Source organism: Apium graveolens, chromosome 6, assembly GCF_009905375.1.
Source record: "Apium graveolens cultivar Ventura chromosome 6, ASM990537v1, whole genome shotgun sequence".
Classification (NCBI taxonomy): Eukaryota; Viridiplantae; Streptophyta; class Magnoliopsida; order Apiales; family Apiaceae; genus Apium; species Apium graveolens.
Genome location: NC_133652.1, coordinates 225,881,040 through 225,953,128, shown reverse-complemented (window position 1 = coordinate 225,953,128; position 72,089 = coordinate 225,881,040). Strand labels below are relative to the sequence as shown.

General features: G+C 35.1%; 2 protein-coding genes and 1 non-coding gene across 6 annotated transcripts; 1 reads left to right on the top strand and 2 right to left on the bottom strand.

The window, feature by feature from the left end:
* Window positions 1-20,634: 20,634 nt before the first annotated feature.
* LOC141667498 (ras-related protein RABD2a-like) lies at window positions 20,635-33,667 on the top strand. Of its 2 annotated transcripts, XM_074474019.1 has the most exons (9): window positions 20,635-20,739; window positions 21,939-22,011; window positions 30,461-30,508; window positions 30,586-30,633; window positions 30,737-30,808; window positions 30,915-31,070; window positions 31,221-31,324; window positions 32,375-32,494; window positions 33,465-33,667. In XM_074474019.1, exons 1-8 carry the CDS (start codon window positions 20,726-20,728, stop codon window positions 32,469-32,471), a joined length of 612 nt encoding a protein of 203 aa, XP_074330120.1. In that variant the 5' UTR covers window positions 20,635-20,725; the 3' UTR covers window positions 32,472-32,494; window positions 33,465-33,667. The 2 variants fall into 2 exon arrangements, with proteins under 2 accessions (XP_074330120.1, XP_074330119.1); XM_074474018.1 differs by lacking the exon at window positions 33,465-33,667 and having other exon boundaries at window positions 32,375-32,664.
* A 3,919-nt stretch (window positions 33,668-37,586) lies between these two features.
* LOC141667436 (vacuolar protein sorting-associated protein 36) lies at window positions 37,587-42,886 on the bottom strand. Of its 3 annotated transcripts, none has more exons than XM_074473933.1 (10): window positions 42,730-42,886; window positions 41,866-42,522; window positions 41,225-41,431; window positions 40,565-40,658; window positions 40,375-40,432; window positions 40,104-40,173; window positions 39,769-39,904; window positions 39,590-39,674; window positions 38,165-38,221; window positions 37,587-37,998 (listed from the first exon to the last, which is right to left on the bottom strand). In XM_074473933.1, exons 2-10 carry the CDS (start codon window positions 42,478-42,480, stop codon window positions 37,995-37,997), a joined length of 1,326 nt encoding a protein of 441 aa, XP_074330034.1. In that variant the 5' UTR covers window positions 42,481-42,522; window positions 42,730-42,886; the 3' UTR covers window positions 37,587-37,994. The 3 variants fall into 3 exon arrangements, with proteins under 3 accessions (XP_074330034.1, XP_074330035.1, XP_074330036.1); XM_074473934.1 differs by having other exon boundaries at window positions 41,866-42,483; XM_074473935.1 differs by lacking the exon at window positions 38,165-38,221.
* A 24,925-nt stretch (window positions 42,887-67,811) lies between these two features.
* Window positions 67,812-67,918, bottom strand: LOC141670173 (small nucleolar RNA R71). The gene has a single exon (XR_012554416.1). It is a non-coding gene; the product is annotated as a small nucleolar RNA R71 (small nucleolar RNA).
* Window positions 67,919-72,089: the final 4,171 nt, after the last annotated feature.

Sequence of the window (72,089 nt, the reverse complement as noted above, 5' to 3'; positions counted from 1 at the left end):
TTCTTAGGTGCACCCCCTGACAAGGGGTTGGGATATATCTTTGATGATGTAGAGGGTAGCCGAACGGATCCTCCAGTGCCTATAGAGGGTTCTTCTCATGTGCAGCAGGTAGTTGATAGGACTGGTGTTGGTGATGAGCAGTACAGGCGATTAACTAGGCGTATGGAGGCCATGCACGACATTCACCGTCATTTTGCTGCAGATTTGACACATGCTTTTAGTACTGTTGTTCGAGACACTGGTGGCGAGGTTGATTGGCCACCTGATCCTCCACCCGAAGAGGGTGATCTTTCTGACGACTAGGTATGCCTGAAATTCTTATTATTACCTTCAATAAGGACATTGAAAATTTTAAGTTTGGGGGTGATAATGTAAGGATTAGTAGTGTGTGTCCATATAGATTCATATAGATTTATGCTGCATGTTTAGTTGTAGTTCATTCATATTTTTGTATGATTGTTCATTTAGGACATATTTGTTTGTTTTTATGTAATTTCATATAGTTGCATTTGCATGCATATTTAGCATGATCCCTTAAGATGAATTATGATATTTGATAAGTTGATGTTGATTTCAGTGTGGTGAAGACGAATAGAGGGATGTTTAAGTCCTAATGAATTGATTTGCATGCCAGAAACCAATATTTTCACAAAGTCTTATAGGGTTGCTTTTGATCTAGATCATGATCATACTTGTTTGTTGTTGAGATTTAATCACTTGGTTATATTTAAAATTTGTGATATTCTCGTAGTGACGTAAAAACACTGATTCTTTTTATCTGAAGAAAAACTTGGATTTCATTGCTAGTTGTTGTAAGGCTAGGTGTCAAATGGCTAGTAGCCGGCTCATATTTTTATGAGTAGTCTAGGGTTGAATGAGATGGAGCGAAACACACTCATTCAGAAATTGTTAAAAAAAAGAAAAAAGAAAAAAAAAAGAAAGAAAAAGAAAGAAAAAAGTATGTGTTTATGCATAATTGATCAAGAGTGAGCTCTTTAATACTCGAGTTATTACGTTTTAGGGGACTTTGTGCCTAGTGACCTAAGGCTTTTATAGTCTGGGATCCACTACCCTAACGCTCGCTACATGGAAATTATTGTATAAGTCTTTTGGGACCTCATTCATTGCACGATCAAATAAGCATCTTTGCTATGTGTTCAATAATAGTGTGAATCCTTGTATAACTCTAGTAGAAAGGAGATGTTGTGAGTCATAATGCGTTTATTGTCTATTCTGTTTATAAACTTTTGATTGTTTCGATGATAGATAAGTTATGGTTATTGATCTAGTATCGAGAGTATATCTGTTAAGCATCCACACACGCACATTTCTGGTTTGTAAGTTGGTTTGTGGGATTTATTCGAACTCTGTTTCAAGTTATTGCATTCTTAGAGGCATTGGTTTATTCATTTGGTTATGGTTATTCTGAGGGGATCGATTGCATTATCATTTAGTTGTATTCACATAGTTGCATTCATGCATTAGGTTTGTTTTGTAGTTTTGAGTCTGTTTATGCTTGAGGACAAGCATCGATTCAAGTTTGGGGGTGTGATAAGTGGATTTTATATCCACTTGGAATGTTTTATTACAAGCTTAAATTGGTGTTTTGGACTCAAGTTGTTGGTATTTTGATGTGTTTTTGTGTTATTGCATTTTAGGTATCAGTTAAATAAAGATAAGAGCTTTTAAAGGAAATATGATGAAAATTGATCAGAATTGGAAGCCAAGGCCATTGTCAAGTTGTAGAGAATATCAATAGCTTCGTGTGGGCAGTTGAATCGCCTAATTCTGACGAGTAGAACTCAAGTTATGTTCAAAACAAGATTCATCAGAATATTTTTTCCAGTCAGTAGCTGAGCGCCCGCTCAGCAGAGCTGAGCGCCCGCTCAGAGAGCTGAGCGCCCGCTCAGGAGAGCTGAGCGGCCGCTCAGGAGAGCTGAGCGGCCGCTCAGGGCGCGGCTGGTCGCTGATTTCGCTGAAAAAGCCTTTTTTGAGTGGAATTTGACGATTTTAAGGGTCCAGGTCCACTAGGGGCGTATATGTACTTAAAAAAAGGGTTTTCATCATCCGGGAAGATTGGGATACTAAGGAGAAGACCTAGAAACACAGAACAACTCCGAAAAAGAAGATCTTGTTTTCAACTTGTGATTCTTTGAATTAGTTGTAACTTTGGATGCTCATTTTCGTTCTTGTTGAACCTAGATCTCGTTTATTCGTACTTTAATTATTATTCATTTTATTAAGACCTTGTTTATACCATGCTTTCATTGGAACCCATGGTGACGATGAGTTCGATTATGGGCTAATCATTGTCATGGGGTTCTAGCGGATTTACTTATGAATTTCAATAGTTAATTTGTTTCGATATCTTGGTGTGTGGTGATTGATTGATATCCTAGTATTGGTTGTGCTTATTCGTCTTATGTGCGTAGCTAACATATAAGATAGCGTGTTAATCTCTATTGAAGCGACAGTGAATATAGAGGTTTAGAACTTGCCATGCTAGCATAGGTTCTTGTATATGTATACATGATTCGTAGGTAACTCTAACCGTTTTACTTGCCCTATGTAATCAAGATAGATAACTTGTGCTTAAACCGTTATGTTGTCAAATTCTATAGACATATAGGGTCTCAATATAATTGGTGCCTATTCAGCTTCTATCTCTTTTGTGGATGTCTGGTAGAATGGTACTCGTGCAATGAAAGTTGGTGTTTATCAGTTTCGTGTTATCTGATTAGTGTCATCACCATCACATGCTAAGGTTAAGAACAATAAGGCTATTAAATGAAGTATTTAATGAAGTTAGGATCCCATGTTTGTCATATATAGTAATTCAACTTCAATTCTCTTAGTTAATGTTATTTAGTATAATCTCTTAGTTTAATAAAAACCCAATTTGTTATTTGTCTTAGCATTGAGAGATAACCATATATTGTTGCATAGGTGCATAAATTGAACTTAACCTAAACCAGTCTCTGTGGGAACGAATCTGATTTATATCTTATACTACTTGCGAACGCGTATACTTGCGTGAATATTAGCGCGTGTTTTCGCCCTAACAATTGCTGAAGATAGAGAGAAGGAAGATGAATCCCCTAAGACTCCTAAGGTTCCAGCTAGTAAAGCTAAATCCATAGCTGAGCCAGTAATAAGGTGGATAGTAAGGAACCTGACACACCTAAGAAACCAGACCCCATTGTTAACTCTAAGACTGGTGAGGGTGCTAAGGTTAAGACAAAGAAGAATATAAATGGCAAGGTATGTGTAAATAAGAAATCTGACTTTGCATCTTCCTCATCTGCATCTAGGAAGTTATGTAATAATTATAATTCTGTTGCACACCTTACACATGTATGCACTAAAGCTAAAGTAGAATCTGTTGCATCTTCCAATATGCCTGCCATGCCTAACATGCCTAGCTTTCATGAGCCCTGTGGTGTAGTTGGATGTATGCCATGTGCATTTATTACCATGTCTGAATATTTTAAATCTTTTCATGCAACTGCTAGCACTTGCACTGACATTAAGACAAGCATGGGTAATGAGCACACACATGCTAAGACTGTAGTACCTCATGTCTCTAAGTCTAACATCTCTGATAAGACTAGCACTGAGAAGGAGTCAGTCAAAGTGAAAGCTAAGCCTGTCAAGGTTTCATTTGTTGATACTGTTTCTACCCCTAAACCTTCAGGACCCAGGAAATCTTGGGTACCAAAGTCTTCTTAATCAATCTGTGTTTGTAGGGTAAGGTAAGAAAGGAAAAGATCATGTGGATTCTGGATATTGGGTGTTCTAGACACATGACAGGAGAAAAGTCCCTGCTCACAGGAGTGGTTGAGAAAGTTGGCCCTATAGTTACCTTTGGAGATGACAGCAAAGGATTTACTAAGGGATATGGCAATTTGGAAATCGGCAATGCTATCATTGAAAACATCTCTCTTGTGGAAGGATTGAAGCACAATCTTCTGATCATAAGTCCATTTTGTGACAAAGGATACAATGTTGATTTCAGATCAGAAAGATGTTTGATCTCTCACAGAAAAGATGAGAAGCTTATTTTACAGGGAGTAAGGAAAGGTTATCTGTACATAGCTGACTTGAAGTCTACCTCTGATGGAGTAATCAGATGTTTCTACAACAAAGATTCATCAGAACAAAGTTGGTTATGGCACAAGAAGCTCTCACACTTGAACTTCAAGACAATGAACTCTGGGGTCAAGAGAGAATTAGTGAGAGGACTACCACAAATGGAATTCTGTCAAGAAGGACTCTGTGAAGCATGTGAAAAAGGGAAATCAAAGAAAGCATCACATAGAAGCAAGGAAATGACATGCATAATTGAACCTCTTCAGTTGATTCACATGGATTTATTTGGTCCAGTGAATGTGTTGTCACTATCAAGGAAAAGATATGCTTTAGTGATGGTCAATGATTTCTCTAAGTACACATGGGTGTTATTCTTACAATCCAAGGATGAAGCACCTTGGCTGATAGTGGATCATATAAAGAAAATTGAGATGGAAGAGAAATTACCTGTCAGGAAGATCAGATCAGATAATGGGACATAATTTAAGAATGTATTTATAAATGAATTCTGTACAGAGAAAGGTATTTCGAGGCAGTATTCATCTCCAAGAACTCCACAACAAAACGGGGTAGTAGAAAGGAAGAATCGTACCTTGGTTGAAGCAGCAAGGACTATGCTAAGTGAATCAAGACTTCCTACTTACTTCTAAGCTGAAACCATCAACACAGCGTGTTACACTCAAAATCGTACCCTGATTAATAAAGATCATGATAAGACTCCTTATGAGATAATGGCTGACAAGAAACCAACACTGAAATACTTTCATGTGTTTGGTTCTAAATTCTTTGTGCTGAAGGAAGGAAATGAACATCTAGGAAAGTTTGATGCTAAGGCAGAAGAAGGCATATTTCTTGGCTATTCTCTGGAATCTAAAGCTTACAGGGTTTATATGATTACTGATCAGAATGTTATTGAAAGCCTTAATGTAATATTCGACGACACCAAGTTGGCAAGCCTGCAAAGAGAAAAGGATTCTGAATCTCTGAAATTTAAAAATCTATCAGATGATCCTTTGGAGATAATAGAACCTGAGATTGTTAGAACTTCATCTACAGTACATGGCAATGCTGATTTAGGATCAAGTGGTGGTAATGGTGAAAACAATGGTTATGATAATCATATAGGAACACCTTCAATAACCACTACACCAAGATCAGAATCATCCAGTCATGATGACAACAACTCAGGGGGAGCAGGCAAAGGATCTACAGTTCACACTCAACATCAGACTGAACAAGGGGAAACATCAAGATCATATATGCCTCGTCAAAGAGTTTGGAACAGAGACCATCCCTTTGAGTTGATCATTGGTGATCCTGACACAGGAGTAAGAACCAGACATGCCACTCAGATTGAATGTCACTTTTTAGGGTTTCTTTCAGAAATGGAACCTAAGAAAGTGGATGAGGCCCTGGAAGATCGAGATTGGGTTATTTCTATGCAAGAAGAACTCAATTAGTTTGAGAGGCAGAAGGTATGGAAGCTGGTACCCCGACCAAAGGACAAGTTAGTGATATGCACTAAATGGGTATTCAGGAACAAGCTAGATGAGGATGGCATTGTAATGAGAAACAAAGCCAGACTGGTAGCTAAAGGTTACTCTCAAGAAGAGGGTATAGATTATGATAAAACCTATGCACCAATGGCTAGACTTGAGGCAATCAGGATATTTCTGGCATTCGCAGCACATTCAGAATTCAAAGTTTATCAAATGGACATAAAGAGTGCATTCCTGAATGGGGAGCTAGAAGAAGAAGTGTATGTGGAACAACCTCCAGGTTTTGAAGATTCAAATCTGGATGATTTTGTGTACTTTCTATTCAAAGCTCTCTATGGTCTTAAACAAGCTCCAAGGACATAGTATGACACTTTCTCTGAGTTTTTACTTGAAAATGGTTTTACTAGAGGTGTCATAGATAAAACTCTATTTCATAAATTGCATAAATCTGATATGATATTAGTTCAAGTATATGCTGACGATATTATATTTGGTTTTACTAATGATGATCTTTGCAGGAGATTCTCTAAGCTAATGCAGAGTTAGTATGAGATGAGCGTGATGGGAGAGTTGAACTACTTTCTTGGATTACAAGCGAGTCAAAGGAAAGATGGTATATTCATTTGTCAATCCAAGTATATCAGAGAACTTCTCAAGAAGTATAATCTGGAAGATTCAACTCCAACAAAGACTCTCAGGCCAACAGCCTCCAAGCTTGATCAGGACAAAACTGGTAAGAAAGTTGATTTCACAAGCTACAGAGGTATGATAGGCTCATTACTTTATCTCACAGCAAGTAGACCAGATATTATATTTGCAACTTGCGTATGTACTAGATTTCAAGCTGAACCAAAAGAGTCTCATCTTATAGCTGTTAAAAGAATATTTAGGTACCTTAAGGGAACTCTAAATCTTGGAATTTGGTACCCTAAAGGTACAGGTTTTGTCCTAGTTGGCTATACATATTCAGATTTTGCAGGTTGTAAGATTGACCGGAAAAGTACATCATAAAGCTGTCGGCTTCTTGGGAGAAGATTGGTATCCTGGCATAGCAAGAAGCAGCACTCAGTATCCACATCAACTGCTGAAGCTGAATATATAGCTGCTGGAAGCTGTTGTGCTCAAATCTTGTGGATGAGGAGCCAACTCCGGGATTATGGTCTGTTGATATCAAAGATCCCAATATTCTGTGACAATACAAGTGCAATAGCAATCTCAAACAACTGAGTTCAGCACTCAAAAATAAAGCACATTGATATCAGGTATCACCTTATCAGAGAGCATGTCACAAATGGCACTGTGGAGTTACACTTTGTGCCCACAGAGGATCAAATTGCAGACATTTTCACAAAACCACTTGATGAAAACACTTTCTCTAAGTTGGTTATTGAGCTTGGGATGTTAAATCTTTCTAATTAATTTTAGAAGTCAGAAACTGCAATTTATCTTGGTTAAATTCACTTGTTATTTAATTTCAATATTTTAGGGACATCTGAATTTACATGCCATTAATTATGTCTCGTAATTCAATCATTTATGTGCTTGCATATAATATATATATATATATATATATATATGTTTTAGCACATTCATATTGATAAAGCTATTTAATTTAATTTCAGTGAACTTTAAATAATTAATATTTAAAGGGGTTCATTGAAATTAATATTAAAAGGTTGCAACATAATCATTTTTCACAAAAATATAGTGTTATCAATGTAATGATAATATTTGTAGAAGTAGTGAAAAATAATTGTGATTTATTATTTTTAACATTCTTTTTAATAAACAAATATTTAAAAGATGTTTAAAATAAATTACAGCAGCACAAAGGGTGTCAGTCGCCACACAGAGGTTCTAGACTTAGAAAAACTCTAAGTGACTCTATTGTGGTCGCCACAGAGAATGGACTTAAAAAAATTCTGAGTCACTCTACTGTGGTCGCCACAGAGAGTATGGACTAAGAAAATTTCTAAGTACATCTCATGTGGTCGCCACAGAGAGTCACAGGGTACTCTAAGTCCCTCATGTGGTCGCCACAGAGAGCATACTCTGCTCCATGGTCGCCACAGGAGCCCCTAGTCGCCACACAACACTTGCACTGTGTATTTTTATGTTGCAACTATATATACATACAACCGATTGATTTCAGTTATATACACACAACTCAAATCGCAGGAGAGGAAGAAAATTTCTTTTTGATCAAAATACTAACAAAACTCTGCCAAATTTTACAATTTCTGAATTTTTTGAAAGCCCAGATCACAAGGATTCGATTGATACCAAAATCAACAACTTTAACCAAGTATTTGTAGAGATCGAATTACTTAGTGGTTGCTTGTTTAAGGCTTTGTTAGGAAAATTTATTAATTGGTTTAATCTTAATTTAATTTTTTAGGCCTCGTTTGGTTAATACTTCTATAACAAGTGTGTTTAAATATTTTGGTCAATTTAATTTATATTATAATTCGAAGGGCACAAATTTATTTATTTTAAATCCAAATTTTATCCTCATTTTTAATTAAGTGGAAAATAATATTCAGATTCCTAAAATAAATTTTGTTTCCATTATTGAACGTGATCCAGTTAAAATGGTACATTTTGAGACATGGATCTGTTTTCTTAATGAACACTCCATTGTGCGCTTCGCGTTATCTACTAACGTGAAATTGAATGTTGAGCTTCTCAGGCATGTGCATAGAACAGCTACAAACTCTTCTGATGATGAACAACTGGCTTTTTCCTTTGTTATTGGTGATGATACCATCAGAATCACAGAAGACGATTTAAATGAACATCTTCAGCTACCTCGTGATAATTTTGATGACATTCCAGAAGACTGGGAATTACTCAGCTTTTTCAAAGCAATAAGAAACACATTGATAGGGAATGACGATTTTCCTAAGCACTTCAACAAAAGTCATCTTCCAAAGGAATGGAATCTGTTTTTTAACATATTATCTCACTGCTTGGCTCCCAAGACTGGTGGATTCCATGGACTGACTAATTTTAATCAAATTGTTGGGGTTGCTGTCGCAAATAATCTTCGCATCAACTTTAGGCGTTTATTCATGAAGCACATTTTGGAGAACCAATCTCAGCATCAAAACTTTATCTTATACGCAATGTTTCTTCAGATTGTGCTCAATGGAAAAATGTCAGAAGCACAAAAGGCATCAACTCACAGTGACATCTTGGAAGATCCTCACATCTTGTCCCCGTTGATAGTGACTAAATTACACAAGAAAGGAAACTATTAAAATGCAAACGCTGCTTTCCTAACAGACCACATGATAGATGTCTTTGCTACTATCAATGCTCAATATGAAGATGAAGACGATGAAGGTGAACCTCAAGATGAAAATGCACCACAGAAAGATATTGATCATGCACCTGAAGAGAATGTGGAAGAAGAAGCAGATCAACCTGAGCCTGAACATGGTGATCAAGCAGAGGATGAGGTTGAACCACAACAAGAAGCTGAACCTGATAATTCTCCACAACCTCAACCTGAAGCTGCTAGACAACCTCCTCAAGATGCTGAATCTACTCACTCTAATACATCTATCTACAAATCATCTTTCTCAGGTATGGGTACATCTGCTATGAGTAATATATATGAAGCATGCTATGATTTCATTAGTATAGGTCAATTACATCTTGACCCACATCATATATAGCTACTTATTGAATAAGTAGATAGGAGAGGGAGTGAATTTGGCATATCACAAATTCATAACCACCCTCTAGAGCCCAATCAAGCACCTTTAACTCTCCTAGACCAATCCCTGGAGTATAAGGACCCTATGCATATAGAGGGAGAAATTGTAAGAACCCAAATTTTTGACATCGGTAAAAGACCTTTATGAATGGTAATATAATAACTTGAATTTTTGAGACCTTGTAAAACGTTTAATGAATATTAACCCTGACGGACGGGAAAAACTTTTGAGCCCACACTATGTAGTGCATGAGAAAATGAGTTTCGGAGTTGATATTACGATTATACATACTAAATGAGTGTATGTAAACGCTATTAGTTTTCGAAGAAAACGAACTTTGAAAAACGACCGTATTTACGACTCATCGAGGATTACGGGAATCACAGTATAATTACGAGATTAAAACCCTATGGATTTATATTCAAGTATGATAATTAAAAATATAAGGAATAAATATGAAAGGAATTACGTCGCGAACCATTTACGAGTAAGTATTACGAAAATGTTTAAGCAATCGAGCGAACGCGTAAATGATTAAATAAACATAACACACTAACTAAACCATGGTAAGAAAGTAACCATGGTTACTTTATCAAATAGTAAGCTAACCATAGGATTATCAAGAAAGCTATCCAAATAATGTGCTAAGGAAGCTAACATAAGTAGTTTCTAGGAAGCTACCAAAGATTTGTCCCTAAGATTTGCAACAAGAATAAACCTAGGATTCAACCTAGGAGAATAAAAATCAAGTGCAAGATCTTCCACCCCATTTCCTAGAAGCAACCCAGCAAAGCAACCAAGCTAAGCAACCAAGGGAAGTAAGTATAAATACCCCCCACCCCATCAAGCTTCCATTCGGCCCCTTGAAGAAAAAGGGGAGAATTCAATTTCAAATCTCAAAATCTAGCCATGGTAAAATCATCCCATTAATTATCAAGCTTCCTAGAAATTAAACTAAAGTAAGAAAATTCTTTCATCTCTTTTTATCAAGGTTTGATGGGTGAAATAAAATCAAGAAACTCACTAGTGAATAGTATGAATAGTAACATCTCCTTGGTTTCTTGATTTCAATGGTGGTTTTAGGTTCCAAAAACCATACCAAGCACTTACAAGCCTCCACCATCCTCAAGAACACATCTCAAGCTTTCAAGAAAAGTAAAAATCTTTTGCCCAACTTTATTTAAGATTCATTTTTAAGATCCATTTAGAATGTGGTAGAAAACTTAGTTTAAGAAGTGGTATTGTTGAGATCTTGAAGTTTAAGTTGAGTAGATTTAAGGTTGATTGTTGTTGCCTCAAAAACATGATTTTCTTGAGAGGATTTTGTGTTTTGATGATGAAATGATGATTTTTGGTGGTTGTGTTAAGAGTTAGGGCGTAAACGAAACCCCGATCGTAAACGTAACCCCGTTAAAACCAACGAATCGTAACTTTGAGTTTCTGCAGAAAGTACCGGAGTTGTAAACTGTAGTTTCTTGAAAAATAACCCTTGATTATGATATTAAATGTTATAAGGATCGTTTAGGCGCTTGAATCGCTTGATTCCGATTTACGGATCAAAAGTTATGGTCGTTTTAGTAAAAGTGATTTACGCGACAAAAACTGCTACAAATCACGAACTTTGAAAATATAAATGATCGACTTAAAAAGTATTCATAAATCATGAAATATTTACAGAGAGTAACATATTGAGTTTCCTAACTTCCATAAAAATTTCAAGTAAAAACAATGATTTCTCAATTTTATAAAAATATCGGAGCCGAGACCGCGCAAGTATAGGCTTGAATGTAACGATAACACCTATAAAGAAAAGGAGTCCCTTTTGCGTACCGTAAGAATCCATAAGCGGAGCCGACGAAGATAAAGAGAATGAACCTAAGATACTTAGAAAAATGAAGCGACCATGATGTGAATAAGGACTTAAAGGAATAATAAGGGTAGTATAAGTTGAGAGGGTGCATAATAAATAGCGCATGAGTTTGAGTCGCCGTAAATTAGAACGGGACCTAACGAGATGAATTGTGTTTATAGTCATAGATTTCCAAGCGGAACTTAGAGCATCCTGCACCTCGAGATACCCAGGCAAGTTTTCAAACCCTACCTTTTAAGAACTGTTATGTTGTGAATATTTTACAAAACTGTGATATATGCATGAGATTTAAACTGTTTTACGAAGTTTGAGATGTATTACATTACTCAATTATTGATAATTTATAGTATATGTTCATACCGAGTTCGAAATGTTATATTTAGACCGAGAGTCGGTTGGTGTAAGCTTATAAAAAACCGGAGGTATCCTGGAGGAGTTTATAATTGAGAACGTAACTCTAGCGAGTAGCGTGGCATGTATATATTTTAGACCGAGGATCGGTCAGTAAAAATTGATGAAAACCCGAAAGTATTCCGGAGGTGCTTATTTAAGAATATTAACGTTATAGTAGAGCATGATGTATAAGTCGTAAGACCGAGAGTCGGTCAGTTTTGTTTTATAAAATATAAACCCAAAAATCATCCCGGTGATATTATAGGACGATTATAAGTCCATAATAGTACGTTTTAAAGAGACTCAACGTCCACTTACGAAACATTAAAATACCTCGAACTTTTATTAAAACAATTTTCAAAGACCGTATTCCCTCCACTATACTTTATCGTTCGGACAAGATTTATTTATCTACTAATCATTTATTATAGGAGAAGTATTCTCCAACGCTTATTTATTCAAACCTGATTAATCATTAAAGATTATTAATTTCATAGCCATAAACTAGTTGAGGAATATTATTTTAAATATTCTTTTACAAGAGTAAACTTATTCGAGGTTAATTATCTATTGATTCTCATTTAATTATTTATTATTTATTAAAGGGTTTATTATTGATTTAAAAATCATAGATCCTGATTTAAAATATACTTCCTGATTTTAGAATATCATTCGAATAATTTCAGATCATCGGTGAACATTATCCCGACTTATTTAATATTTTGAATATAGTTTCAAGGAGAAACTTTTCCCCCTTATTTAATTATTTGTTGACAACGGTCAACTCACATCCTTAGTACTTCCTCCAAAATTCTCGGAAGTACGTATATACATATATACACTTATATCTTAGAGAGATAACCTGTTTCTATCAACAAGCAAAACGCTTGGGGAACTTCGATGTGGTTCGAGTTCTCGAGATTGATATATTTCTTTTAAAGGACAAGGGAGGGGTAGACTCTGGTACTATGTGTGCTAGATGGACTACCAAAGGTACCGCAGGCGAAGGTACTCAATGTATTCAGGAACTTGTGAAGTATGTGTATACCCGAAAATGGGACACGTAGCCCGAATGCGGTAAGGGTGATAACCGGGATACGAAGGTGTCATCCTTCTACTATTAGAAAAGGTTACTATTATCGTATTACGACTGATCATCGTATATGGTGGCTCCAACGAATGTCCTATTCTTCCAATTGGAATTGTGATGCAATACCGTAACCCAAGCCTAGGTGCTGGGTTTACTATTAAAGTATTCGCAGGTTAATAAAATCCACTAAAGGATTATTTTTATAAGAAGGTGTGTATCTCCAAGGAAAACTATTTTTGAAGAAAACATATTTATCATATATGACATTTTATTTGAATTTATCATACAGTCATTTCATACTATACATTATTATACTGGGCATTATAGCTCACTCTTGCTTTCTTTTAAATGACACAACACAACAGATAACCAGTATGTCGGTGTGGGACTTAGTCGCTTGCAGTCATGGGGAGGATCCCTGAAAGCTTTGTCTCAGGTGTGCTAGAGTATCAGATAGATATAAGATATCAGTCGTAATTATTGTAACTTCATGTAGAGATTATAAATAATTGTTTGAGATCCTGTAAAGTACATTTGAGTGTAATAAAAGAAGATTACATTTTGTACGTCATTTCTAAGACTATAACTTGTGTGTGTGAGTATGAGATTGGGGTCTGTTGGATTATTGAATCAATATCAGGTTACACATGAGTGAAGGATGGCGTGACGACCCAGATTCATGACCCCGGATTTGGGGGCGTTACAGAAACTGCACTAGATACAGCAAATAAGGAAGGTACTTTGAGAGAACCCACAGCTCTGTCTCCTTTGAAGCAAAGAAGTGAATTTCCTGAGACAATTATAAACCTCCAGGTATCTTCTCAAAAGGATTCTCTGGCTAAAAAGGCAACTAAACAGTTACTAGATCTATCTTCTCAACAAGGTAGATCTATTGAAATTCGCTCGTCGGCCACGGCATCCTGTAATGAGTCAAACACACTATCCAATATCCAAGCTCTTGAAGCATTAAATAAGCCGATTAGAAGAGTTCTATTTGGTGAGGAAGTATTGACGGAAACAGGGAATTCAACCATTTTACGATTAGAATATCCTGTTAAAGGTCCTTCAATGGATTAACTACCTTCACAGGTGTTAGGAGAGAGTGCTGTAATTGTTGCCAAACCTAGCACAACACTTACCTCCCCTGGACTAATAAACCTGGATGCATCTACGGATAGTGGATCCGACATAGGCGTGGATCGGAAACCCATTGGCGATGAACTAGATTTAACAACTGAGCCTAAGGGGAATGTATCTTCACAGATACAAGGGGAAGCTGGGGATCGGATGCCAAATATGACGGCCCCAGTGTTCCTCCTAGAGATTCTAACTCTGGATGAGTCATCTCCTGATGACAGGAAACTTATCTTAGACAAGGATTGGGAATTGCGAACTCCCATTGCACCACTGCTCACCTCCTTAAGGATGGCTCTAGTGTCTTCTGCAGGTACACTTGGAACTCGGAGCTTTGAGCTGAGTGAACATATGAGAACGAGTGACACATATGAACCTAAACCGAGTGATAGAGTGTTGAGCAATACACTGCGAGAAGCCTGTGAGACACCTACCATCCAAGATACACCTATAGATCTCTCAAACTATGTCACCAAATCCTATCTTAAAGAGCGACTAGCTTTCAAAGACAGCTATTTCAAAGAACAGCTGGCTCTTAAAGATTAACATTTTCAGACAGAACTATCTCTCAGGGATCACCAGATCGCCAGTCTTTCCGATCAACTTGAACATCAACAAGCAGCATTCACTAGTTTACGGGAATTCGTTGAGCGATCTCTCTCTCATACAGGAAAAGGAAAAGCAATTTCCAATACTGAGCCAAAGCTCTCAGTTAGCAAGCAAGCGATGATCCCGGTCTCATCCGAAGCAACTCTTGCCAGTATTGGACCAATGACCTCAGTTAGTAAGCAACTGCCTGTCTCCCTTGAGATCCCTGTCTCAACCTTACATGCTCAATTAACAACAGCTCTGAAAGATAACCCAACTGAGGGGGAGAAAAGGGTAGTAGAACAAGAAAAAGTAGACGCTGCTGTCAATCTACTTCAAGATGCCTTTCAGACTACTGGTACTTATGATGAATTTGGAGATGAGATGGAGGAAGAACTAGAAAAGAGAATTGATGAAAGGGTGTTCCCCAAGGAAAGATTCTCTAAGGGGCGTGCAACATCTCAGGGGGAGCAATCAGGACATCTGAGCCAAATCATTAAAACTCAGAGAAATATGTTGTCTCAGATATATGTTCCAAAACCCTTATTCTCTGAAGAAGATCTTGAAGAAGGTGAAATAGATGAAAGTGATGTCCTGATGGGGTGTGAGCCAAGATTCGAGGAAGTGGCTACAGAAGAAAGAAAGATCATCTCTGAGGATGAAGAGTTTGAAGATGAAGATGCTTTCTCAGACGACTGTCTGTTCTATGGACTTCCAGTGAAAATAAATCGCTCTTATATAGAGATTCAAAAAGAAATGGAATGATCAAAAACAAGAATTCAAAGAGCTATTCAAAGAAGGAGGAACAGAGAAGAGAGAGAAGCATATCTTTGAGCTAACAGGAAAGGAAGCAAATGGGAAGATATAAAGAAGATAAATGGACAAACTAGAAACATATCACTATTCAGACCCTGGAAACTCTAATCTGCTAAAAACCGTGGAACATTACAGAAAGGAACATGATAACATCCATGAGTTCTATGATCAGTTCAGCAAAATAATTACTGGAACTACTGTGAACATTCTAAAGAATGGATGGAGAATCATTATCGATCACAGAGATGGTCTACAGATGAAGGTGTCTACCAGTGTACTGAAAAAGTTGAACATTGTTGAACTATTTGTCGTAGCATCAAAAATCCCATGGCTGAAATCAAATGAGAATGAATACTTCAGAGACAAACTTTAGAGAATGATGATGGAAGTATCTCATCAAGCATTTATGTATCCATTCGTGATCAAAGTATTTGCAGGAGGAAGGATGCAAAACATCACCATGTCTGACAAACACATTAGAACCATTCGGTATCTACAACTTACTTTCCTGGAAAGTCAACTCAAGAGAAAAATAGCTAAACTAGAAGCTCCAGGTGTTAAAAGATCAGAAGCAGATTTTAAAGCTGTTGAAGTTCTATATGCTTATAGGTTCAATGATAAGATGATCAGAGACACAGAGAAGGATATAAAGAAGGTTACGAGAACGTATCATGAGATGGTGTTCATCAATGGGGAAACAGAGATTAATCTTCTAAAAGACAATGAACCCATAATCAGCTTTGACAGTGAAGGGGAGTTACTCTTTAGAATCAACAAAAGCAAGATCAGAATCAAAGACTTTAGGACAAGTGAATCAGACTCAATACAGCAAGCCTTGATGGATGTCAAACTATCCACATGTAAAGAAGACAAGGTTGCTTTGATTCCTATCATTAAGATACTTGATGAAGTGATGGAAGAAGAATCAAGCAATGACACTAAAAGAGTAAGAGGACATCCAAAAAGGATAACAGTCTTCGTAATGTCCAGAAAATCCTCACTATTGTTTGATCTTGTTCCTAAATGCACCAAAGTCAAATATCTTGAGATAATGCTTCATGAACTGAATAATCCACCTCCAGTCAATGCACTTGAGATAGAAGTTCGTGATTGTGTGCAAGATAGATTGAATGAGCTGAAAGAGTCTCCTCCATAACCTTCAGATCCTAAGAAGAAAGTCTCTAAGAGAAAATTTGATCAGCCTCAAGAAGGAGAAGAAAGCAGGAAGCAGAAGAGAACAAGAACAAAGAAGACAGAATATATGTTCAGGCTAGAGGAACACTTCTTTGTAATTTGTATCTTAAGAAATCTGGAATTAAATATGTAATCCAGAATGTCTTTAATATCTTTATCAGTTTTGAGATTGTACTTTTTTTATTATCAGTTGAGTTATCCTTAGGGATTTGCTTGTCGAACTCTAATAATCAAATAGGGGGAGATTGTAAAGTATAATGTAATGTAACATATAATCGAGGATTTATAACTCAACATGAAAATAGAAACAGATAAATAATATTAAACTGTGAAGCACATGAACCCTACAGATGTAGACAGGATAAACACAAAGAACCAAAAGATGTAATTGACTCTTTAAGTCCTCTAACAGATCATGGGAAGAAGTTCATTGTAATGTTCAAGCAGCCATAAAAAATAAGACAACAAGGGACTTTAAGCATCAGTTACATGAATTGATTCCAAGTGTTATAGATCAAGGGTTCAGTGAAAGAAGCAATGGATAAACTTCAATCTGTATCAGCTCAGAAACTCAAGTCAAATTGAATTGGGATTCTCTCAATGCTAGTTGTTTGTGAACCAGACTAGTGCACCAAAAATCAGTATTCAAGAAGGAATTTTGATTCAGGTTTAGAAGAAAATGTTGATAAAACGAAGAATGATTTGGTAAAAGCAAGAATACTCTAAGTCATAACAGTCTTCTACTTGGTCGCCACAGAAGTGTACTAAGTCTATGGTCGCCACAGAACTGGTCGCCATATAGAAATTCTCTAAGGCTTCACACAGATCGCCATAGAGATTCTCTATGGTACCAGTGGTCGCCATAGGCTCTAGTCGCCACAGAAACCTGTCACTAGCTGGTCGCCATAGGACTTTAAGTTGATCACATAACAAGTAAATCCCTTGGTCACCTTAGAAGTTACTTTGGTCGCCATAGAAGATCCCCTGGTCACCATAGAGGATATGCAGTCACCATAGAACTCTACAGAGATACAAGTCGCCATAGAAAAGTTGTATTCATTGATTTTATTGCAACAAAGTTAAATGGAATGTGTGGACACAGACATGCCACCTGTCCTTTAATTTTGGAAGTGTACAAGAAGCTGAATGAATGCAATTTATTTGGTTAGTTATCTTCTTCAGAAAACACAGAAAGTTTATGGGAGCTCCATTAAAGCTTCACATTTATTACTCTTGTAAACATACTGTTATGCTACTGAATTTATTGTAGCTAATCAATACCTTGATTATTTTTTAGCAACCTCAAGGTTTTATATTAATAAAATAATATATTCCTTGAATTTTTTTGTGTTATTTTGATTCCGTACTTTTAACGAAGAACTTGAAACGAATAGAATAAGATTGTAGGTATAGTATTCAACCCCCCTTCTATGATACATTGGGACTAACAGTCTCCTTCTTAAATAATAGGGTGCGCCTCCAATATCTACAGAGTGCTTTCAACCAACAATTCTTTATAAACACAGGGTGCACCTTCCCTTATTCAAAGGGCGTGCCTATTCCCTTTTCAGAAAGGAAACTTGCCTTATCTTTTCCTTAATTTTAGGTAGACATATCTCAATGTTGACCATTATATCTGATTCTGACATGAATAATTTTTATACCAATTTTCAGGCATAACAAATTATAATAAGACTTTTATAAAGAGGTGTTACTCTGAATTACCTTCAATAATATTACTCAAAGTAGCAGTATCAGAAACGTTTATACCCTTCACATCTGAATGATTTCCTACACGAAGCAAGTTTATATAAAAATTACTTCATTGTTTCATCATATTTATATAAAATATTTAACTATAATTACCTTCTGATATTGCCACACTATAATCAATCTCAATTACAATATTCTCGCAAACATCATCGCGTCCATAATCTGGACAGTACAAAAATATTAGGGGTAACACAATAAAAAGCACAAATTTTAATAAATATCTAAATGTTTACTGTCATTTTTACCTTTGTGAAGGCAGTGCCCAATATTTGTTTGCCTTCAATAAGCAAATGATGAACAGTGCAAAAATTACCAGTAGCATTATAAAAAATGTAGTACTGAGTTTTTCTTGATCGGTATCAGTCCACACCAAATCAGAATTCGTGCAACTTTCATAAATATCATATTTTTATTTTATTCCAATTTCAAAATTATATGATATCCTCTATTATTTCATTTTAGTTGTTGAACATGAGGCGCCGTCGACGACGACGCCGCGAAACCGTCAATAAAAATCTTATTTTAATTTTATTTCAATATCAAATTTAATCTGACCAGATTTTAATAAATTATAATAATCAAAACAGTGCACCGTTAATTTCATATTATTTTTTAATTAATACTTTTTTTTTTATTAAATATACATATTTTATAATTATATTTTATATCAAAACTGTACATACTTTTTTCAAATCTATTATATATCCTCTATTATACCTTTTGAGTTGTAGTCGACGATGCTAAGAAACTGTCAATTCTTATTTTTATTTTATTCTAATTTCAAAATTATTGTATATCCTCTATTATACCTTTTTAGTTGTAGAACACGAGACATCGTCGAAGACGACGACGAGAAACCGTCAATAAAAAACTTATTTTTATTTTTTTTTCAATTTCAAATTTATTGAGAAAGAAATATAAGCAAACATTTAATCTGATAATAACTTTATAAAATATAATAATAAAAATTTTCCACCGTTAATTTCACTTTCTTTTTTAATTAATATCTTTTTATTAAATATACATATTTTTATAATTATATTTTATATCAAACTGTATATACGTTTTTCAAAATTATCATATATCCTCTATTATACATATTGAGTTGAAGTCGACAACGCCGAGAAACCTACTATAAATGCAATATTGTCTCACTGTTCCTTCAATTTGTCATTCTCATTAATCTGGTGCATTGTCATAATCTTTATATTATGAGTCCAGAAAATACACTTTTTCCATCAGTTCCTGCATTGCCCAAAGAAATCATCATCAGTAATCACCTGCAAACTATTAGGTACTTGAAAATTTCAATGTCATGGTAACATCAATATGTCAAACATCCAAGAAACTGACTGAAAATAAACTACATATTTTATTACAATGTACATCGTGTTAAATGATAATCATGTAAAGGTTCAATTCTCCTCATATCTCTTACGCGATAGGCTTTATAGCAAATATATTCTTAGTAAAAAAATTATTTCCTTAGGCCTTATGTTCACAATAAAATGTCCTTAAACAAATCATCTTCAATCCAGTGCTTGCAGCCTTCCAGTCGAAGTTCGAGTCACCAGATTAAGGCCAAATTTTAATATACCATTAAAATCTGAGCCTTCAAACGTCATTTTGTTAATAACTACTTCATGATTGTTAATTTTTCGTGTTGTACCTTCTCTTTAGTCTATTGAATTAAACTATATTACCCGGTTATTGATCCTCTACATGAACATCAACAAATTCTTCTGCTTCATTGGACATCTTAGGCATTGTCATATATTTGCAAAATGACTGTTGTCCATCAGACTGTGCATAGTAAAGAGAGTATCAAATAGTTATGGCTCATTCAGATTAAATATTTTTGCGACTACCTATTCCCGTTAAGCAAGATAAATGAGATACTGAACATGTCATAGTTTTTCGATTGTTACTGAGATCTCTTCTTATGATCTATAAGAACACATATAAGCATTAAAAATTTAAGTACACAATTTACTTAACGCTCAAAACTTTTTGGAGAAACAAACTCTTTCAATTATATTCAAGTCTTTTACCAAGAAATAGTTTATGTAGTTTTATTTGCATATCACGATAATGTTTTTTCGGTGCATCTATATATCTTTTAATTATTCGTTACTATAATTAAGAGGATGATCATTTCAGAATACGGTGCAGCGATTTCTTTCATTTACATTCAAGAATACGGTGCATCTATATATATTTTGTTATCCGATAATATAATTAGAAGGATGATTATTTATTTTTTTTACGTTTCTTAAATGACGGATAATAAGCGTGCGTTGCGCGGTTAAAAGTCCCTAATTTTATAAATAAATAATTTTGTGTGTATGAGTAATATGGATAAAATGTTTTAAAAAAATGGAGAAATTAATACAGGAATTTAATTTAGTGATATAAGAAATTGATAAAAGTACAAATCATCTTCTGAAAAAAAATAATTACCAAAAACAAACAAACAAGGCGGAAGGCGCCAAGCATATCCACCTCTTTCTGTAAATTGACAATAAAATCTCAGACCTCCAATTATTTGCATACAGCCATGAATGCAGAGTAGTAAGTTTCTTTGATTATATATATACATTTATATCAAACTTTTTAATTTTATTTAATGTATTGCCTGAATGTTTAGTTTGGCATTGAATTCAATATGTTTAGTTAAATTTATGGGCTTCATTCTTATGTAGATTTGGATTTGGTTGGTTGGAAGTAATGGCTGTTATAGTTATATCATATTATGTATTGTTTTTGTAATCAAGTTTCAATTGCTATTATTACGTAATAAGGTACTGGATTAGAAATATAAAATGCATGCATTGGTGTAACATTGTACATAAGGTAATAATGTGGGTGTTTTTGAATTTTTGAGTATGATCATTTTGAGCCAAGGTGGTGTATGAATTCATCCAAATTGCATTTTCCATCAGAAATAAATGAAACAATTTTTTAATTGTGTTTTTGTAAATCAAATTGGGTTCAATGATGATAGTCACCTTCTTTTTAGGACAGGTAAGTTTGAAGCCAAATTGTCTTTTTGGCTAATGTGCTGAACCTATCTGAGTTTTTATGTAAATTTGTCTTTCTGATACTGCGCAGCTCAATTTTTTTTCTTCACATAAACGTACATTTTCGGATAACTGATTATGAGATTGACATAGGACACCAAAGGTTTATACCTTTTTTTTTTGTCGGTCCAAAGGTTTATACTTGGAATATGTAAAAATTATCATTCCATGTACGATCAAGGATATGGAACTTAGATTTTAGATACTGATATGGTATGTAAGTAAGTACTAGTCTACACTGCTCTCCCCCCACCCTCCTTCCCAGGCAGGCACGAAAGAATTTAATTTTTCATTCATAGTTTATGGCCATTACCTATGTAGTGAAAGTATCTTAACGAGAAAAACATATGCATGAACAATCAGTAGAAAACTCACGACAATGAAAACAAAAATCGAAGGCTTGCTAGCTCATCATGATCCTGTAGTCGATTCTGTTAGAACGTGGCTAAAACCGAAAGTGAACAAACCTTTCATACCCAATCCATTATATCCCTCGCAGCGTATTATTTGGAGGGACAGTTCATACAGTTTAGAATTTTAAGGTCACGATATTGACTCCTTTAAAAAAATCTTAGTTTATTTTGAAAACATATACATAATCCTTGCCTTTCATGATTCGATTATTTGTTTTGATTACATTAATATGAGAGACTGAATTTTGCTATTACCTTTCTTTTTTATATTTTGCAGCGACTATCTTTTCAAGCTTTTGCTTATTGGTGATTCTGGTGTGGGTAAATCATGTCTACTTCTGAGATTTGCTGTAAGAGTTTCTGATTTCTTTCTAGATATTAGCTCAGAGAGTTATTTCTAGCTCATTTACCTTTTCTTAAGATGAAATACATCCTTTTAAACAAACTTAACCATGCAGGAGTTTCCTCTCTTGTTTGTTCAAGGAAGTTCTATTAATTCGCTAGAACTGACACACATAAATAGTGTTACAATCATTAAGGACCCTTGTGAAAGCCTTTAGTCTTAGAAACTCTTTGTTTTTTAATCCTCACAAAAGGCATAGCTATAGTATACGCAATTTCCTTCGATTAATTTGTTTCTATAAACTTAACACATTTAAAATCTCTCAGTGTCCTCTAACTTCATTTGTCCTTAATTCATGATTATGGATTGTCAGATGCAGATACGTTATCAAATTGGTATATTTATGTTTTGGGTATCTAGTGTACTATATTTATTTTGACCTTTTAAGAAGGATATTCTAAGTCTTGACGGCTGGTATGCACTTCGAGACTTCTGGTGCTGTATTAGGCATAAGATTATCAGTTGGTGCACTAAATTCTGACTTGGATGGTATATGTTGTTGCGAGATGTACAAATTCAATTTCCATGTCGCATTTTTTATATCCTTCCATACATAGTTATTCCATATAACATATTGAAAGATGAAAGTGGAGAGTAAAACTCTAGAGCTTCCATCCCCTTTCTTGGGCAGCAAAGCAAGCCCGATGTGGATTGTCACTACCATCTTTGTGAGTTCTAACCTGATCTCAAATAGAAAAAGTCTTAATTAATGGTAAATGATAAAGGTCTCAGCCTAAGGCCCTAAGAGCCACAGTGGCAATAGTTGGCCCTGTGCTTCCTTGATATTTTTTTATACTTAACCTTTTTAACATAAAATTTTTTATAAGAGGAATTCTAACTTCTGTTACATAAATTTTGTCTGATTTTGAGTAAGTTGTTAGAGTCAGATATATGTAATGTATATGCTTTGTTACCCGTAGTCATAGCTGCCAGACTCTTTTTTTCGTTGCTCAGCATCCCTTTTCCTCCTCTGTGTATTCAAAGTTGGTTCCTGTCACCCAAATGTTCTAAATCTTTTCCTTGAAGAAGAATTTTGTTATTGGAGATTTCTCTTCTTACTCTAGCCTCAAGTTTCACTTAGATTCTTTGTGTTGCTCTTTTAAGTGAGTGTCTAGGTAAATCACCATTCTAATTGTCAGTCTACATTTTAGAAATCCATGCTCTCTTAGGTAATAATATCTAAATTAATTATTATTTTAGCTTTTGTGGGAGTCAGTTGTTTACATTTTTAATGTTGCGACTAATATATGTTGTTAGAGGGCACTTGTTTTCTACTGTCATCTTCTATATTTCATGATATCTTTAACAGTTGTATATTTGAGGAATGAGAATTGTCGTTTTACTTCGCAAAAAAAAGAAGAGAATTGTCCCTTTCTTCCTTTGTTAAGGTCTATACTGTATATGTGCAGTTGTTGTCCCCCGGGTTTTATACTCTTTGTGGTGTTTTTGAAGAAGTTAGGGCTGACAAGGAACTTGAAATATAGTTCCTGCTTTTCCCTCCGTTCTTTTGTCAGGACAACTTCTAACTAAAATTATAGTTGAATAAGGCGGCATACTTTATATATGTAATGTATATCTTATAAATGTTAATTATCAAAATAAATAAATATCTTATTAATGTTGAATAATGCCATATATGATGCTTAATTCATAAAGTATGATGACATTGTTCCAGTAAGGTGATAACGCCTTACATGTGAATTGTGAATATAAACAATATAACATTTAATGTAAATCTAGGATGTAAAAATGGGGATTATGTGTTGTAATTAGGAGATTGTATCAAATACTTGTTGGACAAATTTAGTATTTTAGACTAAGTTGTGAATCATTTTGAGACTCTATATGAGTGAGACACATTATGTGTTAGTGGTGTGTATTTATTGGAACGTATTCTCCTCTTCGAGGGGATTCCAACGCATATTTACACGCTCAAAATGAGTAAAAGGTGAATGAGAACTGATGTTCCAAAGTTTTACCTTTTAATATGAAAAGTGGTTTTGTACCACATCGAGAGTAGCACAAACCTATTCCTTAGTTTTTCTTATAAATACCATGTACCACATCGAAAAGAAAAACAAGTCCTTTCAAGCCTCTCTTTATAAATAGAGTCTTAGGGCATCAGTTTTATTAAGTCAAGGGAATAAGAGTCCTCTCTTTCATTCTCGGTCTCTTTAGTCTTAAATTTTCCAATACTTCGGTGATAGTTCTCGGGCTTAGTTCAAGTTCGCTGAGAGTATATTCGATCTATCGATTATACTGGTATCTCGTTTTATCCTGGGAGGCTATCGACTCGCACATACGGTGAGAGACGAAATAGCTTTAAGGAGACAGTTTCAACTGGACTCGAGGATTTCCATTTGGTTATATTCTTCCTTTCTCTGTTTGATTTCGTTTACTCACGCACACACTTATTTGATTTATATGTATTAATCGCAGATTGTATTCACAATCTTAAAGCTATTTATTTTATATACATCTGTGACTGATACATCTGTATCTGCTTGTTTTGTTGAGTAACAGATCGATGGAGAACCAAACTGTGAACGATTCGATGAACATGACGGCTGATCCCAACGCACAGATCACTGGATCTGATAGGGTTCACCAGCAGCCGATTAACCCTAACACACGGATCGTACGATCTGATGGGGGTCAAACGCCTGTTGGACATGTGCCTTCGGGACATGTGCCTGTGGGACACACTGTCATTGGACAATTTAGTGTTCCTCTTGGACAGATATCAGCAGGATTCACTCCTCCGATCATACCTGCGGTGCCTACTGGTGTGCATACACCTGTAGTACAGACGCACATACCATCTGTTCCACCTGTGGTGCCTGCTGCACCTGTTATGCCAACTGTGCCTGCTGCACATGCTGAAAAACCTGAGAAGTTCAACGGAACGAACTTCAAACATTGGCAACAAAAGATGTACTTTTATCTGACCACGTTGCATATGGATCGCTTCCTTAAGGAAGAACCACCGTTGCTCACTGCTGAGAGTAACATGCAGACTGTGTATGCTGCTGATGCTTGGAAGCACTCCGACTACATCTGTCAGAACTATGTGTTAAATTGTTTGTCTGACTCGTTGTATAACGTATACAGCGCGAAGCCAACAGCTAAGGTCTTATGGGTGTCACTTGACCATAAGTATAAAACCGAGGACGCTGGGGCAAAGAAGTGGATTGTTGGCCGCTTTCTTGATTATAAGATGGCAGACTCTAAGACTGTGGTCAGTCAGGTGCAGGAACTGCAGGTGATCATTCATGACATTCATGCTGAGGGAATGGTCATAAGTGAGTCTTTCCAAGTTGCTGCTGTTATTGAAAAGCTTCCACCTGGATGGAAAGATTTTAAGAACTACCTTAAGCACAAGCGAAAGGAGATGTCTATGGAGGATCTTATTGTTAGACTTCGTATTGAAGAAGACAACAGAGGGTCCGAGAAGAAAGTTAATATTGCCACTGAGAAGGCAAACATGGTGGAGCACGCTCAAAGCTCCAAGCCCAAGAAGACTAATTCTAGTAAAGGGGCAAAGCTGGCACCCAAAGGAGGGATTTCGAAGTCGAAATTTCAGGGGAAGTGCTACAACTGTGATAAAGTTGGTCATAGGTCTTCTGACTGCAAAAAGCCCAAGAAGCCCAACAAGAAGAAAGAAGCAAACATGGTAGAGAATATCTCCAAGATATGGGTGATATAGACCTCTGTGCTACGGTCTCTGAAGTGAACCTGGTCGGTTCTAATCCACGTGAATGGTGGATTGATACTGGTGCTACTAGGCATGTTTGCTCAGACAAGGCGATTTTCTCTAGCCTCAAAGCTTCTGATGCTGGTGAGAAGCTCTACATGGGGAATTCAGCAACTTCTACCATTGAGGGTGAAGGCACGGTGATCCTGAAGATGACCTCTGGAAAGAATCTGACTTTGAAGAATGTACGTTATGTGCCTGAAATTCGCAAGAACCTTGTGTCTGGTTCTCTGTTGAGTAAGCATGGTTTTCGCATTGTAATAGAGTCAGATAAAGTAATTTTGTCTAAGAGTGGTATGTTTGTAGGCAAGGGTTATTTAACCGATGGGCTTTTTAAGCTCAATGTAATGTCCGTTAAGGACGATAATGAAATGAAAAATTCTTCTGCTTACTTGCTTGAGTCTCCTAATTTATGGCATGCTAGATTAGGACATGTAAATTATGACACTTTACGACGTTTAAGTGCAAAAGAATACATACCTAAACTTACTATCGATTCAAAACATAAGTGTGAGACTTGTGTTGAGGCAAAATTAACGAGATCATCATTTAAACGTGTGGAAAGGAACACCAAAGTGCTAGACCTAATACATAGCAACATATGTGATTTAAAATTCGCTCCAACAAGAGGAGGAAACAAGTATTTTATTACATTCATTGATGATTGTACAAAATACTGCTATGTATATTTGTTGAAAAGCAAAGACGAAGCTATAGATAAATTTAAAATCTATAAAGAAGAAGTTGAGACACAACAGACTGAGAAAATCAAAACGATACGAAGTGATCGTGGAGGTGAATATGTTGAACCATTTGGAGAATTCTGTTCACAACATGGTATAATCCATGAGGTCACTGCACCATACTCCCCTCAGTCAAATGGTGTGGCTGAAAGGAAGAATCGCACTCTGAAAGAAATGATGAATGCGATGTTGTTAAGCTCTGGGCTTCCACAATCGATGTGGGGAGAAGCCATCTTAAGCGCTAATAATATTTTAAATATTACGATGCGCAAGAATAAGGATGTAAGTCCTTATGAAATGTGGAAGAAAAAGAAACCAAGTTACCAACACCTGAAAGTGTGGGGGTGCCTTGCAAAGGTACTGATCCCTACACCGAAGAAGGTGAAGATAGGTCCTAAGACTGTGGATTGTATTTTCAACGGATATCCTCCACATAGTACTGCATATCGGTTTCTTGTTCATGAATCCAAGATTCCTGATATTCAAAAGAATACCATTATGGAATCAAGGAATGCCTCATTCTTTGAGACGATGTTTCCCTGTAATCCAGGAAACCAACAACCTACGACGTCTAAACGATCTCATGAGTCTGTAGATGACGATAATGAGAGTGACGAAAGTGAAGACGAAAATGTGGGGGTAGTGAGAAAGAGCAAAAGACAACGAACGGAGAAATCCTATGGGTCTGATTTTATGACCTATTTGCTCGAAGAAGGTGACCCAAAAACCTATAAGGAGGCGGTTACCTCACCCGATGGACCTATGTGGAAAGAGGCCATCAAGAATGAAGTTGATTCAATTATGCAGAATCATACTTGGGAACTAGTGGACTTGCCAACTGGTTGCAAACCATTAGGTAGCAAGTGGGTTTTCAAGAAGAAGTTGAAAACTGATGGCACTATTGATAAGTATAAGGCCAGACTTGTGATTAAAGGATACAAGCAACAAAAAGGCCTTGATTATTTTGATACATATTTTCCTGTAACGAGAATGACGTCCATAAGGATGATGTTTGCTATTGCTGCAATGCGTAATCTAACTGTACATCAAATGGATGTGAAAACAGCATTCCTAAATGGGGACATAGATGAGGAAATCTATATGGAACAACCCGAAGGGTTTGTTGTTCCAGGACAAGAAAGGAAAGTTTGTAGATTGGTGAAATCATTGTATGGTTTGAAGCAAGCGTCTATGAAATGGCATGAAAAATTTGACGAGGTCGTGCTGGCTAATGGCTTCAAAATTAATGAATGTGATAGCTGTGCCTATTACAAGGATAACGAGAGTGGCTATGTCATGATGACGCTATATGTAGATGATCTACTTATTGCCGGAAGCAATGATAAAATGATCAAATCTACCAAGGACATGTTGAAATCAAGATTCGACATGAAAGACATGGGACTAGCAAATGTAATTCTGGGAATTCAAATTTCTAGAACATCAGAGGGTCTCGCATTAAGTCAACCACATTATATTGACAAGATCCTTGAGAAGTTTCTTAAGGATGACTTTGAGAAAGCTAGGACACCTGTGGATATGACTTTGCACCTATCCAAGAACAAAGGTGTAGTTGTTTCCCAATTGGAATACTCGAGGATAATTGGTAGTCTGATGTACCTCATGAGCTGTACAAGACCAGACATTGCATACTCAATTAGCAAGTTGAGTAGGTTTACGAGTAATCCGGGAGCTGATCACTGGAAAGCGATCATAAGGGTACTAAGGTACTTGAGGGGAACTCGAGACTATGGACTGCACTATGGCAGATACCCAGCAGTATTAGAAGAATATACTGACATAAATTGGATATCTAGCAAGAAAGCACTTAAGTCTACGAGCGGCTATGTGTTTACATTAGCTGGAGCGGCAATATCATGGAAATCCTCAAAACAAACGGTGATAACTCATTCCACGATGGAAGTTGAGTTTGTGGCACTAGATAAATGCGCCGAAGAGGCTGAATATCTACGTCAGTTTCTGGAGGATATTCCAAGATGGCCAAAGCCTGTAACTGCAATAGGGATTCATTGTGATAGTCAATCTGCTATTGGCAGAGCGCAGAGCACGATGTATAATGGAAAGTCTCGTCATATATGACGACGACACAGTTTCATTAGACAATTGATCTCAACCGGAATTATCACTATTGACTATATACCGTCAAAAGATAATATCGCGGATCCACTAACCAAAGGGTTATCAAAAGAAGTGGTTGAGAAATCATCGAGAGGGATGGGCCTTAAGCCTATTGCTTAACAGCATCATGGTGGACACCCAACCATTGCTGACTGGAGATCCCAAGAACTTGGTTCAATGGGACAACTAAATCATGATGACCAAATCACTGTGGGGGTAACCCCTGGCCTGTTCCTATGATGAGGAAACAGTGAGACCCGTAAGGTACGAGGTTAAGCTTTGAGCTTTTAATGATCTTTGATGAATACATGGAGTTCAGGAGTGAACGCATGGAATTCAGTTGAGTAAACGCGGGTTACTCTATAAGATAAAGATCACCTATGTGGGAGAGAAGTGGGGCCGCTTCAAAGGAGAATTGTGAGGCACAATTCTTTAAAAACTCCTGCAGAACCAGGACGATGTTCCATGGCCAAAATGGACATAATCATGAGAACTGAATGAGTCAGGAAAGATATAGTGATGAGTATGTCATCGTTTACACAAACAGTTGAACAGTTCAAGGACATCGCGTCATACTGTCTACCAGTAAAGTCGATATACTTATTCGAGCGAAGGTTCAAGGAGCATTCTCTACCTATCGTATGCTATATCTGACCGCCGGAACTATCACCAAGTCAAGCTCCGCGTCTGTCTGTCTATATGGTGCGTGCTACTGGACCATCAATCTCATTTGTGGGGGATTGTTGGACAAACTTAGTATTTTAGACTAAGTTGTGAATCATTTTGAGACTCTATATGAGTGAGACACATTATGTGTTAGTGGTGTGTATTTATTGGAACGTATTCTCCTCTTCGAGGGGATTCCAACGCATATTTACACGCTCAAAATGAGTAAAAGGTGAATGAGAACTGATGTTCCAAAGTTTTACCTTTTAATATGAAAAGTGGTTTTGTACCACATCGAGAGTAGCACAAACCTATTCCTTAGTTTTTCTTATAAATATCATGTACCACATCGACAAGAAAAACAAGTCCTTTCAAGCCTCTCTTTATAAATAGAGTCTTAGGGCATCAGTTTTATTAAGTCAAGGGAATAAGAGTCCTCTCTTTCATTCTCGGTCTTTTTAGTCTTAAATTTTCCAATACTCCGGTGATAGTTCTCGGGCTTAGTTCAAGTTCGCTGAGAGTATATTCGATCTATCGATTATACTGGTATCTCGTTTTATCCCGGAGACAGTTTTTCTCTGTTTGATTTCGTTTACTCACGCACACACTTATTTGATTTATATGTATTAATCGCAGATTGTATTCACAATAATATCAGCTGATATCAGGGGATACAATAGACTGAGATCAGGTGACATGATAGGCTGAGATCAAGTGATATGTAGGCTGTAGATCAGTGATATGCAAGCTGTAAATTAGCTATGTTCTAGGTATAAATACAGGAGCTCTGATGTAACAAAGTTATCAAGTCAGTTCATTCGGTCGATCATATTATCAGTGGAATGGTCCCAAGAGTTTACCACTAAAGCCTGGCCTTTGCTAGTTTGTTGTCATACTGATTTTACCATAAAAATAGTTTACCACTATCCACCTACGTATACTGTTACTCTTTTCCACTCTTTTTTTTATGCCAAGTAAACTCTTCTTCACTGGTAAATGTGTTTATAGTGTCCTTTTTATATGTGTCATGGTTCTGTATTGAAGTTTTCTGTAAATGTGCTTGACAATTATTCCTGGTTCCTCTGCCAACATAGGATGATACATACTTGGAGAGTTACATCAGCACTATAGGAGTTGATTTTGTAAGTACCTCTCTTATAGCTAATTATTTCTCATTTTGCACCAATTATTTATGAATTCTCCCATCAATCTTGTGTAGAAAATTCGAACTGTTGAGCAAGATGGAAAGACGATAAAGCTTCAGATTGTAAGCTTTGTGATTTTCTAATCGATTAATGAAATATATAATTTGCTGTTTGTCTTAGATTCGTCGTAAACAGGGAACCTCTAAATAATTTCTTTTTGTGTAGTGGGATACTGCAGGGCAAGAACGTTTTAGAACAATCACTAGTAGCTATTACCGTGGGGCACATGGTATCATAGTGAGTCAAATATGCCTTGTGATCTGTAATATTATGCAATGGTTTTGTACTGTATGTCATTCTGCAAAAGAGTGATGATCACTTCCCATTGGCTTTTCTTTCATAGGTTGTCTATGATGTGACAGACCAAGAGAGCTTCAATAATGTGAAGCAATGGCTGAGTGAAATCAATCGATATGCAAGCGAGAACGTCAATAAACTTCTTGTTGGAAACAAGTCTGACCTCACTGCAAATAAAGTTGTATCATACGAAGGAGCCAAGGTATCTATTCAAGTCGACAGTTTTCATTGTTATTAAAAATAATAATCACAATATAGCAAAAAAAAGGGAGTAATAATCACCATTTTGCTTTCTAAGAAGGAATCCAAATATTAGGCTCTAGGATTTATGTATTTGTCTTATAAATTACAGGCATTTGCGGATGAAACTGGCATTCCATTTATGGAAGCAAGTGCAAAAGATGCGACTAATGTGGAGCAGGCTTTTATGGCCATGACATCATCAATCAAAGAAAGGTATCTACCATTTGCTTAATTACTTCATCTTGTTAATGATCATGTGAAAGTAAGTAAGACCTGAGGTATTCTGATTGACGAAATAAAGTGATCGTTATTTTCTTGCACTCAGTTAGTTAATATATTCGGAAAAATTATGCTAAATGTGGATAATCTAAAGATTAGTTCTGAAGGGTTTTAAATATTAGTCATTTTATGGACACTAATGCCGTTTGATCTGTTTATTGTTGTTCGAATCTGTTCAACTGAAAAATGACCACAAAGACTGCTGAACTCTTGCTACTTAGCAATTTTCCTGGGAATGTAGCAAATATGCTTCAGTCTAACTAATTCTTTGAACTCATCTACTTTAATCTCCATTTCTCGTGTGACGTGCGTGTCCAGATTTTTAAAAATGCAAGTACAACCAAGAAAATTACATCAATAAGAAACGGAAGAACACATGACGATTTCTGGAAAAATTTGCCGATCGTCTAACAAAATGAATCTCTAATTCTAGATTTTAGTTATAAAACAAAGTATAATTACATACCAAATATTAAGTTCCGCGTACTTTATTGGTACATTTAGTTAATTAACTCTAGTTACATATCCAATATAAAATGGGATTAACTTGGGATATGTTTTAATTATATATCATAACTCGGGTTAAGTTTATGAAATGGGTTGAATTAAAATTATTAAATTAGGTGCCCCTTTGTATATTTGAAATGGATGGGGATTTTTACAGGTTTGGTATAGCCGTATATTGGTTATGGTCCCCTCTGCTTTCCCATACAATCTATGAAGATGAACAAAGGATTATTTGGTTCCCAAAATACGAAACTGTAGGACTTTGTACTTTTGTTTTATTTCCGACCCCTGTAATTAAGCATGAAACGTAGTGCAAAAATTAAATTATCTGTTTTTATCAAGATTTATTTTCCTGAATACTGGCTATGGTAAGTTATAGGGATCACCTCTTGCTCTTTATGTTGTTCAATCACTGGTGCACTCGTTGTTCAGAACCAGATATCGTTTAGTGTTTATAACTTGAAACTTTCAATACAGAATGGCGAGTCAACCAGGGATGAACTATGCAAAGCCGCCGACAGTCAACCTCCGTGGAAAGCCCGTAGCACAGAGCAGTGGATGCTGTTCTTCTTAAGGAAGACTTTGTTTCTTGCGCATGTAAGTTTGTTCGCCGTGTATGATTTTTTGTGTTTGTAAATTGTGTTTAATTTATTTAGTGGTTTAGTTTAGTTGTTTCAGAATTTATTAAGCAAATGGATGCACAAATTAAGAATGGAGATTCATATATGTATAAACCGATTATTGGTGCAAAGCCAAGGAAGTTTGTACTGGTTCTTTGTTGGTAGAGTACCAAAGCAAGGGACACTTGCCAAACAAACGAAATGATCTAAAATTTGAAATTATTCACCAAGGTAAACATTGGTTATTGGAAAAATGGTTGATTTGTTATAAGAATTCGGAATATTTAATACTAAGAAACTGAATTAAAAATAGATATAAGAGCTGCAGTTTCTTTAGGAAAGTAAATTTTATTGGTATCGAAGTTGTAACTGTCAGCATACTTTTACTTGAATTCTTGACCTCTGGAAGCTAGGAGAGGAATAAGCCAGGAATCACAGCCTTTCGTATTACCATATACTCGGATTTCAGAAGACTAATATCATTCACATATTATCAACTTCACACAGCAGATAGAGGCAAAAAAAACAGTAGATAGTTAGTGAGGCAAAAAAAGAAAAGAAAATTGCTCCCTTCTCTCCCAATCATCCCAAAAGTGGGAAGAAAATTTTGCAAACAAAATTAAAGGAAACTTGTTTCCAAATTTTTAGATTTCTTTTGTTTTTTTCTCAAAAAATTACTCATGAACACGCTGAAGAAATGAATTCTTTCAACTTATTTTTTCTCTTTCCAAAAAAAGTTTCTGGAATCCAGTATTAATGTCGAGAAATATGTTTGCTATTGGGGTACATGATGAAAGGACAGAATAAACGGCATTAGGACCATAAATTCATGAGTAGTTTGTCATATTACTCATCAAAGAGTTGTGCTACAAATAGCAAAGAGTAACTACAACATAAAAATTAGCAAAGCTAATGACAAAGATCTTACGTACCAGTTTAATTTGCAGTTGTATCAGTCTCCCAAGATGGTTGAGGAACTGGTGTTGGCCACGGGGGGCACAAAAGGAAACATTCCAAACTTGTAGAGGGAATCATTTAAGTAGCTTTCACAATTCACTACTTTCACAACACATGTTGAGAGGTTGCAGCAACTTAATGTACAACTCAATGTACAGACAGTGATCAGACCTCAGTTAGACCTGGCAAATTGGATAACCGGATCGGTTTCCGATCGGATCTATTTCGGATCGGTTACACTTTCGGATTATGATATAACTCGAGGTCATTCGGATCCGATCGGATGTGATTCGGTTCGGGTCTAATTCGGATAAAAAACAGATGAAATTCGGAAAAAAATCGAACAAAATTCGGTTCGGATTAAATTCGGTTCAGATATTTGGGATCTTAACTTATTTATTTTTTCATGTTTTGAGACTTAAAAAATATTATTTTATTAAATGTGGTACTTTTAATATAATATAGTGTACTTTTACATTAATTTATAATTAAATAATTAAATTATCACGAATATAAGATACATTTAAGTATGAAATTTGCTTATTTCGGATCATATTCGGTTCAAATATTATATGAATTTATTTTGTTCGGTTCCAATTTATAATCGGATCTAGTATTTCGGATCATTTTCGGTTAAATTTTCGGTTCGGGTAATTTTCGAATCGGTTTAATTTGGTTTTCGGATAATTATCGGATTATATAATTCAGATCTCGGATCCATAGATTTCGGTTCGATTCTTCGGATACAGGCCCATTTTGCCAGGTCTAACCTCAGTCGCCAAAACCTATGCTAATCTGTATAATTTTGGAGGAGAGAAGAAGAGGAAGATGATAGCTAGGGTTTTACGTATGTATATTTCAACCTCTCAATTCCAAAACGTTTTGTTCAGTATATATATATATTACATCCCAAAACATAACTGAATATGATATATTAATTAAAATAAATATTCTGGCTTAAATGCATTTAACGAATATTTTCAGAATCAGAAACAGTTCATCCCCGGTGGATAATGTTTAGGCACCGATGGATAATCCATACATCGTACACCGATGGATAATGCTCACTTAGTACCCGGCGGATAATGTACACTTTGTACCCTGGTGGATAATGCACACTTTGTATCCCGATGGATAATGTACACTTTGTACCCCGGTGGATAATGTACAATGTAATATTCGGGATATAGCGTGTAATTATTTTTATCAATAAATGATTATTATGTGATTTTTTGGTGAATTTTTGGATGATTGGTGGGGATGCCTAAATGTGGTAAAGTATAAGTATGTTAATTTTAATATGTCCAGAATAAAATACAGATAATTAAGGTATTTTCTGGTAATTTTTGGAGTGTTATATGATTTTATATTGATTTATAAATTTATTAATTATTTTCTGAATAATTACAAAATTATTTTATAAAGTCGGGAATCGTCCAACTTCAACTGTTTTTACGTTTTTACAACCCGAAACTATTCCGAAAACTCTTTCCTAACTTAATCTGGTAATTCCTCACATTTTGCGTGTTTTGACTTTTTCGATTCGGATTACGGTTTGACCCGTGCGCGTCCCGGAGCACAATTCGATACGATAATCATTTCGATAAAGCAACAAAACCCGTAGTCTCGAAAGACGAGATATTATTACATTATTTTCGTATAAATTATTTTACAAGAAACCCGGTTTAGATAATTATCCGATACGAGTATCAAATTGGATCGTTTTTGTAGTTACTTAGCGGTTAAGTAACTAATTTATCGATCCAAAACGATCCAAAATGAACCATTATTCCATAAATATATATTGCCCTTTTATTATTTCATTTTATTCGTATAATCATAATCGATCAGTAAAAATATCGAATTTACAGAGGAAAAACCCCAAAAACGTTACGTTCTTGAGAATCAAACGCACGAATGAATGCGTTATCGAACTCCGATTCGGGCGTGCCATATATCAAATCGAAGCTCTTGAAAAGCTCTTTCTGAATCCACCATCTATTCAAGTGTAGAAATCAAGATATTTTTCTTATTTAATTGTTTTAATTCGAATTATTTATAGATTAAATTATGAAAATTTGTTCTTGATGTTGTTGATATGATTTGATGATTCCATCGTGTAGATAATATTTTTCTGGTCATTTTGGTATATTATATGAATGATTTGGAGTTCAATAACATGTAGAAAATGATGTTTGATTTTGGAAAATGAAAATTAGAGTTTGAATTATTTGAATGTTCTTGATTAAGATTTGGGGGTTTAGTTTATGTGAATTCTGGGTTAGATTGAAAGGTACCATCAGGTAGGTCGTTTGAAAACCAATCAATTCAAGTATTTACTGTTATTTTTGGTAGAGAGATCGACGAGGTAGGTTCTTGGCCGGAAAAACTCGAGTTTTGATCGAGTTTTGGCCGGAAATCGTGAATCATAATTGATTGTATTAGCTTGAGTGGTTTCTGAGTTACTAGGAATAAAATGAGTTGAATCACGAACAGTCTAATCCTCTTGAAAGGTTTGACAACTCAGCTGTTGTGTTCTTTTTTTTATCAGAATTTGGAAACGATAAGAGATAAATTTTCTTTACTTTTTTTGTCAATTACAGTCTCTGATTATAGTTTGTTATTATTTTCGTATTTTGTTTCGTTAGTTGGTTATTTGATTATTTACCTTGTTCTTGTTATTATATATATAACTGTCTATTGTTGTTGTGTAGTTAAAATTACACCCAACACTAAGTGGCAACTTTTGAGATCTCAGTAATCATAGGATCAGGAAGTTCAACCAAAAGGGGAATCATAGACTTGTCCACTCGAATTCTTGTAGATATTGGAGTTGGCAATGGAGGAAGTACAAAGGGAAACACCTCAAAGTTATAATAATGAATCCAGCACACTCGACAACTTCCACCATCTTGGTTGAAAGCTGGCAACGAATTAAGTGACAGGAACAATTCAGATAAACTGCATCATAATCGAATACATGAAAAGCTACGGACCTTTGTAATAGCTCCCGGACGTGAAAACATTCGAGTTAGATAAGGAGCGCTAGAACAAAATTCACTCAATTCAATCCTGTACTCCAAAATCCATTCTCCAGCTTCATAGCCTTTAAGAAGCCAGACACCTAAACTGCGTGCTTGAGTAATAATGGCGGAGACTTACCTGGTGGAAGGTAATTGTTGGTGGTGGTGATTGTGTGAGTATATGAGCGGCCAAAATAAGATAGCCAGTGCTTGGAGACTGATTCTCAGCAGAACACTGCTTTGAGAGGGAGTTTCCAGCACAAGAGGATCCCCAAGTTACAAGTCTACTCCGGGAGTCGAGTACTTTGAAATTTTTTATAACAGCAAACACTCATACTTCAGACTTAAGTAATATTGAGTATCAATCAACTCTTTAGCAAACAGGAAATGTAAAAGCATCTTATCAATCTTTATCAAATAATTCACTTATTTTTAACTTTAATTTACATGATTGCCAGGTTCATTTGTCATTTCTTTGACCTACCAACCAGGCTACCACTATGATTAATTTATGGAAATTCAAAGTTGAGCCCATTAGAAATTCTAACTGTCTCAGAGTCGAGACTTTTCAGCAGGCGAGCAACAACAACTTTGTAACAGTGATACTTTATAGTTAAGTGATGTGAAGTATCAATCTTTAGCTAAAAAGAAAGTTTAGGCATCTTTAGTACTTTATAGACTATGATTCTCATGACTGCCAGCCAATTTCATTTGTCGTTTTTTTATGGTCTACCAATATACAGTAACTACGTAAGAACAGTACTTGAACATGAATCTTCATCTTGCTAAAAATTAAAGTATGTGCATCGAGACCTTAGCACTTAAACTCAATACAGCTACATACATCGAGACCTTAGCGTGATTATTATTTTCAAAGAGTATGCAACAGAAAAGAAATAACCGTGTAGGTCGAGTATGCAACAGAAAAGAAATAACCGTGTATGTCAAGACCTATTCAGCAGATAGGTCTACCAGTAAGTATACTTCATAATCCCAAAGCAATATCGATGTCAGAAGTCAATTTTTGTACAACAGTTACAGTAAGCCATCACTAATATTATTTTTTTATGTATATGATATATGGGAGAATTTTGTATACAAAGCAAGCTTATTATATTCATTATACCACTATACCAATCACAAATTTTCCATCACCAAAAATTAACTAGTAAAACACCAGAATATAATACAACAGTAATGTTCTTTGCCCAACTATCTACATATAGACCTGAGGCCGAACAAGCCAATGAAACAGATACATCGTTTCCTTTAAAGGCAGTACTCTTCCTCGCTCAACATTTAACAAAATCAACCAAGCCATGTGTTACAGTTGCCTATGTATTCAAGTAAAGATGTACAAAATGGGGCAAAATCACTTCATTTCGAACGAGAAAGAAGATTAGTCCTAAAGTAGCCACTACCCTGCAGAACCATGACCTCTTTTGCATTGTTCTGATATTTGTATCTTGTACCAGGTTTAAAAAGAATTTGACATTTTCACCTACGAAAAATGCAACATGAGTGAGTATTGGTGGGTTCTACAAAGACTAGTGAGTGAGTATTGGTAAGTTCTACAAAGACTAGTGAGTGAGTATTGGTGGGTTCTACAAAGACTAGTGAAACTTGTTCAAATATTAAAGTCATTGATTCATCAACTATTATATAACCTGGAAGAAATGGTATTAGAAGCAACCCACGCAGCATAGTTCCCATATTCTTTCACTCTGGTCAAACATGAAGTTGATTATTCAAAACGAAGTGCACAATTATCAAAAAATAAATAGAATTCTTTAATTGGCACAAACGCTAATGGAAACATCATATAGTCATTTACATAATCATTCTTTTGACCAACTACAATGAAATCATTAAATCCATGAATTTTACCAGCTGGACACTTTTCTGAGAGGGAACTTCACCTACCCTAAAAACTTTAAATTTACAACTTTTGATTTTTTACCTACAAATTCTGTATGTGGATCCGTAAACTATAGCTTACTTTTATGAAGAGGGACATGGCATTCATTCTTTAAAATGGTTTGATATAATTGTTTGCAACGAGAAGTTCTAAAAAATAATATAAAATCAACATAGGATTATAAATACTTAGATAGAAACCAAAAGATGTTCGAAACTAGAAGAATTGTGCACCAAATTCTTGTTTTCATTTTTAACCGTTTTGTTAGAAACTGTTTCGGCTGATAAAGGTTAGTGGAGAGTGCTTCCGACGAGCAGCAAGAAGTTTTTTATTGCTCAACCGAGAGGCTGATTTCTGGTGCAATTATATAGCTTGTTAATGAAACTGCAACCTTGTGGTAGTAGATTTGGTCCTAGGACTTCTCTCACTTTAATATGGCCTGCGTTCTTCTATTAGGGTGTTCAATCAGGTTGGGCGGATTATTAGCACCATTGGCAGTTGGGCTGATAGGTGGTTTGACACTGGGGCCTTCGCTTATAGGTCATGGGGACTTAAAGCTGTCAAGTGTTACATTTTGGTAAGCTGTAGTTTTCTTCTTTTAGACATGGACGTGTCTCAAATAAAAGTCTTGTTTCTTTAGGCTAACCGCTAATGTCAATAATACACTTTACCAGAGCACAACATTGTTGCCCAGATACAAGGATGATTTTGGGTTTTCTGGCAGAAGACGCACAATTAAGAGCTTTGGTATTTTCCTCTTGGAGCTTGTTCCAAGAGTTTTTTCTTTTGTTTGATAGGAATCTCTGAACGACTGTATATTAGTTTTTCTTAATTATGAAATACATAACAGGCATCGTCCACATTTAGGAAAAGAAAAGAAGCAAATTTGTCCTGTATCCAAAGTTAAGACTTAAGAGAATTAATCTAAAATTACTATTTATAATAACTATAAAACCCAGCCGTTTCTCTTGATCTTTAGTACAGCAGCAACGTCAAATGAGGATTAAAGGCAGAATGTCACAAATGAATTATGAACCAAGGTAAGTAAAATAAATATACTCTGCCTTATTTAAGTAAACTATTTAGGATGCATATAAGAATGTCACATTTATAGTTCACTTACATAAAAGAATGACACCATTATATAGAATATACAATTATAAAACGCACTTACATGTACATATCATCACCATTGAATTCTTCAAATAGACTGATATAAAAGCGGAAGCCATCAGGGCTAACATCCCTGCATAGTAAACCTGCCAATATAACTCCAACAATGAATTAATTCTATGGTAAATAGTTTCTTAAGCTGTCAACAATATTTTTAGGAAACAGTTTGTGAGGACATGCCTTTGCTTTCAGCAGAAAGAAGATGCTCCTTTGCCATAGCTGGAGCAATACCCAGAGTCATTGCAGCATCACTAGCACTGACCCCAATCCGGAGGGCTTCTGGCTTCAGTACAAGTGACTTTATCCTAGCAAAAACCTACAGTTGAGAAAAAAATTGGGTATTATTATATCCAACAAAGAAATAATTTTTAAGGTGCAACATGAAACAGAAGTGGTTTAGCTTTCTAAGACATAGCTCATCAATTTAAGCACATGCAATGAGTCAAACATATTAAGATTTTATATAAACCGTGACATTAACCTTAAGAAAATAATAACAAGTAAACATCAGATACCTCCTCGTCAGTGTGAGATTTATTCTGTATGACCATGACACCACTATCAAACTTCCGAAGCATAACTGGACTGTAAACAGAGAGAATTAGACAAATCAGCAAAGCTAGGTTTTAGTTTATAATGGACCTTAGATACAAATTAGAATATGGTCATACATCTGCTGTAATAGATTGCAATATAATTCCTAATTTTTAAGTAATTAATATAATTCAAATTTCACTTTACAAACAAAATAATACGGAATAATTTTTTCGAATAGATTGTTCATACACATCAAACTTCTCCCACAGTGTACATGCCTGGAGCAAGTCATCTGGTGATATTAATTCTGCAAAACAATATATTAAAATCAGTGGCTACATTCTATCACAAGCAAACATATCAAACGGGTTGGCTGCATGCAACAAGAAATGCCATCTATGAAATAGCTGAGCATGAACAAACAATAATAGGAGAGCACCTGTGCCTCTAGCACGATTAAAGAGACAATAAACATCTATTAAATTGATCATTCCTCCAGCTCTCTCTATCGGAATTTTCACGAAATCAGCCAGCTACATAAAGGAAAAAAAACAAAGTAAAATAACAAATTTCAAGTCTGAAAAGGTTAACCCACAATGCAAGGGTGACTGAAGAGAATCCAAGCATGATTTTATCGTACAAACTTTACTGATTGTTAACACAATTACAAATTTGGATAATCTGTAAGAAGGATTATGCGAATCCAGAAGCACAATCAGATCCTTCTTTCTGACAAAAGTAAATTAGCTACCTTTGATTTATTTATTCTTTTTGACATGATTAAAAAACCCAAATGAAGGTACTTACACTTGTTCAAGAGGTGAAATTGAAGTGTTACACATATATGGATACAAGACACTAACGGAACATATATAGTTAACTGGATATGCTATGAGTAGAATTTCTATACCACGGCAGAAATAATTCATGTAAAGATTTATGGTAGAGCTGCATTATATCTGGTAACCCTGGAGTAAAAAACAAAAGGAAATATGTACGTTGACATAGTTTTGAATAACATTTTAATCGGTGTGTTCCTATTCTAACAACTTTAAGTTGATCGACATATTTAGGTATACCATATAAGATAAGAAAAAACCTGTCTAGACAACTGCTGGTGATACAATGCACCGGCAGCTTCTTTAGTTACAGGGGAGGCAATACCAACACTCAGCAACCAGTCTTGCATTTCCTCTTTGGTGGTACCTAACTCCTCATCAGTTGATGCACTTGATTGACTGGCTGAACCTGAAAGGAGTTTTTGCCTCATTTTCTCTGCTAACATCACCATCTCTTTAGCCTTACTCTGTAAAGAACATGCATTTTGTAACATAAATACATTTTTGATAAATGAAAATAACCAGATGCGATGAAGTAGAACGAACAAAGCGTCCTTTAATATTCTAAACTTAACTTAATTATTATATATGTATCAACTGAAAGATTAAGTAGACATTATGTAAGAACGGTCTTTTATTGTGTATCAAGGTCTACACAAATAACAAACTTTTGTTTTTCCTGAGAGTATGATGCGCAATACGAACTACCTCTTTTTTCGAAACCAAGTCGGTCTAAAAGTATAATTTGGCAATTCACTAGTGCTACTAATTATTTATAATAATCCGTATTTGTTTCATTAATTTAAGATTCTTATGTCTGTAAACTTATGAAGTGTAGGGAAACTAATATATAAATGCAACGAAATGTACAAAACCATTCAAAACAAATGTTAATACATACCATAAGGGCATTCAGGTCCTGAAAAGCATCTTGCAAACTCTTATCAGTACTCTCCCACATCTCCTGTTCTTTCCTCAATATTCCCGAAACCCCAACCACCGGCATTTTAAAACCTCCGACCCCCGACCCACCATCTTCAACCGTCACAACCTGACTCGACCCCGTTCCACCACTTGACGCCTCCCACGCTCTCCCTCTCCATGCTTCCCAAAGCTTTCCCACAACCACATCCGGGTCAGGACCCGACTTACCCCTGCACACAAGCGTCACCACCGCAGACCTACTCCCATTCTTATCAACACTTCCTTCACCAGTCGTCGTAACCTGGAACCGTACCCTAGGACTAGCAAACATTGACTTGATCGACTTCTTGGACGAGAAAATGTGGGTTATAGCTGCAAGTGGTATAGCCACTGCAGTCGAAGATGTCTCGGGAATAAAAAGAATCCGGTGGGTAGTAAGGGTGAGTAGTCCAGACTTGTAGGGAGGCAAATTGGGGTTTTCTTCACAAACTATATCGACGGAGGAGAGTAAACATGATTCGACTTCACCGGGAATAAGAACAGGCCTACGACTACTAGTAAGTTCCGCAGCAGGGAGCCACATTTTACTCATGATCTAGGTCAAGAAAATAGCACCAATGGCAATTGGGCAATTCTGATGATTAACAGTGTGTATATTACAATTATGCTAAAAACAAACAATCAAAATAGAAATGACAATTTGATTGTTTAAACAAGAAAATCAAACACAAGTATATGATATTAAATAATTGGGTAAGTTTCAGTTGATAGTAAGTGTGATTGTAGTTATTGAATATGTGCGCGGGTGTGTGTTTGTGAGAGAGAGAGAGAGAGGTGTTACCTTGGAGAGTAGCGGAGATTAAAGAAGGGATAGGACGAATTGTTTCTTTTTGAATTTTAAAAGTCAGCACCGGTGACTTGTCGGAGCTGGGTGTATCGCCGGCGAGAGAATGGTCAATTAGAATTTTTTTTATTTGCTAAATACAGGAAATATTGAGCACAGTTGGATAGCTCAAATTATTAAGATGTTATCATCTGTCGTCCCAGATCCTCGCTCATCCCAAGAATGTATGAGAACATATACTCATTTGTAAGGTTATAAGTCATATTTGAAAATTTATGAGAACATATACTCATTTGTATAAGCCATATTTGTCAAAAATACGGGAACCAAATTTCTCCTTCCTAAGAATAATATGAAAGTCAAGTGACCCCAAATTTCTCCTTCCTAAGAATAATATGAAATTTCACGTGCATTAATATCCTCGTATGAGCTAAAATCACCCATGTGTTAGCTAGCCCCTGCAATTTTTTACACTACACGAAAAAGACACGACAATTTCATGTTTAGTTTTGAATTTTATATACACGATACGAAAATACACAAACACGAAAGTATACGACAAAGATTTCGTGTCGATTTTGTGTTTACACCTCAGGTACACGATACGACACTAGGTACATGAAATAAATAAATAAATATTTTCATCCCCACTACCTCCGTCATTTCTCACCACCGCAGTCGCCCCATTTCGCATCCGTCATCCAATTCGTTGCCTTCCATTTTTCTCATCTTCTTCCCTTTATATTCTTTGAACTTTTTTTTGATGATCTCTCTCTCTTCCCCACCTCTCTCTTTCTTCAGTATCTTTCTCCACACATAGTAATTAATATTTTAGTAGTTATATTTAGTGATTTCTATTTGATATTATGTGTAACGTCCGGGAAATATTATGTAATTATTTTTATCAATAAATAATTATTATGTGATTATTATGTGAATTTTGGTGAATTATTTATATTAATATTTGGATGTTTATTTCGGATAAAATTTAGATATTTTAATCTTTAATTATCCAGAATAAAATATAAATAGCTTTGGTAGTTTCTGGTAATTTTTGGATTGTTATGTGATTTTATGAGAATTTATAAAATTAATAATGATTATTTTAAGTAATTATAAAATTACTTTTTAGAATCAGAAATCATCCCACTTCAACCGTTTTTGCATTTTTACAACCCGAATCTCTTCCGAAAGTTCCTCTCTAACCTAATTTGATAATTCTGAACACTTTTCGTGTTTTGACTTTTTCGATTCGGGATACGGTTTAACCCGTTCGAGTCCCGACGTGAAATTTTCGATACTCTAATCATTTTATAGATCGATAAAAAACCGTATTCTCAAAAGGCGAAATATTATTATCTTATTTTCGTATAAAGTGTTTTATAGGTTGCTCTGTTTTGATAATTACCCAAGTATGGTATTAAAATCGTATCGTCTTCTTAGTTACTTAGCGGCTAAGTAACCTATTTTCGGATCCGATGTGTAAATGTAATTATCGAATTATTAAATAAATAAAATATGTGATGGGTTTGTTAGATGTGTGTTACCTTATTGTTAATTTTGGGAAATTGTGGGATACGAACCTTATTTGTATAATTAATTATTGAATTGTATGGTATTATTTTGTTTTTAAAATAAATTTATTGAATATTTATTCTTATAAATGCTAAAATTATCTGTAAAATTATTTTATTGCTTTATAATTCTATTTATTATTTTTGGAAATTTATAAAATTTAAAACCAGCATTTTATTTGTTATTTATCTTTAAATGATTTTCTGATTTCATTTAATTGTAAAATTCGTATTTAAGTCTAGAATGCTTCAAAAATCATGAAAATTTTATTTTATTAACTTTTAAATATTTCGAGAATTTTAAATTTATTTCGGGAATTTTCATACTTTTATTTAACCGCATTTTTGTTCGTTAAATTGTAAAATACGGATATGTGGCGTATTTTAGAAACTGTTTTAAAACTTTCGAAATTTTCATTTTAAATTACTTCGGGGATTTTAAGAATATTTTGGCAAATTTTGAAACTATCTGTATTCGTAAATTTTTCATCTATTTGCTAAATGCGGTGCCCAAATAACGCTGCAAACACGATAAAATCCCCAAATTTTATTCCTTTCCTCCTCCTTATCCCTCCAGCCATACTCTCTCTCCTTTTTATCTCTCTTCGCCGACTTCTCTCTCCCCAATCTCTCTCTCGCTCTCTGTCGTCTCTCCCTCCTTCCTCTCTCGATTTTCTCTATCCCTCCCTCTCTAATTTCCTCACATCTCTCTTCCTCCTTTCTTTCATCGTTTTTCCCCATTTTTCTTTCGCCGGCTATTTCCGGCAGCCGCTTCTTCGCCTTCTCAATAAGCCGCTGCCGAACTTTACTTTCACTTGGTGGTTTATTTATGTGTATATATGTCTGTGTGTATATGTAACTCGTGTGTGTGAATCGTGTATGTGTGTGTGTTCAGTGTGTTGTGTGCGTGGTTGTGAATTGTGTGTGCTGCTGTGTGGGCGGCGCGTGAGGCGCGTGTGGTGGTGTGTGTTTGCATGTGTTCTGTTTCTGGTTGTGTTGCGCGTCTGCGCGTGTTGCTGTGCTGGTTTCAGAAATTTTTATTTATTTTATTATTTTATTTCTTTGCAGGAAATTATTGAATAAATATTCGTAAAATAAAAATGAATTCCGTGCGGGAAATTATTTAATTAATCGGTGAAATATGCGTTGGAAACCCGAATTAATCGGGTACCCGTGAATTTTACCACCGTCGGTGATGAGCCTCGGCGAACTGACGGTGGGTGTTGATGATTTGTATCTGAGTCCTACGTTTATTAATTAAATAAAATTAGTCTGTAAAAATTAATTTCAAAACGAAAAGAAAAATAAAATACAAATAACAATAATTAATGATTGAAATTGTATCGGTGGTTGGGACTTGCGAATTTGGAATTGGATTGGTTGTTGTGTTGTGAATTTGACGTCAGATTGATTCGACGGGCAGACCGATAAACAAAGGAGACGCTGCCCGATTTTCGGGAAATTAATTCCGAAAATACGGGAACGTAACCTATAATAATCGGAGACGTCGAACGAAGGTATATAATTATGTTATACGAATCTAGTTATGTGCAGTAACAAAATATTTTATAATCACCCTACTAGTTTCAAAATAACGAATATACATATTTTCCGAAAACAAACACTGAACCGAGTTTCGAAGATGTGAACTATAATTGCTATGTGTATTTCAATAATACATATAAATATAAGTTGGATTACGAAATCGTATGGGTAGAATAGGATAGTGATGTGATGTTAAGCGAAATGATTATCTGAATTAGGGTATTTTAACCCTGTAGGTCCTAGTCGGAGGAACGAGATTTGACGTTGGACTAGGAATGATCTTGTGATTAGATGTCGAGATTAACAAAGTTTCAATCGAAGGGCCTGAGTGTTGGGATCGTATCCAAAATGGGATAGTAGTTTGACGTTAAAGCCGAACGTTCAAGTTGAACCAAAGTCAACCAGTAATAACGATTAAAGCTTATTGAGGCAAGTATTCCTGAACTTTCTTTTAAAATACTGCAATTATTTCTTCGTTCCTATTCTAAGTTCAGAATAGTTAAATATTTTATATTTCACTGTAATTACACTTATTATGCATGTTCCTTTCATTATTGTTCCTATAGTTTCGATTGCTCTCTTGAGCAAATACCCATTTTTTCGGGTTATTTGCGAACCTTGAATTGAGATGTTTTGAAATCAAAATGATTTGACATCAAAACACTCTACGGGCTGGATGTTTACTGTAAGGGCTAGTGATGAGCTGGATCCTATGGGCCGGGGATGGATCGGACCCTTGGGCGATAATGCCTAGGTACCTGAATGGATTTATATGGTTCGGTATAGATCTACCTTGTATCCTGACTGATCAGCAGGGTATAAGTGTGAACTAGTGTCCAGTCTAATTTGTTATTGATCGCCATTAACGGCATTCTCTCTCAAAACTTTTATGATTCCAAAACCGGACAAAACCCTGATTGAGGAGATGAATCTGGGAATCGCTTGTCACTTTTGAGTTTATAATTAAAGGCTGGTAACAGTCAATGTTTATCCGCTCAACTCCTTCAAATAAATAGAATCGTTTATAATGTGTTTAAAGCTTTTGTCCGGAAATTTTCCTTTGATATTTGAAACTCAAATTATATACTTGCTGGGCATTTTTGGCTCACTCTTGCTTTGTAAATTCTTATTTCTTTCAAAAGCAGATAAGGATAAATGTGAATAGCTTTCGTTAGACAGCAGAAGTTAGAGAGATCTCCTCTACGAGAGGACAAAGATGTTAGAAAAATAAGACAATGGCATTAGCCTAAAGGTATCTACACTCGTTTTGTAGTTGTTGTGAATTGTAGAAGGTTAGATTCTTGTTTCATACCATAACATATAAACGATCCGGAAGTAAGGGTTTATTTATTCATTATTTTATTTTATGTAAAGATTGTTTAGTGACGCCAAATCTTGACCCCAGATTTGGGTTGTTACAATTTGGTATCAGAGCTACAGGTTATTGGTCACTGAAATAAGAATATGTGAGAGTAGGATAAGAGTAATAGGTCATATGAGATAGGAAAAAGCTAGGCATGCTCATGTTAAGTTGAGTTGAGTGTGAATTAGGGTTAGCAGGTCCGATATGCAATTGGTAAACCAGGATTGTTTAGGGAAGTGTAAGGCAAATATCACAACGTTATAGGTATATTGAGTTCTCAGATCCTACAGTAATGAGGAATCGACAGATCGACGGAGATTGGGTATGTTGTATGTTACCCTACTTTTCATGCGGTTTTGAAGAAAATGCGATTGATTCTGGTGAGAACTTGTAAAAGAGAGGTTAGGTGAGCTTTGGTATGATTTAATTTAGAATTAGGTAGTAGGACGAGCTTCATGCCGGAGGCAACGAGTTGAGAGATCCTGATGAAGAACCAATGTTGCACGTTTCAGAGGCACCACCGTTGCGAGAAGATTTTTATCACATACCGGGCGCTGCGCGAGGAATGGTATCTACCTTATTAGGTATATGAAAGACTAGCAAGGAGATGCGATCTTATCTGCAGACGGAACATCGAATGACATGTGTGGTTATAAATATAACGTCAAGGACGACGATGAGAATATCAAAGATAGTACCAGATGTCAGCATTGCGGTAGAATTGTGAATAAAATGATATACAACGGTAAATGAAGTTTCGTCGATTAATAAGTGCGAGCAGAATCCAAGGAAAAGTAAAACAGGTACCAAAGTGGAGAGATCCTTATATGGGCATTCTTTTAATTAGACATTTTATTAGCGGATCATAAGAATAGCAAGTAACTTATATAGTAATGACGACCAAATATTTGATTTTCAAAACTTTAAAATGAGATTTCGAAAAAGATTTTTTTAACCAACTTTCAGAAATTTTTTGTATAAAATGAGTTTTACAATTTGGTTATCGAATTACTACTTAAGTTCTTGTTATTATAAATAGAAAATGATCTAAAAGGATAATGGATCTAGACTCAATATTGTTAAGTTTGGAGGACCAAGTAGAACCACTAGCAGGAGAAAAGTTTAAAGTTTCCCGTGAAAGATGAATGTAAACCTTGTTTAATAATATCAATAATTGAATCAACATGTTAAAACATTATTTACCCAATTCATGAAATTATTAAAATTTAACAAGATTCGTAATTCGAACGGAACGAGGATGATTGAAAGAAATGGAAGAATCTTCTAGATGATTGGAGAATAATAATATACCTATAGACGAAGTTGAGACGTTGCGGGATCGATTGTTATTTTACGCGGCATAGATGAAGTCGGAAGTAATAATTATAAATCTCGTAAGAACGCGTGTATGGTCGAATTATTAAAATATTTGATGTAAAGGCATTTCCAGACAGCATTCCGAAGCAATGATGTGACTTGAACTGTGAACCTGTATTCGAATGATCCTGAAAGCATACGTAGGTGAAGCGTGGAAAGTGATCAACACTGACATTCTTTATTCTAATATGATAGCATATGTTCTTCTTGATTCTTGAATACGTATGAGCTTCTTCTGTTGATAAATCATATGAAGTGAAAATGAAAGAAAATTTATTGTATTCCTTCTGAATTGTTTCTCTTCTCAAATTATGGATTCCTGATTGAGACAAACAGTGTCGTGGTATGACGCTTTGTCGAAATGACGAAGAGTCGGGTGGGACGCCACCTAATCATGTGCTGTATGTCATATAGTATGAAAGACTAGCCATCTTGAGTACGAATATGGTTGTCTCATTCTTCACTCATTTTTCTTCCTTCAATTTTCTGATTTACAAATTCTCCCAATCGTTTGTGGCATTGTTATTCCTTATTCAATTTTCAATCAAAGTCATATTCGCAAACTCTCCTCTTGCGTAGAGTCTGTTCTTTGACGATTACAAAAGAAATGGAATAGTCCCGTGTGACAGGTAGAATTACGTGTCAAAGGAGGATATGATTGCAAGCCAATAAATGGTGGACATTTGCGAGCAGGGAAGAATGGATACACCGACAACGCGGTCGTGGCAAAGATATCAAATCAAACAGTTGTTCATGTTACGAGGATCTCATCAGTATGGTAGATTACGTTAACGCGATGCACTTCAAATCAGAGGATTTCGACATGAAATAAATAGTTAATGAACCGTAATAAATGAATTAATTATAAAATAAAAAAGTAAAACTGTGTACATCAGACAAAGAAAACGAGTGTCGGGACGACAATCGAAGATCAAAGAATTCTGAACAATGACTCAGACAGGCAACTAATACGTGAAGCATCTTTTCGTCGCGGGAAGATATTGTCGTGAAGATTCAAGATAGAAGGAATCTTAATTGCAACCAAATATTGAACGTGTTCTTCAAGAAACTGTGAGGTTCTCCAATTTGAGTAAATAAGTTATGGTGAATTTGATACCCATAACTGGACTAGTGACGAAAGTTCGATGCGGAAACATAAGTGAAGATGAGGTAATGATGATTCGACTGTGAAACCTTTTAAGAAATAATGATCCGGCAAATGAGTTTCCACCAGATGGTGACGATAATAAGGAAAACCATACGTGGTTATTAGAAGATAAATAGGTTAGTTAACAGAATTATGTGTGTATCATCAGCAATAAAGGATCGATGTGATTAGTTGAAGGACGTGGTATAATTCTTAAAAGTAACTATACAGAATTAGTAATGACAAGAAATAAGTTAAAATACTCGCGAAATTTTTTTTTGAGAAACAAAAAGATATATTTTAAAGTTCACTAATAAAATTTTGTAATATTCTGAAAGAACTGAGAAAAGTATGGTTATTTTAATCATTGTTGGTTTAAGACCTTAGTCCCATTTCAAAAAGATATATGTTATGCCAGTTAATCATATATATGCTGGTCAGAATGATATAGTTTAAATTATGGTGAATAGATGAATTTGGTTGATGGAAGTGGATGGATATGATTGTGGACGATTTGGTTGATTGATGGTGTCGGCTTGAGTCCGACCGGTAGTCAATGATATAGGGGAAGTGCTGCCCAAATTTTCAGAAATTACCCTACATATAAGGATAAAGAAGTATATTATCGTTCTCGTCAGTACTCCAAATGATTACGATCTCGGTTCTTGAGAAAGTAGTTATGACCAAACCGGCTTTATATAATTGGTCTTTGATTCCAGTTAGCTAGTCAGCACTTGGTTTAAGTGATTAGTTAAAGGAGTTAATTGATTAACTTTACCAACTAATGACCAGTTAAATGGAGATCAATTCCAATTAGATTAAGTCAAATTCTGACATGATTTTCAAATCTGAAATCAAAACAATTAGCAATTTAGAGGAAGTAAGGGCATTTTTGGCTCACTCTTGCTTTGTAAATTCTTATTTCTTTCAGAAGCAGATAAGGATAAAAGTGAATAGCTTTCGTTAGACAGCAGAAGTTAGAGAGATCTCCGCTGCGAGAGGACAAAGATGTTAGAAAAATAAGACAATGGCATTAGTCTAAAGGTATCTACACTCGTTTTGTAGTTGTTGTGAATTGTAGAAGGTTCGATTCTTGTTTCATACCATAACCTGTAAACGATCCAGAAGTAAGGGGTTATTTATTCATTATTTTATTTTATATAAAGATTGTTTAGTGACACCAAATCTTGACCCCGGATTTGGGTTGTTATATTATGATTCTTGCACGATAACAACGGGGAATTGATTGGAAGTGACGATGATGGTGAGATATGCAGTAATGGTATAATGTATGTGAATAATATATAATAACTCGGTATCATTTTTTAGTAATTTTTTAAATATAAATCGCTGGTTTTAATAGCTAATATTAGCGATTTGTGTAAGGCAAATTAGTGAATTCAACGTTAACTGGTATTTTGGTCATTTGTGTTATATGAAATATATGAAGTTCACTTAAATATCTGAAGTGTTCGTTCTATGTAAATCGTCGATTTATGTTCTTATATTAGTGATTTTAGGTATAATTTTGACGAATCGGTAATCCAAGAATAGAGTATTGGTTGTTTTGTTTGTATATGGATGTATTCTGTGTGTATCTTTTACTAAAAAGAAGAAGTTTGTCGGGAGCAAAGAAGAAAGTGCAAAGTACTAGGTCAAAATTTAATAAAATGGGCCTGAGTTTCTAATTTTTATTTCAAGGCAATTGCTATTTGATCAGGCCCCTATACATATATATATATATATATAGAATTTGTGAGGTGTGGTTGTCGTGCCCGTGTGAGTCTCAGTGAGTTGTGAGAGTCAAACAGGTCAGTATTCTTAAAAAAATATACACACACTAAACAAAACACAAAAACCTTGACAAAATACATTTAGGGTTAGACTCACACAAGAAGATGTCGCTGCAAGCTCTCTTTAAAGCGAATCGAAGGCGAATGTAATGGATGAAGATCATCAACATCTGAAATTAAATGATCCTATAAGTGCCTTATAATCAGTTATCTAATTTTTTAGTTATTCAATTTGCTCTGTATATCTTAAGATTTACATTTTAATTTGATTTGTTAGATTCTACTATTTCTTAGTTGTTTTATTTCATCAAATCTTGTATTCGTCAGTATTTATATTGTTTGAATCTTGGATTCTCTTATATTTATGTGCAAATTTTCTTTGATTATTTTGTTTCTTCCTATGATTTATACAGCGATATGAATCCCTAAGAAAAGATGAGGCGGATCGGATTGAGAAAAAGACACCAGAATCTGAACAATATTTACAAAACTTTAAAATTTCGTGTACTTGGTCGTGTACCAGTTCATGTTTACGTCGTGTAAATTTCATGTTTTCGTTTATTTGTGTACCATTTTGATATAGATAGAAAATACATCCTAAAGACACATTAAATGTCACATTAATTACGCTTGGGCTTCTTGTCTAAAGTCCAGTATAGACCTGTCTGGTCCGAGCTCGTAGCAGACTCAAGACGGCCCATGTAGACAAGGCCCACCAGCAGAGGTCGTCAAGGTCCACGAACACAAGCTGTTCACGGACTAGGCCCAATACGGTTGGAAGAGCAGAGGCATGTGTCTTACATGGACTCAAAGTCCTACACAAAAGGTTCTGGAGTTCCTTACCTTAAAGGACTCCTAATCGCCATATAAGTTAGAGACTTGTCCACCAAGTCTCCAACACAAGTCGAACCCTAGACTCACCTCTATATTAAGGGCTCTACCCCTCAATCTAGAACTACGTTTTTTATAAGGACTCGTATATTTTCGTATTATTTAAAAGTGTAATTATTGAATAATTAATTAAATAAAATATGTGTGTTGGTTTTGACAGTCGTGTATTGGTTTTTATTGATTATCTGTGATTTATTGGTGAATAGGATGGAATTGTGTAATTAATTATGGAGTTATATTGTCTTGTTTCGCTCTTAAAAGTGATTTTATTATATTTTTATTTTCATAAATACTTGGATTATCTCTAAAATTGGTTTTATGACTTTATAATTTCATTAATTATTTTTAGGATTTTATAAAATTGAGAAATCAATATTCATCAATTATTTATTTTTAAATGATTTTCTGATTGCATTTATTTGTAAAATCCGTATTTAATTTCAAGGTTTTTCAAAAATTATGAAACTCATATTTTATGAAGTTTATAATATTCTAAGAATTTTAAATTATTTCTGAAATTTTTGGGATTGATTTCACCCGCACGTTGTTTCGTTTAATTGCTAAATGTGGGTATTTGTTGCCCCCCAAAGTTTGTTTAAAAATTATGAAATTTACGTTTTTGTTAACTTCGGGATATTTATAATATTTTAAGATGATTTTCATAATTTTCTGAAATCGTTTTAAGTGCACCTCGATCCGTTAATTTTGAGATTCAGGGCAATTGGTCCTTAAAGGTTTGTAATTATCTTTACAAACACGTGTCAATTTTATAAGCAGGGGACACGTGTTTTATTCTTCTCTGCAGCATCTGTTAAGCAAAAAAAAATATATATATATACTCCCCAAACCCCCACCCCCTGTACTCGCCCCTGTCTCAGTCTCTCTTATTCTCTCATCTAGTCTCTCTTTTTCTCTTCTTCTCCGCCGTTCCACTCCTCCTCTGTTCTCTGTTTCTCCGTCATGTTTATTCCGGTTCATTTTCCGGTGAGTGGCCGTTGCTCGGTTGCTTTGGTTCTCCCTATTATTGTATGCTTATACATATATATACATGTATGTATACGGGTGTGCAATTAGTTGTAGCTTCTGTGTTTCCTTCTTTTTATTTTTCGATCATCGCTTCCTTTCTCCGATTCCGGTTAGGGGCGTGTGGCGCGTTATGTTGGTCCCGCTGCACACGGCGCGTGTGTGCGGCCGTGTTCCCGTTGTTTTATTGTTGTTGTTAGCTGGATTAATTCGGTTATTCTGAAATTAATTCTAATTATTTTATTTAATTGCGGGAATTTTGACTGTTATTCATGATGTAAATGAATTCCGTGTGATTAGTTTAATTCGAAGGAAGTCGATGGAATTTTACGTTGGAAACCCAAAACTTAATCGGGTACCCGTAAAACTTTGCCGCCGTCGACGATGAGCTTGGCAAGTCGACGGTGGACGGTGATGACTTGATTCTGAGTCCTAATTTTATAAAATAAATAAAATGAATCATATAATTTATTTTGTACGTAAATAATTATGGAATTGTGGAATTTGTGTTGTGGCACGAATTGTGATTGTTGGTTGTTGACGTCGAATGTGATCGACGGGTAGGCTTATAATCAGAAAAGTTGCTGCCAAAATTTTCTAAAAATTTATTTTAAATACAAGAAGCGTACCATATAATAGGAACCGTTTTACCCCTTTTTGAATACAGATTACGTGATTATGTGTATAATTATTATATGAGTCGGTTTATCGAATTGGGTTATTGTAATATATAAGTGATGATGTCAAAGATTACTGAAGATGACAACATCATTAGTGTTCCTGATCAAAGTTTGAAGCAAAGATAAATGGACATCTGATCTAAGGAGAATAATGAACTGTTACATTTCATAATCTGTTAAACTTGGGGTTTGTCTTGTTAACAGGCATAAATTTGTATTAAGCAATCTTCTCACAAATTGGGGGAGATTTTGGTATAAGACATGCCTGTACTTTAACAAGACTAAGACAATTTGTCAACCCTAAGTAAGTTGTATTGTTATCTTAATTTATATTTTGTACTTGTAAAATTAAAAGTCTGTAAAAATGCAAAGGAGCAGACTGGAGTCTTTTTCCTGAAACAGTATCAAGTGTAAGGATTCTATCTGGAAAAAGATCAAGGTGATCATGCCTCAGAAGAATTTTGAAGAAGCTTGGAGTTGAATAAATCTGTTTGGTTAAAAATACTCTAAGTCAAGATCTCTACAAGTCACAGATTTAATGTTATAGAGAAGTCATTCGAGAACTCCAAATGACTTATCGAGAAGTTAGGAAAACTACTAGAGAGCTCAGAGAGATATCGACAAGTCAAGAAGACATGAAGGTTGGAGATATCGACAAGTCATTTCTTCACTAGAGAACTCAGAGTTATCGACAAGTCTACATTCATTAGAGAACTCCGAGTTATCGATAAGTCAAAGTTCACTAGAGAACTCAGAGATATCGATAAGTTAAAATTCACTAGAGAACTCTAAGTTGTCGACAAGTCAAAGTGAAGACATGATGCTGAGAGATCTCGACAAGCCAAAGTTTCATTCGAGAAGTCAGAGACCTCTATAAGTCAAATTCACTAGAGCATTAGAGATCTCGATAAGTCATTATACTTATTGAGATGTCAAGATCTCTATATGCCTGATTGGAGATCTCGAGTGAAATTCTCAAAGTACAAAATCACAGACCAGTTCAATATTCAAGATAAACAATCAACAAACAATCCAACCAGTTGGATTGACAAGTCTACAAAAAGCAGCTTGAAGAATGTGCAAGATCAATGGTGAAGATTAACTGACAGAGGAAGATCAAGATAATCACATGATGCTAAAGATATGCTAAGCCAGAAATGGAAGAGTTACTTTTCTATAAATAGAAATGACAAGTGACAGTTTAGAAAAGCTAATAGCATGTCTTATTGTACATTGTGTAAACCAGCAATTAACTGAATTAAAAAGTTAACACTGGTCCTTCAGCCAGTTGTAAGAATTTAGATAGAAAATCTTGTAATTCTCTCAAGGAGACGCTAAGCTCTTTATCAACAAAGAGCCTAGAAATTTTGTAGCAAAACATTCTTAATTTTAATATAACATTAAGTGAGTTTTGAAGATTTGTGTTCTTTATTTTCTACAAGCTTAATTTCTGCATGAACACATTTTACTACAAGATTTAATTTACTTTGTTCAACCAAAAACATTCAAGAAAAGCTTAAAAATATCTAAAACACATTCACCCCCCTGTGTGTGATTCATTTTCTAACAAGTGGTTTCAGAGTAAAATCTGAAAGTAAACAGATTAAAGATCTTGGAAGAATGAATACACAGAAAATCAGAAGCATCAAAATTCCTACCTTTGACAAAGCTAACTACACTCTTTGGAAAAAGAAAATGATGTTGTTTATCAGGATGACCAATCCACTCTATATTCAGATACTAAAAAATGGGCCCTTCACTCCTATGGTTAGAGTTGAAGAATCAACAGATGATGATATGGTCATTCCAGCTCATTATGCTCCAAAAGATCCTTCTGAGTATACTGAGACTGAAAAGGAGAAAGTTTCCATGGATAGTGGCTTGCAATTAATATTGATTGAGTCACTTGACAATGTGATGTATAACAACATTGTCAACTGTGACACTGCCAAGTGTTAGGGCGAAAACACGTGCTAATAACACACGCAAGTATACGCGTTCGCAAGTAATATAGAATACTTTCTAGTTCGTTACCACAGAGACTCAGACTAATTATGTTCAATTAAACTCACTCACCAATATATGACTACTTCTCAATGTTAAGACAATAACACATAGATTTGATTAACTAATTATTAACTACAATTAACTACTAGAATTAAACACTTAATTAACACTTGAATTAACAATATTAAAACACTCATGAGATCACAACTTCATTACTACTTCCTTCAATAGTCATTGTTATTATCCTTAGCATGCAACAGTGATGATATTAATCGAATAACACGAAACTGATAAAAGCCAACTTTCATTGTACTAATACCATTCTACCAAGCATCCACAGTTAAGATAGAAGTTGAATAGGCATCAATTATGTTGAGTCCCTATATGTCTACAGAAATTGACAACATAACGATTTAAGCACAAGTTATTCCTTTTGATTACACAGGGTGAATAAAATGGTTAGAGTTACCCACTAATCATGTATACTCTTACATGAACCTATGCTAGCATGGCAAGTTCTAAATCTCAAGATCCACCGTCGCTTCACAAGAGATTAACACCCTATCTTATATGTTCGCGACGGACATAAGACGAATAAGAACAACCAATACTAGATATCATACAATCATCACACACTAAGGTATTAAACAACTAACTACAGAATTCCATAGTAAATCCGTTACGACCCCATGATCACGATTAGCCCATGATAACACTCATCGTCATCATGGGTTCATATGAAAACATGATAATAACACACAAAAATAATAACTAAAACTACTTATATTAAACCAGAGTACGTCACAAGAGTAAATAGGTTCAAAGTAAAGAAAACTAGCATCCAACATTACAATGAAATAAAGAATCACAAGAAAATATGCTTCCTCTTCGTTGCGGTGTGCTAAAACGGTCTTCTTCCTTATCTCCTCGCTCTTCGATTAATACTACGATCCAACCTTTGTGAAACGTCTCTGAAATCTACTTATATAGGAGTCCCATAAAGCCCAGCTAACTCAAAAGTTGGAAGTCAAACAGAAATAAGAGTCTAAAATATTAATTCTGAAAATCCATCCCTGCGCGGCCGCTCAGCATTCCTGAGCGGGCGCTCAGCTTCCTGAGCGGTCGCTCAGCAGAGTTGAGCGGGCGCTCAGCCCCCTACTGGGAACTGATCCATTTTTCTTCCGTTTCTTCGTTGCAATCTGCTCCTATTTTCCCACTTGCAATGCTAAACACATGCCAAGGCTTATTATTGATGAATTCTCTCCCGAAATGCAATTAATACCCTGAAATCCACAAACACTAGAAAAATGCATCAAATACACAAAATACTTGATTTCAACACACCAATTCAAGCTATTATAAGACGTTCTAAGTGGTATAAAATGCCACTTATCACCAAGCAAATATGGGAAAAGATTGAGATACTCTGTGAAGGGACTGAGGAAGTTAGATCTAATCAAAGAAGGATATTGATTTCAAAGTATGAGGGTTTCATGGCCAAGCCAAAGGAAAGTATTAATGAAGTGTTTGAAAGGTTTAACAAGCTGATAAATGACTTGCAACTTCATGATAAGTATTATGAAGCTGAAGAAGTAAACTTGAAGTTATTGCTTACTCTCCCTGATCATTTGGAACAGAAAATCTCAGCAATCAGGGAAGGGAGAGATTTGAGCAGAATAACACTGGAAGTTCTATATGAAATTCTTAAAACATATGAACTTGAGATGATTCAAAGAAAATTATTGAGATCTGGCCAAGGACATGTTGTAGATGGATCAAGTGCTTTAATTGTCAATGAAAGCCAAACATCTAATGATGAGCCAAGATCTCAAACTCCAGTGGCCTCAACTAGTGAGCAAAGAATAAATGATTCACAGGAACAAGTCATTCTGGAATTGGAAGAAGATGAGTTCTATACTCTTGATGAACTGGATGAGCTAGATCAGTCAATGGCTTATTTGGATAGAAAATTCTCTAACATTAGAGTAAAGAAGCCAAGATTTTTCAAGAGCAAAGGACAGTCTTTTAACAAAGACAGCAGCTGGAAAGGAAAAGGGAAGTACAATTCTGAGAGCAAGAATGGTTACAAGACTGGATCTGTTGACAGATCTAAGATAAGGTGCTACAACTGTGATGAGTTGGGCCATTTTGCTACAGAATGCAGGAAACCCAAGAAAGCAAAGAAGGATGAAGCTTATCTTGAACTTGAAGCAAAGTATGAACTTTTTTGAAGAAACAGCAAAGCAAAGCTTATATTGCAGAGGGTAAAAGTTGGGATGACTCTGAAAATGATAAAGATGAAGAATTTGGAAATTATGCACTCATGGCCTAGGAGCAAGGAGAATCATAATCATCTAAATCACAGGTACCAATTCTTACCACAATTGATTTAAATGTGAGTCAATATAAGGAAACTATAGAGAAGATGAGCACAGAAATATTTCACATCCACACAAGCATGGTTGCTGTTAATGAAGAAGTTAGCATATTAACAAAGATAAATGAGAAGCTTGAAAGTGAGAAGCAAGAAACTGAATTGTTGTTGGTGGAGCTTGAAGCTTTGAAAAAAGAAAATGCATATCTAAAGAACAAGCTCAAGTGTGCAAATGAAACTGAAGCAGTGCTAAGGGAGAAGTTGGAAAAGAATGAAGTAAAGCTAAAATCTTTCAAAAATGCATCTGAACTTGTTGGACAGTACCATGAGAAAAACAAGCCTTGTGCAAATATTGTTATTGGCCTTGACTATGATGCTATGAATGACAAAAAGAAGACTATAGGTGACAAAGGGAAGTAAAGAAAACTGAAAATGCTCCAGCCTTTTTGAAAGAGGTTAATGCACCTATATTCAAAGCATGTGAAGTCAACTTCTGTGAATAAGAATTGATTATCAAGCAAGAAATTGATGATGAGGATAAAGAGGAGAAAACTGCAGAATCAACTCAGTCTTCCAATACTGAAGAGAAGCTCATGGACAAGCAAAGTCCCAAGGCACCTGTTAAAGAAACCAAAACTGAAGATGCAAGAAAGAAAAAGAAAAATAGAAATGGAAAAATAGGGATAAACAAAAGCAACAATTTTTCTTATGTTGTAGATGGTCCAAGAAAGAAATGTGAAAAATGTGACTCTGTGAACCACCTAATTCACCTTTGTAAAAAGGCAGGTAGCAAGCCAACTGAAGGAGCCTGCAAATACAATGAAGCAAATGCGAGTGATCCCTACTCCTTCTGTGACAAGTTTGACTGCATTCCTTATAACTTAAAAGTGATGAAAAGTTGTCACAAACTGAGAGTAGACCTCAAAGAAACAAAAATTGGGTCTACAACAGAAAGGGTAAATGCTCAACAGTCAATGAACTCTATTTTATTTTAAACTACTCATTCTACTTCTGCTAAATCAATTAACAAGAAGAAAGTATCCAACACTTCTTGGGTTGCTAAACACACTTAAAACTCATTGTGTGCAGAGCAAAGTGAAGAAAGTCATCTGGATTATAGATAGTGGATGTTCCAGGCATATGACAGGTGATAAAGCCCTGTTATCACAGTTTGAGGAGAAAGCTGGCCCTTTGGTGACCTTTGGAGATAACAGTAAAGGATTCAAAATGGGATATGGCAAGATTGTTTCTGAAAATATTGTCATTGATGATGTAGCACTGGTAGCTGGTCTTGAAGTGAATCTTCTCAGTGTTAGCCAATTTGTAGATAAAGGCTTTGAAGTCTTATTCAACAAAGAAGAATGCACTTTTATCAGCTAGAAAACTGGTGAAGTTGCTCTGAAAGGAGCAAGGAAATGAAGCTTGTTTGTTGCAGATTTAAATTATTTTTTTTAAATTTAAGAATAAATGTTTAAAATCTAATAGTAAGTGGTATTTCCAGACTCTAAAATAATCATGAATATGCATTTAAAATGAGAAAAAGTCAAATTAACAAAATGCTACATAATGTAGCATTATGTCCCAAAAAACAAAATAAAAATATAAAAAGTAAACGCTACACAAAATTCACGGTGATGCCAGAGTCTATGCTGCATTTGCTCTCCAGAACCCGCATTTGTTCGCTGGAAATAGGTTTATATTCATGAGATCTCCCCTCAATTAACTGCTTTATTACCATTTTACATGAAAAAAGAAGAGCTAGCCATTAGCCAATAACTTACCCTTTTATATATACAAGCTAGGGCTGAGTAAGAAATCAAAATGTAATCGAACAGAAACCGATAATAACCGATGTAAACCGATCTATGAAAAACTGAATCGATCCGAAACCAAAAAATTAAAAACCGAACCGATCCGATTATCTAAAATAAATTAATAAATAATAAATTTATTATATAAATTTTAATCTGCCTTTAAATTTGAAAATTGAGACTTTTGTAGATGAATATAGTCAGATTTTTAGATTAAATTTTAATTACTAGTGAGTGCCTGCAGTTCTGGAAATATTCAGGAGCAGTATACGGTGATGCAACTCCATCTATATTAGGTATGAGCTTGGCCAGTCCCAAGGCTTCAAGTTGTAGTGCATAATCTTAAAGATACAAGTAAAATGAACACACTGAAGCTTCTTAACAATCCCAACACCAATATCAAAAATGAAGTTACTTTAATTAACCTATTATTTTGGCGTTATAAGAAAAACATTGTGAAATGTAGAAGCTGAATTCAAGAGATCATAAATATAAATATAAAAATAAACATGCATAGTTGCATACTATGTTCCTTAACAATAAAGGCAATATAATATTAATTATAACCAAGAAATATTTCTACAAGAGTATAATTTGTCATAAAAATGCAATCATATGCATTTTAATAATTTTGTTTGATGCGGTTTTAAAATTGAAACCAATCCGAATAAAACTGAACCGATATTTTTTAATCAGAAACCGACCGATGGTTTCAGTTACGGTTTCGATTTTCAATTTTAAAAACCGAGGACATTCAATTTTGGTTTCGGTTTTGGCCTAAAATCGCACCAAACCGAACTGTGCTCTACCCAAATACAAGCCATATATCTATCTATCTGTTGCACCTACTTACGCACCTTGATCGTACTTCCTTTAACCATTAAATTTTTCATTCACCTTCTATAATATTACAAACATGTCGCTGATGTTGCAAAAAATTTCAAACTAGTTTATGCAGTTGACACATATTACAAGTCAGTCACCAAATAATCTCGAAAGAAAAAATCAGCCAGTGGGATTTCAGAATCTATTCATCCTGAGTTCTAATTTTTTCTTCATTTTTTCCATATTTTAAAACATGTCTGCTCATATTAAGCGTCAAATTGAAATTTTGGAAGATAAAACTTATTTCCTTTAGCGTGAAGATGATAAGTTCTACTACAAAGTTTTATATTTATCATCGTGAATGTTGGTTACTTCACTATTCAATGAAAGAGTTAAATAATCAATAAAATGAATTTAAAATATTGGAAAAGAGGTACAATATTCAATTTAGTAAAGAAAGGTGCAAACATGCAGATGAGGAACTAAAACAAGCACTAAATGATGCAAAGATAAGTCTTGACGAGACTCTTAAATCTCAAATAAAACATCTTATACATGTTAAAAATGAGAAAAAGGTAAAATAGATGAATTAAGTTGAGTACAATAAATACACTAATATGGAAAATCAGTTGGACGAGGATAATATGATCGTGCAAGATTCTTTGAGTTGCATGGGACATGCTATTGAAGTTTCGCTTGTTGAAAAAAATTAAGTAGTTTATATAATTGAGGTTAAGCATATCAATATCATTATGGAGTACTTGCCTAAACTTTAATCTTTTTCTTGCTAGTTTTCAAAATTCTTCGCACCTCGATCATTTTTCAAGAAAAGCATGAACTTCTTCTTGGTATGATTTCAATTTTACATTGTTCTTGACTTTTACAAAACTCGAGGTCCAGTATTTTCCAACAAGGGGATAATGGGTATGTTAGGCATGCTTTATAATTAAGCTTGTTACTTATAAGCACACAATAACTTATCGACAAGTGTTTGTCAACCCAACTTATAAGTCGAATATACAACTTATAAGCTGATAAGTTGAATGTTAGTAACGATGTACTTTTACTATTTGGTTTTTCATTTTTTATTAATTTCAGTTTTTAAATATATGTTTTTAAATATTAATTTATTTAAAATTCATAAATTAAGATAATTATAAATAAAAATTATTTATTCGAGTTCATTTAAGTAAAAAAGAATTATGACTTATAAGTAAATTATCCAAACAATTATATAACTTATAATCATTCATTTACTTATCACTTATAAGCCATTTATGCATTTTAAGCAGTATTGTAAAAAGCGAGAATCAGACTTAGTCGGTGGGGGCACCGTCCAGGGATTAATCGGGTAATCGGGGATTAATCAAAATGATTAATCAGGTCATTAATCGGAATCAATTTAATATTATTTTTATTTATAAATAATAACATACGTAAATATTTTTACTATTTTTTTTTGCTAAATTACTATTTTGATTATACATATATAATTTTTATAAATATTTATATAAATAAATTTAAAATATGGAATATTGTTAAGCTAAATACAATTCTTAAGATCTAATTTATGAATTGAGATGAATTTGAGATGAATAATTAAAAAAATTTATAATTTAGAAATTTAAAATAGTAAATATGGATACTAGATTATTATTTTACTTATTTTCTTACAATTTAATATTTTTCTTAATTTTTTTTCTAATTGTTTTTAATTTTTTACCAATGAGGCCGATTTTTAACTGATTAACCCGATTTTTGACCCAATTTTTGATTAGTCAGTTTGATTTCTTACAAAAAAATGATTAATCGCCGATTATCGCCGACTTTTAGAACATTGACCCAATTTATATATGTTGTTTATGAGTTTTTATGTATTTAGATTAAAGAGGACTAAAGTTATTTGTTTGTGTATTATACATGGAGCTAATAGTTTATTAATTAAGTAGGCTATTTATAATAAAACCCAATTGCTAAATGCATTAATCAATTAGGTTATTCATTTCGATTCCTTATAAAATATTGTAATCCTCACATTATGACTAAATTTTGATTATACATTTTTCTTGGAAATAATATTGTTTTTATTCTACGAATTTCGTATAATTCATCACTTATTATTTTAATACTAGCATTATAGTCCGTGCAAGGCACGAGCCTAGCAATATATCGGAATTCGACGTATACATTTTTTGATTTCTTTTTTTAAGATTAATAAATAAAGTATAGTCCCTAATGATTTAATTAAAATGTACCGTTCAAGAATGGATTAACAGGAGCTTCTCCTTTGAGTGAATTTGGGAATGAACCGTTTGTAGTTGGTCAGGCGGCTATAAAAGCAGATGAGGAAATGGTGCGTAAATATGATCATGCATGTAAAAATAATTAACATGTGTTCATGCCTTTTGCTTTTCAAATATTTGGATTCTTGGAATCTGATGTTGTTGAGTTTCTTAGGAGAGTGCAGAAGATCATGAATAAAAATGTTATGACTACAGGCTCGGCTTAATATGTTATTCGTAGAATTTAATTTTCTATTCAATGAGGTATTGCGGTATTGTTTGTTGCTCGCTTACCTCATATACTTGTATAGAATTTTTATCCAAATAATTTATTTCATTAAATAAATGTACAAAAAATAGCATGGTAGATAGTTTATGTTCAATGAATATTTAGACTCTAAATTGGTGATTTATTGAGTTACAATTTTTTTATAGGCTTGATGATTACGGTGATGACAAATATTTTGATTGTACATGATCTCTAAGTCAAATAAGTTGTTGTTTTTATTCAATTTGCGTAGTTCATATATATGACTGTAAGGTGATTTTGCATTTGATGTAGAAGGTGTCTCAGCCTAATCATAAATTTTTCGTATTGAAATGTCAGTAAAATATTATTAAATTATTTACGACGATGTTTAATTGAAAAATATATTCATATCTACTACTATTTGTACATGATATATGTATTTTAGAATATGTTATTGTGTCTGATAGATTTGGTGTTATACTATATAATATTTCTACTCTAGAGACTAATGTAACATTATTTTAGTCATTGTCATTTATTTATGTATGATTCCAACCTTTTTTCATATACATATACAGTAATCATATATATTGGTTTGATGTGCCAAACTATTATAAATCAATAAAATATTTATAAATATTAGTAATTAAATTTCTAATGCTTTAAGTTATTAGGAAAAGAGAATACGATAATTTATATGACCAATATAATTACTTTTCATTTTTAACATAAAATAAATCGAATCAAATCATAAATTTTAGTGTGTATACAAGATTCATTTATATATCATAATTTTAAATATGAAAATAATTTTAGAATAACATGAAATTGTTTTATACAAATAATGGCAAGAAATTTAGTGTTGCAAGACATTCTTGTATAATAAAAAGACTAAGTCACATTGAAAGCCCTAAGATTAAGTTGTTTGATAATAAATTATGTATTCTGTAAATGTATTTCTTGAGTCTGTAAAAATGGTTAGTAGATTAGACTGGAGGATTTTTCTATGAATAGTTTCAAGCTAAGGAATAAACTCTGGAAGAAGATCAAGTCATGATCATGCCTAAGAGAAAAGATGTAAAAGCTTGGAGTTGAATAAAGATGTTCTATGAAAAATGTTTTAAGTCAAGCTATCGACAAGTCACAGATCAAGTTATATCGAGAAGTCATTCGAGAAGTCCAAAATGACTTGTAGAGAAGTCCAAAATGGCTTATAGAGAAGTCTCAGAGATATCGACAAGTCAAATAAAGATGTAGAGAACTGGAGATATTGATAAGTCATTTCTGCATGTAGAGATCTTAGAGATATCGACAAGTCAAATGAAGATGTAGAAAACTGGATATATTGACAAGTCAATTTCTCATATAGAGATCTCAGAAATATCGATAAGTCAAATTATGTATATAGATATCTCAGAGATATCGACAAGTCATTTTTACATGTAGAGATCTCAGACATATCGACAAGTCATTTTACATGTAAAGAACTAGAGATCTCAACAAGTCAAATATACCTATAGAGAACTCAGAGATATCGATAAGTCATTATACTTATCGATATGTCATTTTTTTATAGAATAGTTGGAGATCTCGACATACTATCTCAAATTCAGAATACAGACAAGTTCGAGATTCAAGATTATCAGTCAATAAACAATTCATTCACTGAATTAGAAAGTCTACAAAGTAGCTTGAAGAAGATCAAGGGACAAGATTAAATGGACAAAGGGTGGTCACATAACTGCAAGATTCAGCACAGATTTGCTAACACTAGAAAAGGAAATAGACAAGGTTGCTTTATAAATTGGTTTAGTATATTTTAGTGCAAGTTTTGTAAACCCGTGCTACTAGTCTATAAAGCATGCACAAGTCCTTAATTCATAAATAACAAACAGATCTAGATTTTCTTATATTTATCTCAAGGTAGAAGCCGAGTTCTTATTTTCTTATGAACACGAATTTGTAGCAAGATAAACTTAATTAATATAATTAAGTGAGTTTTTGATATATTGTGTTTGTGTGAGTTCTGCTAAACATAATATCTACATCTCTTAAACTGCTTTATGTTAAGTGGCATTTATGTCCACTTAGAATGCTCTATAAAGGCTTGAATTGGTGTTTTGTACTCGAGTTATTTGTGTATTTGATGTGCTTTTGTAGTGTTTTTGCATTTCAGACATAAATAAGAGAATCGGGAGATTTAGCATTATTTTGGTGCTAAATTGGTGTTAGGATGGTACTCAGGAAGATTGCTCGAGGATTGCCAACTTAAATCAGCCAAGAAAATAAGAAAATAAAGATTTTCCAGAAGGTCAGCGTGCACGCGCTATAGTAGCGCGCGGCCGCGTCGAAGATGTAGAATTGTAGCGCGCCCGCGCCAGGTCGATTTCCAGGAATCATGTTTCTACTACAATTGTGATTTTCTGGATTTCTAATCTGCATGGTTTGCTATATAATGTTAACTTAAGATCGTTTTTCAATAACAAGATGTACCAGAGCTTAAGGAGAAGGCCTAAGAAGACTGTATAACATAATTCAACCAAGGCGAAGAGGATCTAGTTTATTCTTGAGATTCTTTATTTTAAGTTGTAATCTTGGATGCTAATTTTCTTATTTATGAACCTATACTCTTGTTACGTACTTGGTTTATTATTTATTCAGTATAAAGACTACGTTTATTATACCATGCTTTCATCGGAACCCACGTTCATGATGAGTCCGATTATGGGCTAATCGTTATCGTGGGGTTGTAGCGGATTTACTTATGGATTTCTTTAGTTAATATATTTTGATGCCTTAGTGTGTGGTGATTGTATGATATCCTATTATTGGTTGTGCTCATTCGTCTTATGAGCGTCGTAAACTTATAAGATGGCGTGCTAATCTCTAATGAAGCGAAAGTGAATTTAGGGGTTTAGAAATTGCTATGATAGCATAGGTTCATGTATTTGATATGCATGATTCGTAGGTAATTTTAACCATCTTACTTTCCCTATGTAATCATGATAGATAACTTGTGCCAAATTCTATAGACATATAGGGTCTCAATATAATTGGTGTCTATTCAGCTTCTATCTCTTTTGTGGATGTCTGATAGTAGGGTAATCGTACAACGAAAGTTGGCGTTTACTAGTTTCATGTTATCTGATTAGTATCATCACCATTACATGCTAAGGTTGAGAATAAAGAGGCTATTAAATGAAATAGTAATAAAGTTAATCCCATGTTTGTGACATATAGTAATCAATCCCTTTTAATCTCTTAGTTAATGTTCTTTAGTATAATCTCTTAGTTAATCATAGTTATAAATAATATTCAATTGTTAATCATCTTAACATTGAATAATAACCATACCATTGTTGTATAAGTGCATTGATTGAAATTAACCTAAACCAGTCTTTGTGGGAACAAACTAATAATTCTATATTACTTGCGATCGCGTATACTTGCGTGAATATTAGCACGTGTTTTCGTCCCAACAAGTTTTTGGCGCCGTTGCCGGAGACTCGGTGTTAATTTTTAGTTTATGTGTTTATCATCAGTGGTCGTTAAAGTTCATTGACTCGGACATTGTTACTTACTTATTTCCTTGTCGTGTTTCAGGTACTCTAGCGAGCGTGTATGCATACACATTTTCGGTCTCGTAAGAGAACACTGGATCAAGTTGAGGAAGAAATTGTAGTAGCTAAGGAAGTCTTTGGAGAAGTTCTTGTTGAGGAGAAAGTTGAAGAAGAAGCTCTAATCACAATGGGAGAACCAGAAGTGAATACGAAGGCTTTGATGGATTACTCTCAGCCGAAGATTAATGATATTCAGTCTAGCATTGTCCGACCAGCCATTTCGGCTAACACCTCTGAGATCAAGTCAAGCACGATTCAGATGATACATAACTCAGTTCAGTTTGGGGGTTCTCCAACAGAAGACCCCAACATGCACATTAGAGATTTCATCGAGATCTGCGACACTTTCAAGTTCAATGAAGTTTCTGAAGATGCTATTAAGTGGAGGCTTTTCCCATTCTCTCTGCGGGATAAAGCTAAGTGCTGGTTACATTCTCTACCACCAGGGTCTATCACCAAATGGGAGGATCTTGCTAAAAAATTCCTAACTAAATTATTTCCTATGTCGAAGACTGCTGCGATCAGAAATGCACTTACTCAATTTACTCAGCAATCTGGAGAATCTTTATGTGAGGCTTGGGATCGCTATAAGGAGATTCCTAGAAAGTGTCCTCGCCATGGGATGTCTGACTGGATGATCATTAAATGCTTTTATAATGGATTGGGTGCTACTTCTAGACCCATCCTTGATACAGCATCAGGAGGAGCCTTATGGGCTAAAAGCTCTGATGAAGCTTATGAATTGATTGAGTTGATGGCTGCTAATGAATACTATAACCCAACTCAGAGACTACCTCAGGGCAAGGTAGCAGGGATTCTGGAGGTAGATACAACTACTACTATAGCTGCTCAGCTTAAGGCTTTGACGATGAAGGTGGATTCTTTGGCTAATTATGGAGTTAATCAGATCACTAGTGTCTGTGAGCTTTGTGCTGGTGTCCATGAGACAGAGCAGTGTGCTATTTCTAGTAAATCAGCTCAGTTTGTGAGCAACTTTCAGAGATCGCATTAGCCTGTTCCAACCACCTATCATCCCAACAACCACAATCATCCTAACTTTAGCTAGAACAATACTTAGAATGTGGTTCAGCAACCTTATCAGCAGTATGCATCAAAGCAATACAACCCCCTGGTTTTCAGCAACCACAATATGCACCAAGACAACAACTCCATCTGCAACAATCTAATGAAAAATCTGAATTGGAGGAGTTGAGGCTCATGTGCAAGAGCTAAGTGGTTTCTATCAAGACCTTGAAGAATCAAATTGGGAAAATTGCCAACGCTTTGCTAAATCGTCAACCTGGTACACTCCCTAGTGACACTGAAGTGCCAGAAAAGAGGGAAGTTAAGGAGCAGGTGAAGGCAATTACCTTGAGGTCTGGGAAGGTTGCAAATGCTGAAAAATCTCAAGTTTCGGAAGAGGAAGTCGTGGCTGAAGAAGTGCAGAAGGAAGCAGAAGTGGAACCAAGTAAGACTACTGTGGAACACACTCCTCCTGAGGGTAATACAGGGGAGAAATAAATAGATCCTCCACCTCCTTTTCCTAAGAGGCTGCAAAAGAAAAAGCTGGATAAACAGTTTGAGAAGTTTCTGGAGGTGTTCAAGAAACTTCATAACAATATACCTTTTGCTGAAGCTCTTGAATAGATGCCTAGTTATGCGAAGTTTATGAAATGTATTATCTCTCGGAAAGTGAAGCTTGATGACTTAGAGACCGTTGCTCTTACGGAGGAATGCAGTGTTGTACTATAATAGAAGTTGTCTCCGAAGCTTAAAGATCCTAGAAGCTTCACTATTCCTTGTACCATTGGAAAAATGTCATTTAACAAATGCGTATGTGACTTGCGAGAGAGCATCAGTCTGATGCCCTTGTCAATCTTCAAGAAGTTGGACTTACCTGATCCAAAGCCTACTTATATGACCTTGTAGTTGGCCGATCGTTCTATTACATATCCACGAGGCATTGTGGAGGATGTCTTGATCAAGGTGGATAAACTAATCTTTCCTGCTAATTTTGTAATTCTTCATTTCAAGGAGGATAAGAAGATTCCCTTAATCTTGGGAAGACCATTATTGGCTACTGGCAGAACCTTGATTGATGTGCAGAAGGGTGATCTTACTATGCGAGTGCTGGATCAGGATGTGACATTCAATGTTTTTAATGCCATGAAATTCCCGACTGAAAATGAGGAGTGCTTAAAAGTGGAGTCGGTCGATTCTGTGGTTACTTCAGAACTTGATCAAATACTAAGGTCTGACGCCTTAAAGAAGGCCTTGTTGGGGAATTCAGATAGTGAAGATGATGAGGGTGATGAATAATTGAAATATTTGAATGCTTCTCCTTGGAAGCGAAGGTTAGATATACCTTTTGAATCTCTTGAATTGGAGGAGTTGAATAAATCTCCAAAGCGCCTCAAGCCATCTATTGAGGAAGCTCCTATACTTGAGCTTAAACCATTGCCTGAACACTTAAGGTATGTTTTTTAGGTGATGCATCTACTTTTCCTGTTATTATTACATCTGACCTTTCAGGTAGTGATGAGGAAAAGCTATTAAGAATTCTGAGATAGTTCAAGTCGGCAATTGGATGGACTATAGTAGATATCAAGGGAATCATCCCTTCTTATTGTATACATAAAATTCTGCTAGAGAAAGGTAGCAAGCCTACTGTTAAGAAACAGAGAAGGCTTAATCCGATCATAAAAGAAGTTATGAAGAAAGAAATCCTCAAATGGCTAGATGCAGGGATTATCTATCCCATCTCTGACAGTTCTTGGGTGAGTCAAGTTCAGTGTGTGTCGAAGAAAGGAGGTATCACCGTTGTTTCTAATGAAAAGAATGAGCTCATTCCTACTCGAACAGTCACGAGGTGGAAAATGTGCATGGATTAGAGGAAGCTAAACAAGGCAACGAGGAAGGATCACTTCCCTATTCCGTTTATTGATCAGATACTTGACAGATTGGCTGGGCACGAGTACTACTGTCTTCTGGATGGCTGTTTGGGTTATAATCAAATTTGTATTGCTCCAGAAGATCCGAAGAAGACTACCTTCACTTGTCTGTTTGGTACTTTTGCTTTCAGAAGAGTTTCTTTTGGGTTGAGATGCATGATGGCTATCTTCTCTGACATGATTGGTCAGAATGTAGAGGTGTTCATGGAAGATTTCTCTATCTTTGGTGATTCTTTTGATGAATGCTTGCAAAATCTCGCCGTTCTTAAAAGGTATGTTGAGATCAATATGGTCCTCAACTGGGAGAAATGTCATTTTATGGTGCGACAAGGCATTATTCTTGGGCACAAGGTCTCTAGTAAAGGTCTTGAGGTGGACAAAACCAAGGTGGGAGTTATCGAAAACCTTCCTCCGCCAATTTCTGTTAAGGGAGTTCGTAGCTTTCTTGGTCATGCGGGTTTCTATCGGCGGTTCATCAAGGACTTCTCAAAAATCTCTAAACCCTTATACAATCTTCTAGAGAAAGATGTCCCTTTTAAGTTTGATAATGAGTGTCTTGCTACTTTCGATATTTTAAAGAAAAGTTTGATCACGACACCGGTCATAACTGCACCTAATTGGGGTGGACCTTTTGAGATGATGTGCGATGCAAGTGACTATGTAGTTGGAGCAGTTCTTGGGAAGAGAAAGAACAATATATTTCATGTGGTCTACTATGCTAGTAAGACCCTCAATTGTGCTCCACTGAACTATACTATTACTGAGAAAGAACTCTTAGCCATTGTCTACGGTTTTGAGAAGTTTCAATCTTATTTACTTGGGATGAAGGTGATAGTTTTCACTGATCACGCTGTGATTCGCTATCTTGTCTCGAAGAAGGACTCGAAGCCTGGACTTATTCGATGGGTTCTTTTACTTCAGGAATTTGAGTTGGAGATCAAGGACAGAAAGGGTACCGAGAATCAAGTTGCTGATCATCTCTCTCATTTGGAAGATCCAAGTGTAACTTGACAAGATAAGAAATTGATAAATGAGTTTTTTCCCGACGAGCAGTTGTTTGGGGTACAAGAGGAAGAACCATGCTTCGCAAACATTGTGAACTACCTTGTGAGTAATATCATGCATACAGACTTATCTTATGCTCAAAGGAAGAAGTTTCTTTATGAGGTGAAGTGGTACATGTGGGATGAACCATTCTTGTTTAGGCAAGGAGCTGACCAAATCATCTAGAGATGTATTCCGTACAACAAAACAGGGGGGATCTTGCAAGATTGCCATTCGACTGTCTATGGAGGCCACTATGGTGGTGAAAAGACGGTAGCTCGTATCCTTCAAGCAGGATTTTTCTGGCCTACATTGTTTAAGGATGCGCATCAATTTATTTTGAAGTATGATCGCTGCCAGCGTGTGGGTAATATGTCTAAGAGGGATGAGATGCCTCTTAATGTGCTTCTCGAGGTTAAGGTCTTCGATATTTGGGGAATTGACTTCATGGGGCCATTTGTCTCATCTTGCAATAATCAGTATATCTTGTTCGCGGTTGACTATGTTTCGAAATGGGTTGAAGTCAAGTCTTTTCCAATAAATGATGCGAAGGTAGTGCTAAATTTTCTCCATAAGCAGATATTCACAAGGTTTGGAACTCCAAGAGTCATATCAGTGATGAGGGATCACATTTCTGTAATCGCAAGTTCACTGCTATGATGCAAAGATATAATATGAATTATCGCATTACTACATCCTACCATCCTCAGACCAATGGTCAAGCTGTGGTATCTAACAGGGAGATAAAGCGAATTCTAGAGAAAGTTGTGTGTCCATCAAGGAAGGATTGGTCTTTGAAG

What these genes read in the sequence shown, in the direction of transcription:
- LOC141667498 (XM_074474019.1), top strand. An exon ending in GCACTATAGGAGTTGATTTT is followed by an intron (nt 30,509 to 30,585) that starts GTAAGTACCTCT and finishes AATCTTGTGTAG; the next exon opens with AAAATTCGAACTGTTGAGCA. An exon ending in ACATCATCAATCAAAGAAAG is followed by an intron (nt 31,325 to 32,374) that starts GTATCTACCATT and finishes CTTTCAATACAG; the next exon opens with AATGGCGAGTCAACCAGGGA.
- LOC141667436 (XM_074473933.1), bottom strand. Translation starts at nt 42,480, where the DNA reads ATGAGTAAAATGTGGCTCCCTGCTGCGGAACTTACTAGTAGTCGTAGG. An exon ending in TCTTTCTGCTGAAAGCAAAG is followed by an intron (nt 39,675 to 39,768) that starts GCATGTCCTCAC and finishes TTATATTGGCAG; the next exon opens with GTTTACTATGCAGGGATGTT. An exon ending in AATGGTGATGATATGTACAT is followed by an intron (nt 38,222 to 39,589) that starts GTAAGTGCGTTT and finishes ATGTTTGACCAG; the next exon opens with AGTGAAAGAATATGGGAACT.